Below are 72,089 nucleotides of genomic sequence, written 5' to 3' on the forward strand. Positions count from 1 at the left end.
TTTGAACATCTAAAACATCGAATAGAAATTGAGTATTTTAGTTTGACTTATCAATAAGACATCCATCACCTATTGTTCCATCTTCATCATATACGAAGGTTCTAATCACAAGTTGATTAGGGATCAAGGTGACCATTAGAATCTGAACTTAATTTCGATTCGGGCTAATTTAATATGGGTTTGAGAGCGAGTTGACCTAGGCTCGTATCACAGTGTTTTGGTTTAATCGGTATACCATTGCATAGAGCATGTCGACATGAGCTCGTAGACTAGTGGTAAACCAAATTCTAACTACAAATAAAAAAAAATTATATTAGTATCCAAACCTGTTCTGGATTTTTGTCTGTTTGTTGCCCAGGACCATATATAAGTTAAGGAACCATGCCTTCGTTGAAATAACTGAGAAAGGATGAAAAAATTCTCCAAAGCCCCTGCAAACCCATGTGATCCATAGATTGATCCATAACCTAATTCCTTCACAAACTGAGTCACTGCTAATTGACCTCTTTTTGGCCGCCTAACTACTACATGTGCCTGACCACCAGCAAGCCCACCTCCCAACTACCAAGGTGATAAAATTTTTAGCCAAACCACAGGCTGACACATTAGGAGCATCTGTTTGGCATTTTCCAATGAATCCACTATTTTCCAGTTGTTCTTGCTTGACCCATACATCTCCCCCGGTATTTTTGGACCTTCTGAATTCATTCTGTTCATTTGTGAAAATTCCTCACGGTTTGAGAGATCTATCAATGGGAAGTTTAGCTAAGCTTTACAATACATTTTTTGGCCACCGGCGATATTTTTGGAACAAGGTGAACTTAGACTTTTGTTACCCATACCACAAGTTTTTCATTGATATAAAATTTGTAAATTGTGGGAATCGTTGAATAATTTTTTTCATTTTTGGGTCAATTAGTTAAATTATAAATTTGGACTATGTTTAGAAAAAAAAAAAAAAAAAGGGTAAAACTAGACAAAATAAAAGTTACATTAGTGTAACTAGATATTAATACAACCCATTAGAAGGTTCAATTTAGAAAAATTAATCTTTGGGTAAAAATCCCAATTTTGTGTACTGAATCCTAAGAGTTCGAGATATAATTGGACTGCTCGATGTCAAATTTATGTAATTTTATAGTTGCATAAATTATTTTAAGACATTTGATACACATTAATATCATTAATTTAGTTGGTGGAGCCTGAAAGATATTTTATTTTATTATAGGTAAACCATATGAAGCCTAGAGGCCATCCTATGGAGGAGTAAGAGTAAGCATCAGTGATATCTGTGAATGGATATATTTTTTAAATAGTTTTAGGTATACTAGTACAATATATATGGTTTGGATATTATATATATATATATCGTTAATTTAAGTGTTTATTTTATGCATATGTGAATATTTATGACTTTTGACATGATTTTAAATGATTTCAAACTCTGATGAGTTTATAGTGAATTTGTGAATCATGGTATTTAAATATCTTAGTATTTAAACTAAGCTTATAATCATTTTGGAAGATAATTGATTTTGAGAAAGTGGATTAGAAACTATATACTTTTAAGCATGTTTCAATTTTTTACATTTTTAAGTGCTTAAAATGATTTATGATATTATGTATTTCATTATGGTATTTATGTTTTGGCATAAAATGGTGATTTAGAATTGTTGGAATATTTATATTAATTTTTGTATTTAAATACCAAATTATGCCTTACAATACAATATTTTTGGAAAAGTATGATTTTGAAAAGATTATTTTAAGAATATTATATTGTTATTTTTAATTGGTATACCATATAGTACCAGTGTTTTATATCAGAATTACATTATAGTGTGCAGGTATGACACCATGCTTGCAGTATACTAAGGATCGTGAGGTTAGGTTTATCTCACAGGTTCATTATTGCCATGATACCTTTCGTACATTAATGTACGTGAGGTTGGGTTCATCCCACAAATTCATTATTGCCATGATACCTTTCGTACAATAAGGATCGTGAGGTGGGTTCATGCCACAATAATAAGAATCTACCTGTACCCGTACAAACTACAACCCGCTGGGGTGCTAATCATGTGCAACTGAAGATGGGGCCAATTACTAGGGCACAAACTATAAGATTTAAAGAAAATCTGGTTAACTTCATTCAAGGTGTTATTAAATCATAACAGGGCATGATAATACTCGAAGATTCAAAGCTCGTTCTATGCATCCAAGAAAAGATATTTTAGTGCATTTACGGATCCTGGGCAGCAAGGAATGAATTCGTTGGCTTATGAACTTGATTAAGCACGCCAGGGGACCATGAAATCATGGTAAAGCATAAGCAAAAGCATCCAAACTCATCATTTGTGCATACACTCTCAATTTGGCCGAAATTCACCATTTTAGTGCTGTGAATGACTTGCATTACAGGCAAGTTTTGATCATTCCAATCAAAGGAAACGTATGGGAACCAGTTCTAAACATATTTGGCATCCAGACTTTTTTGTGCTTTCCCCTGTTGGAATCAAACATTCTTCTTGATAATTTCGGTGGTGCTGCAATGATGCTAAAATCCTTAACAAATCTTTGATAGAAGCTAGCCAAACCATTAAAACTCCTTACCTAGGTAATTGATGTCGGTTTCGGCCACTCTTATATAGCCTTAACCTTGGATTGCTCACCTTTAATTCCAACAGAACTTACAATAAATCCTAGAAAATAAGCTCATCTTGGCAAAAATCATACATTTTAAGGTTAGCAAATAACCTTTCCTTTCTAAGTACTCCTAAAACTAACCTAAGATGTCCTACATGATCATCTAAATTTCTACAATATACAAGAATATCATCAAATAAACAACTATAGATTTTCCAATAAATGGATGCATAACATGGTTCATTAATCTCATGAAAGTGCTAGATGCATTAATTAAACCAAAAGGTATTACTAACCACTCATATAAATCATACTTAATTGTAAATACGGTTTTCCACTCATTTCTCTCTTTCATTCTAATTTGATGATACTCACTCCTAAGATCAATTTTAGAAAACATGATGCACCATTTAATTCATCAAGCATATCATCTAATCTAGGAATAGAATGCTTATACTTAATGGTTATATTATTTATGGACCTACAATCCACACATATACGCCATGAACCATCTTTCTTAGGTACTAACAAAACAGGCCCTAATGGAATAATGGCAGTCACAACTATAATTTCTGCTTTCTAGTTTATTATTATTATTAATAAAAAATAACTTTGCAAGGAAGACGTCATATGTGTTTTTTTTTTTTTTCCCGTCACAATTTAAGGATAACAATCACGAATACAAATTCTCCTATAAGTCTCCAAGTAAGTAACTTCTTACTTAATTAAATCAAAAATACTCGTGTAGGAAAGGCTTAACCACTAAATAAAGTATAATTAATATTTAAATTAAAATTTTAAATTTTAAGTAGGATATGGTAATGTGTACAATTAACTTGTAAGTGTAATAATCGTTTTCATGTAATAAAAATGGAAAAATAAAGTTATCATACCCAAGAGATAAAGTGTTAAATACTAAAGATAGATTAAGCAAATAATATAGATCTGTAACAATATTAAGTCAAGCAAATTTATTAAACATAGATTAAGCAAATAATATAGATCTGTAACAATATTAGTATAGATATATAATATTATTTTTTTTCAAGCTCAAATTTTATTAAAATCATTCATTCTTTTTTATCTATGAAAGCATTAAACATACTAATAATTTATTAACAAAATATATTAGTAATTAAATAAAACTCGACATATATTAAAATGATTAAACCTTTACAATCAGGGTTACATCATAACCCTGGCTATGAAAATTAGTAGAATAAAAACTAGTGAAGAAATCCTTCAGAGAAATCCTCCAAAAAAATCCTCCAAAAGCTCTCTAAGTCATGCCTTTCTTTTTCAAGCAAACACATACCTGTGCCTTTTCCAAACTCTCTAATTGATCTCTCAAAGCTTTAAAACCCTAAAATCCTTAAAAAAAAAAACACTTAAAAATTACCAAAATTTGGTCTATTTTTATTCGCGTATCCTAAAAACTCATAAATAAATCTCTAAACTTGTATGTTTTATTTCAATGATGTGAGACTCTACATATTGGATCTTAGGAACATTTTCTCTCTTTGTTTTCAATATAGGACACTTGTAAGACACATTTTTTAAGCCATTAAAAGGTTGGATGAATTTCATGTGTAAAAGGAAACTTCTTAATATTATTTGCCCCTCACAACTTTCCTTTTCTCTAATACTTAGTAGAAAAATTGTTAATTAGTCTAGTTTATCCTTAGTGAAGCATATGACATGACATATACCTCATTAGTGATAAATTAACCAATTATTACTGCTTACTCTCATCTTGACCTTTGGATTACTTTGATTTCCTTTCTTAATCAAAGGTAGAGATTTAATTAGAATCTTATTTTTATAAATTCCAAACTTCAAATGATGATATATTTTTATTCGCACCTCAAATCTAAAAATAATGTGATATTTAAAATCATCAGATCGCGAAAATTCATATAACATCCACTTCCATTATAAAATTTTCAACGAAAATTTAATGAAATTTTTTAGGAATCTTTATAAATCTTCTTAATACTTGATCTGTTTGAGCTCAAATCTTAATTTTCACCATAATTTAATTAAAGGAATCAATTTTTATAGTTGTTTTCTTGAAATTTTTCCTCCTTACCCTAGATTTAGAAAGAAAAAAAAATACATAATTAAGTATATTTCCATAACAAATTAATATAAACTAACAAATATTAAGCTACAAATATGACATAAAATTATCAATATTTTAGGCCTAACATATGGCAACCCTTAGTATTTCGTATATAATCATTTTTTACTTATTTATAAAATCAGAAACCCCTAAAAATTTATATATTTATATATATACAATTTTAATATAGTAAGAATGCAATAAAGACTTAGTGATAAAGATAACTTATGAGGTAAGCGATGTTATGCAAATAATGTCACAATATTTAAATAAATTTTGATTTTTTTTTAACACAAAATTTAAATGGGAAAGTGATGAGGACATGACTAGGAGCACCTCAAGATGGAGTCCAAAGCCACTTCAAATCTCTACGGGACCAATAACCAGGACAAGAGCAAAGAGGTTTAAAGAAGCACTAAATGGTTTAATCTAGGAGGTATTCACATTCCAAGGAAGCAGAGTCATTACTGAAGATGAATCAAAATTGGTCCATATGATTGGAATGGTGGATGCTAGCATGAAAGAGAGCTTAACGCAAGGAATCCTACAACATGATGATGTGGCAAGTTTTGATGACATGGATGGTGACGTGGCATCCTATGGTGACATGGCACTTTTGCCACGTGGAGGGTGATATGCTAGGCTTTCAACTAAGCTTGGCCAAATTTTATAATTAGGAAAACATTAATTTTTATTTATGTGTTGATTGGATTTTGGCATGTTGCCTATTTACTTTCCTAATTTAGTTTTTATTAGATTTTTTAATTACTTTCCTAATTTTATTAGAGTTAAATTGGTCAAAGAATTAAAGGCCATTCAAATTAGGAAACTAGGAGCCAAATTACGTTTCCTAAACCGAAACCTAATTTTCGTCCATTATTGGTTATAACAAATTTAGGAAAGCTTTGTAATTTATTTTGCCTATTTAAAGGCACAAAAATCATGAATAAAAATTAGATTACAATTTTGATTCAAAGTGAGAGCGATTCTCTTAGTTCTCTAAGAACTATATCGAATTTTTCAAGCTTTGCTTGTGGAGTTCAATTTTACTTATCAATAGGTTATTCCGCACCCTATTGTGGCGTCTACACCATACCAACGTTCTTACCTTAAATATAGATAATGAGTCAAGATCTTCCATTGATCACTTGTAATTAGATGGTCTAAATCAACCTTTGTTACAGGTTTAGGAGCAGGTTGTCCTAGATTCGTATCAAAAAGGAACAACCTATCAATTAAATTTGCATAGGGTCTACAGTAATTATTATAAGAAGTTAATTAGATTTTTTTTAAAATTTAATTGATAACTTTACTATTCCTATATAGCAATCAATATAAACTACATGGCTGAACAATGTCATTATATAAGAGCATCTCCAATGGCTCTTTTTATACTAGGAAAAAATAGATAGCCACTCAAAAACAACCTTTCCAATTGGTTTGTTTAAACACCACATCCAACTAATCTAGCAAGACAAAAAGTAGACACTATTAAAGTATATTATACTTCTTGAAAGTATATTAGACATTTTGAAATTTTCTGAAAAATAAAAAAATTCTTAAAAGGTCAATTAATTAATAACCATGAATAGATTTTATGCATATTGCCATTGAAAAATAATTTTATGATTGACTGTGCATTTATGCCACTTACATTTTGGTAGTGTCAATTTTTATATCATATATAAAGTAATCCATATTCATCATTAAAGATACTCTAATATTTTCATGCCATCTTTGCTATGTCAAAATCCCATATATATGTATATATATATATATATATATATAAAGAGAGTTAGGCTCACATAAATATAAAATATTATTTAAGAAAAATAAGAAAAACGAGCTCTATCGGGATCCTGTTATTAATAAATATAAATTTAAATTACAATCAAATGTTCAAAAAAGAAATCATGGCACCAATCTTGGTATTAAGAATCTGATTTAAGTCTTACTATATATAAATATATATATATATATATATATATATATATAAGGAAAGCATTCTATTTTCAAAGCCTAGCAACTAAAAACAATCACTTCTATATATACTTGTGCATATAATACCTAAGAATATCTTCAATAATAAATGTGAATTGCAATCTATGTGGCATAGTAATTAATATCATCTAAATCTAAGTAACATAAATATATAATTAATTTTGAAATTAATTTCCAATAATAATGTATAGAAGTCTATTTATGATTATTAATTAATTATATATATAATACTAAGTTTTTTTTTTAAATAAAAAATTGACTTTTGCAAAAAAAATTTACTTCTAAAAAAACTTTACAATATTTAACACCACTAAAGGCCTTGAGATGATTTGAATGATCTAAGCCTAGAGTAAGTTTCATTTGATAATGTTAATATTTTTAAGTTTTATTTTTTTTTATGTTTTCTATTTAATTTTATGTAATTCATTTACTTAAATGTTTGTGGTGATACTTAAAATTTATTTAGATATCTAAAATAATTATAAATTTGGAGAAAAAGACATAAACTCCAAATTGAAAATGATTTCAAACTGTATGCTTTTAATTTGATTTTGCATTTCTTTTTTCCTTCAAATTTATAGTTTACTAAAGTATCTAATAAAAGTTTAGCTAATCCACATTTAAAAAAAAAAATGCACACAATTAAGTTAAAAAAAAAAACATAAAAATTATCAAATGACCCTAAAAAATCGATCATTTTACTCATTAACTATAGTTACAATTCTTGGCAGTATAATGTATTTTTACACATATAGTTCAAACTAGATAATGAATATGAAAAATGCTATTAAAATAACTCTAAACAATCCCAGCTCTTCAATTTTTTAAAATAACCGTTATTTTTCAACATTTTTAGTTTTTTTCATTTTTTTCTTTTTTTTTTTTTTTTTTGGGAACTTCTTTCCTCTCCTAATCAAGTTTTTTTTATAATTACTAAAAAATTGTTGTTGTGTAAAAGAAAAATTAACCTTAAAAAAAAATAACAAAAATAAAAAGGACTTTAAGATCTACAAGAGCTCTCTCCGTGGCTGTCATAGAGAATTCGAAGTCCAAAGCATACAGATCCCCCAATTCTCTCTCTCTTTTAATTCTTCTTCGTTTTTTATTTTTCCTAATTTTCAAATGATATTTTTTTTAGGATGATTTTTTTTTTTTTTTTAATTGTTAACGTCTCCTACTCTGTGTAGGATTGCTTTTTTTTATTTTTTTCATTTTTTCACTTTTCATTTTTTTTTTTTTTAATCTTTTTGATAATGGCAAAATCAATTTTGATTAAGGAAGGAGAATCTGGTAAAATACGGGCTTTGATAATTTATTAGTATCGATCCCGTGCAATACATGATATGTATAACTGGAATACATGATTTTTAAGATTAATTATATTCAAATTGAATCAAATTAATTAATTACATAACTTTTATTATAACAAAAATTGAAATTAAAGAGGAAATATTGTTTAATAGTTATATGTCTGATTGATTGAGAGTTAAAAATCACTTACTTCATTACTTATTTATAGGCAAAGACCTTCAAATTTTATAAGGATACAAATATTGTTCTGAATAATGAATGTGATTTTTTCTCAATTTCTAAAATTAAGCCATCATTTCAAATTAAAAGTTTTTTTCTTCATTATTTGAATTAACTTGAAAATTGACCATGTATGGTTACCATCCTTCTTTTAAGAAGATTAAATAAGGAGATCAATTTCATTATTGAAATCTATATATTATAATATTGAATTATTAGTATTAATTTCAAATAATTAATTATATTATGATATTGCAATTAATTAGTTTACCTATATTAAATCATCATAATATAATTTAATTATATTTATTATTGTTATTATTATTACCATTATTATTTACCATATAACCTTATAGGATAATTTAGATATATTTTATTAAGATCAAATAAGGAGATCAATTTCATTATTGAAATCTATATATTATGATATTGAAATTTCATTTATTGCACATCCATATATGTATATGTATTAATGTATGGAATGTAATTATTAATTATCATATACAAAATTTTTTTATTTTGCAATAAAATAAATATAATAAACTAATAAAGATATTAATAAAGATATTTTAAATCTATTTTTAATATTTTTTATTCTGACTTTTTTTTTATTCTTTGTAAATAATTAAATTTTCTATATTAAATCCTTATTATATAATTTAATTACTTTTATTATTATTATTATTATTTTATTATTATAATAATTATTATTATTATTTACTTTTTACTTTGTAAGGTAATTTATTAATTGTTACTTATATTTTACTTTGTAAGATAATTTATTATTTTACAATTAAATAAATATGACAAAGGAATAAAGATATTAATATATAAATTAGAACATCTATTTTATTATTAATTACTATACATAAAATCTTATTATCTACCAATAAAATAAATATAACAAAACAATAAAAATATTAATATATAGATTATTATTTTTTAAAATATTTTTTTTATTATAACTATATTTTTAGACATGTTTTAATTATAAAATTAAGGAGATCCATTTGAGAAAACAACCCATTGTCAATGTATAACTGATAAACTTGAAAAAACTAAAAATATAAGTTTTTACAGAAATATAAAAAGTTTAAAATGGAAGTGAGAGAGTAATTTAAGAATGAGATGAAAATACCAAAGTTATTAATGATTCAGGCTGTATATAAAGTGTGTCAAGTATGATTTATAGAAGTTACTACTTATTACTATACTACCTAGTGCCTACTACTGCCCAATGTTATGCCCATTACCCTGACTACTTGATGATGCCATCATCTCTATAAACAATAATACGTGGTACTGACTATTCTACTTTTATATATTATAGAGATTCCAATTTATAAATCTAATTTAAATTTAAGAAAAAAATGTTTAAAATTAATTTTAAGCAAACATACTAACAACTAAAAATGCTTCTTATTTCTTTTTCTTTTTTATTTTTCTACAATTAGTTTGATTTATGTCATTAGGTATGTGAGCATGTAGTGTGCCTCCATCTTTTTCTATCAAAACTAAAACGAAAAGGAAGTAAAAAAAGGGGGGGGAAAAGAAAGAAAAAAGAAAATATATACCATTATCACTTTATAAGATTATAAAAATCATCTTATAAATTTAAAAGAATTATTTCAGTATTTTTTTTCTTTTCTCTAATTAGAAATTTAATTTTTTTTTAACAACTCCAAGTCTCCAATTAAACTTTTTTTTTTTTGGAAAATAAGTCTCCAATTAAACATTTAAAAATTATTTTAAAAAACAATAATAAAATATTTAGATTATTTCTCCAAATTACCTCATTTTAAACACATAATTACTCTCCAACCCTTCAGGCTTAAACCGAGACATGAGGAGGAGATGCACACTAACATTCCTTTCAGCAATTCCTTGAGAAAAAGAAAACAAAAAAATAAAATAATGAAAAACAAAAATAAAAATAAAAATAAAAAATTGTAAAACCAATCAATTTTTTCAATCAGCTAGCAAGCTTCAATTGAAGCCTCCCAAAAACATTTTTTCTCAATCAGCTCTTAGTTTTCTCTTATAGCTTTCGGTTTTCAAAAATCAATAAAAACAAAAAAACTTTAATAATTTTAATAACTAAAATAGAAATAAAATAATAAAAACCATTAAAATATTAAACATCGAAATTTTAAATAACTGGAATGTGACACTTAGTAATTTATAACCAAATGTATTTGACTTATTTGGTAAATAAAATCAAATCAAATAATTTGTTTTGAATATAAATCTCACTTTGACATGTTTAACAATTCTATTTTAAAAAGAATATTTCAAATTTTTTCATTGATAAAATAAAATTATATTATTTATGAATTTTTTTGTGTCCAAATAAGGAAATATGTTTATTAATTTCCATTTAATCACATTTGTATATATAAAAACATTTAAAATACATTTGATTAAGATAAACATACACATGCAAATGTATTTTATGGCATATATAATATTATAATAATAACATATATATTTTTGGTACAACCAATAGAAGGTGAAAACGTCATGCTCTTTCAATCAATTTTTTTAATTTACATCCAAATCTATCATATATATAGAAATATTCTATGTCATATATATATATATATACATATTATGGTTATAATAATAGATTTTATATATTTTTGGATAAAATCATAAAAGGTAAAAAAATCACATGCTTTAAATAGCTGTTCAATTTGGTATTGATTAATATTTTTATAAAATCATAAATAATAATAAAAAAAGATGATATTTTATTTTATTGATAATTTTGGAGAAAATTTTAAAAAAATTATAATAACACACATGGCACTGACTATGCTTTGTTTATATATTATTATATTATATAATATTATAATAATAAGAATAAAAATATATATAATTTAAAATGGATAATACTTGGGTAATGATCTTCAAGATCTTCCCTATTGGTTCGAATATACTTGATCCAAATCTATTCTTGATCAGCCGTCTATCTAATATAATAATAAAAATATATATTAATTGGTAATAAAATAAGTTCAAATAATTTGTTTTGAAAATAAATCTTATTTTGCTATGTTTAACAATTATTATTTATGATATTATATTTTTATAACCAAATAAAATATATCTTTATTAATTCCATGTAACCATATTTGTATATATAAAAATATTTAAAATATATTTAATTAAGGAAACTACATATATGAAAATATATTTTACGTATTTGACTTATTTAGTAAATAAAATAAAATCAAATTTTTTGTTTATTTTAAATTTATTTCAAAATTATTACCATATATTATTTTATCAATTGTTTGATTGTTATATTAAAATTTTATATATATTTGGGTATAAACATAAAAGGTAAAATAATAAATAAAATAAAAATAAAGAATGTATTTTTGGAAGGAATTTGGAAGAAATGTATGCTGACTCGTAGCGCATACGATTTTTCTTTTATATATTATAATGATTATTTATGGGACTCTAAATAGTAAGTTTGAAATTTTAAAAAGAACTTTACAAAGTAGATTTATTTTACTATTTATTTTAAATATTTAAACCTAGAGGACAAAAAAAAAATGAAAAAAAACACAAACCTAGTGTTTTTAAAATTCAAAGCTAACAGACATTAAATATATATATATATATATATGTGTGTGTGTGTGTGTGTTTTCTTATTATATATTTTAAAATTTTATGAAGTACATGCTAAATGAGGGTATCCATGTTCTTAATTTTGTTTCCCCACGAAAATGAAATGTTAGTTGTTTAGTAATTAATATGCGACTTCCCTTTCTCTAGGGGAATAAATCTGAACAAACGCATTGGTCACATGTTGACAAAGATCGGAAAGGTCTCTTTGCCATCTTACTTCCAAAGATATATTCTGTATTCACGAGGAAGCAAAAAAAAAAAAAGTATATATATATAATATATTTATATATATATAGTGAAAATTACATCACAGGTCTATGGTTGCTAATAGTTATTTCACTAATCAAAACCTTCCCCAACCTGAAATTGTTGAATTATTAGTTACATGTTTTACCGGTATATTACACTACTGGTAGAAAAAACATCTAACAGATCAATCTAAATCTAAAATCATTTATGCTAATAAATTAGATGAAGAAGGATTCCCAATATTTAATGAATCAATAGGATAAGGTGTCCCCGATGGTGTCAATACCTTGTTAGCCACATTAATCAGACATTTTATAGGAACCCCTACAGCTATCACAGAAAGAATCCACAGTCAATTAACCAATTTACATTGTCCAACCTTTAGTAATTTCGAATAGTATGTACAAACATTTACCATCAGAATTATGATGAGAGATGATAGTAATCAACCCTTTTGGAAAGAAAAATTTATTAATGGTTTACCCCAATTATTTGCTAGAAAAATCATAAATGTCTGAAGTAATGATAGTGGTCACATAAACTACAATTCATTAACCTATGGAGATACAGTTTCAATAATCAAAAAAGAAGGATTAAAAATATGCACTAATATGAAAATAGCAAATCAACTAAATAATGATAAAAGAAAAACTAAATACGAATTAGGAAACTTTTGTCAACAATACGGTCTATCTACGATAGCACCCTTTAGGAGAAACAAAATCAAAGAAAAATCACATAGGAAAACTTTTCAAAATAATAAATATTCAAATCATAAACCTTATTACAAAACCAATAAGTTAAATAAACCCAATTTTGACCAATTCTACAAATCAAATAAACATAAAAAAGATTCAAAAGATAAAACTAAAATCAAATGTTTTAAATGTAATAAATTTGGTCATTTTACTAATGAATGCAAAGTTAAGCAAACAATCAAACAATTAGAAATTCCAGACGACGAAAAACAAAACTTAATCAATGTCTTAGGAATTCACAACACAGATAGTGAACATAGTGAAAATAATATTTACACTGAATCAAGTTCTGACGAATCAAGTATTCATTCTGAATCCACTAGTGATATAGATAACCCTAATATTACTTTAGGATGTTTAGATGCATGTTGTCTAGATACCTGTTGTAATAAATCAGTTAATGTCTTAACCAATTCTATAGAAGATGAATATATAATCTTAGAATTACTTAGCAAATTAGAAAATCCTGATGAAAGGATAGAATACATAAAAAAATATAAAAAGATCATAACTGATAATCACAAAGAAACAAATCAACTTAATAAAAGTACTCAGAAAATCTATTTGACAGAAGCTTTACAAACGTTCAAGATTTACAATCAGAAATTAAAACAATCAAGTCTGAAATAAAAAAATTAAAACTAGAAAACCATTTAGTTAAATACCAATTACAATTTATTCAAGAAAAACCCCAGAAACTTATTCATAATCAAATTGAAGAACAGGAAGAAGGATCTTCCCATGATAATTGTTTAGCTTCAATTCAAAAAATCAAACTTAGAAAATGGCACATAAAAATCACAATAATCATTTTCAATTCATGACAATCGCACTTTTAGATTCAGGTGCAGATTTAAATTGTGTCCAAAAATGTCTCATACCTAGTAAATATTATACAAAAACGAAAGAAAGATTAAATTATGCTAATGGTAGTAAAATAGATTTACAATACGAAATTAATCACGCACATATTTGTCATAATAAAATATGTTTCAAAACATCATTTGTCCTTGTTAGAAACATGACAGATCAAGTTATTTTAAGAATTCCATTTCTCTCTTTGTTATACCCATTCACTACAGAAAATGATGGAATAATTAGTCACCCTTTAGGTGAAAAGGTTAAATTTGAATTTATTCAAAAATCAAATAATATTCAAACATTAAAAGAAAATTCCATTTCAAAAACAATCAATCGCATTCAAATTAAAACTAAACATTTACATTTCCTACAAGAAGAAATTAAATATAAACAAATAGAAAATCAATTATCTAATTTTTATCTTCAAAACAAAATCACTGATTTTCAACAACAATTAACCAAAGAAGTTTGTGCTGAAATACCAATGCTTTTTGGTATAGGGCAAAATACATAGTTAAACTTCCTTATGAAAAAGGTTTTGATGAAAGAAACATTCCAACTAGGGCCAGAGCCATTCAAATGAATCAAGAACTAATGGAATATTGTAAAATTGAAATTCAAGAACTCCTAACTAAAAAATTAATTCGTCCTAGTAAATCCCCTTGGTCTTGTTCCGCTTTTTATGTTCAGAAAAATGCTGAATTAGAACGCAGATCCCCTATACTAGTAATCAACTATAAACCCTTAAATAAATGCCTCCAATGGATTAGATACCCTATCCCCAATAAAAAGGATTTAATCAATCATCTTAATCAAGCCACTATTTTCTCCAAATCTGACATGAAGTCAGGATTTTGGCAAATAGAAATTAATGAGGAAGATAGATACAAAACTGCATTTGTAACCCCATTTGGTCATTATGAATGGAATGTAATGCCCTTTGGATTAAAAAATGTTCCTAGTGAATTTCTACAAATGATGAATGATATATTTAATAATTACAACCATTTTACCATTGTTTATATAGATGATGTCTTAGTTTATTCCCAATCAATTGATCAACATTGGAAACACTTAAAAATGTTTTTAGATATTGTCAAAAAACTTGGTTTAGTTGTTTCCGCTTCCAAATTAAAATTCTTCCAAAGTAAAATTTGATTCTTAGATTTTAATATTTACCAATCCTAGATTACTCCAATCACTAGAGCCATTGAATTTGCTGATAAATCTCTTGATGAAATTCTAGATAAAAACCAATTACAGAGATTTTTAGGCTCATTAAATTATATTACTGAATTCTATAGTAATTTAAGAATGAAATGTAAACCTTTGTTTGACAGATTAAAATCAGAACCCCCACTGTGGTCTCTCGTTCATATCAAATTTATCCAAGAAATCAAATCACATGTTAAGACTCTTCCTTGTCTTGGCATTCCTTCCCCTGATTCATTCAAAATTGTTCAAACTGATGCCTCTGACATTGGCTTTGGAGGAATTTTACTTCAGCAAATCACACCTGATTCCCCAGAACAAATAATCTGTTTTCATTCTGGAACATGGATGTCTTGGCATTCCTTCCCCTGATTCATTCAAAATTGTTCAAACTGATGCCTCTGACATTGGCTGTGGAGGAATTTTACTTCAACAAATCACACCTGATTCCCCAGAATAAATAGTCCGTTTTCATTCTGGAACATGGACTTCTTCTCAAATCAATTATAGCACTATAAAAAAAGAAATTTTATCTTTAGTACTATGTATATCTAAATTTCAAGATGATTTACTTAATCAAAATTTTTTTGTACGTATTGATTGCTAGAGTGCCAAGTACGTTTTAGAACAAGATGTTCAAAACATTGCATCAAAACAAATCTTTGCCCGATGGCAGGCCATATTAAGTCTTTTTGATTTTGAAATTGCATACATCAAAGGTAATCAAAATTGCATTCCTGATTTTCTAACCCGTGAATTTCTGTAGGGAAAGGTTTCTCACCCGAGAACTAATCATGCCTCGCAAAAAGGGGTCATCTACCCCTCTTCCAAACCCAAATCCTCCCAAAACAAAACAAACTCAATCAACTCATGATCAGACCTTAATTCCCACTGACTCTACCTACTTATCTCAACCTATTCCAATCAGCCCAATCAATTACCAAAATGCCCTTGTCAAATTTTATAATCCCTACAGTTTGGTTCCAAGCCAACCATTCACCCCAATTAATTAAACTCAAGCAAAATCATCTCCCTATTTTGATATTGCTCGCAATCTCTTATTTTATGTTGAACCCTCCCTTCGGAAGCTTCCCACCATTCCCCACATTATTAATCAATTCTTTCCTCCTAATTTCCATTTTATTCCAAAACTACCCAACAAAAACCTCAAATATTATACTGCCATTCTCCAGTCCACCCAATCAATTACTATTACTCCTCTCTTAGATAAAAATGATAACAAAACAATCATTTCTTATAAATTTTGGATCCACAAAATCCTTACTCTTGAAGAATGGGATCACCCTCCTTATCAATCCAAAAAAATCACTTACCCGGGTGATGTAGATATGATTCCCTATTTATACAACTATCATGATTATATTGATGCTTGGGACTACATCTTTTTTGCATCAAAATGAATCATTTTCTCATTCCTGGTTTATCAGCTGGGATTCCAAATTCCAAAGAAATTTCCCCAGTTGGTTTTTCCATTGGTGGTGTGATCATGGCCCAGCCAAAGAACATCTTCCACCACAAATCCAACATTTAATCACCCACTTTTCTAAACATTATAAAATCACCTATCCAGAAAGTGGCTTTCCTATGGAACTTATTTTTATGTCCAAATACAAAGTTTCTTGGATTTTCAAATGGCAGTACCACAGAGAACAAAATATTATTTACCGCATACACTTAATCAAATGGCGGAACAAATGGTACTCAACCCGTACTCATAAAATGGTTATGGATGAATTCCCTATCTCTACCCCTAAGACTATCAAATCATCTTCCAGTCAGACTTCTGAAAAATCAACCAGATCAAAAAAGGACATGCTTGCACACATTCAAAAATTAATTGAAGAAGTAGATCAATTATCCGATGATTCCGACACATCTGATGAAGCCTCCAGCCAGCTCAAAGAAGAATCAACTAGCTCCAAATCAAAAAATATTCCTGGATCTTCCTTTCGATGGGCAGATTATCAAGATAGTCAAGATCCATATGATATAGGATCTAACTAAAATCACGCATGGAAACCCTAAACCAACATGATGGAAAGCTAAGTCATAATCAACATCAAGAATCTCTAACAGTGTAGAGTTACTTTCAGAATTCCACTCACAAAAGCAGATCACGAGAGTTATTATTCACAATCACAGTTCATGAACAGTAAAAGGCACCGAAAAGCAAAATACTGTTTAAGATACTATTCACCGACAAAATCATGAGATCAACAGGAACACCACCCATTTAACCAAGTCCTCCTTTGCCTATATAAAGGAGCCTCACCATCACATTTTGGAGGAGTTGAATTAAGAGTTGGTTTTGGAGAGTTTTCTTGGCAGATTTCCTCTCTTCTTTTTATTCTCTTCTTCTTCTCATAATCACTTGTAATCAAATATTTGAGTGCTTAGTTTTGAGTGCTTTGTAATTAACTGAGATACTAATTTGTGGTACTCCTCTATAATCAAGTAAGCATTTTCATTTAATTATTTTCAATTATTTATTTTAATCATTTATTTTAAGTTATATTGCTTGGCTGGTTCTACCGCCTTCAATATATTCTATATAATTTTATATATGCATTTTATATTTATCTAATTAATTGTTCTTGGCTGGCCTTGCCGCCTCATCTGCTAATTTACTTACTTCCACTCTGCTCTTATTTTATCTTTCATCTATCTCATAACACACAATATATATATATATATATATATATATACTGTGTAACTTCTTACTTCCTATTTAATTTCTAGTAAAGTTTTGTGGTGAATTGTTTTATAAGAATTAGCTTTTATAGAATCGATTTCTCTTCCAAGAGTTTGGTTTTTTTTTTTTTTTAAATTTATAAGAATCTTTTAGTAAAGGAAACATATTGGATTAAATCTACTTAAAAAAAATTATATTTATGACATGGATAAGATTGTCAAAAAATGTATATCAAATTACTTTTCCATGAAATTTGAGAATGACACTTATTTTGAAGGGATTAGTTTTCTAGTTACCCAAAAAAAAAAAAAAAAAAAAAAACAATTCTTATGGGCCCATATTTTCCATTTGCAACAAAATTGTTCAAACACCTGCAAACTTCAATCAAATTAGTAAAAAGTAAGAATAATAATTGACTAACCACAAAAAAATAAAATAAAATAATTATAGGTATAAACTAGAAATGTTTAGATACGTTGTCAAACAAATTATATAGTTTTGTTATAATTTTATATTTTTATCTTTATTTAAAATTATTTTTAAAAATATTTATTAATTAAATATATTTATATTTACAATTGCAAAATTAAACATTTTAAATGTATTTAAAGTTAAATGATTAAATATTTTAAATATATTTAGAAGTATATGATTAAATATTTTTATATATAAGTATCTTCGATGTATTTAGAAATACAACTAAATATGTTAAATGCATTTAATTGAACGTTTTCAAATGCAAGCATCTCAAATATATTTAGAAATATATAGCTAAACATATCAAATAGATTCAAAAGTATACCAACGAACATCTTTAAAAGCGTTCATACTTTTGTAACCAAATACTTTAATGAATCCATTGCTTAAATGTCTTTTAAGTAGAAAGAAAATTTTGTGGAGTTTCAATGATTATCAATTTTATCCAAAAGCATTGTGAAGAGTTTTCGTGGAATAATGTTCGATTTGTAAGCAATTTTTGAAGAAACAAAAAAAAAAGTATTATTTTGGCTTATTTAAGACTTTATGAATCGTAGATATTTTAGGTATTAAAGATATTGTATAAAATTATTTTAAATTTTTTATATATTTAAATAATAGTGTATAAAATAGATATTGTATCTAATTTTTTTAGAATTATGAAAACAGCTTCTCTACAAATTATTCTTTCATTATTTTTTTTTTTTGCTTAAGTATTAATTTAATTCAATAGGAAGGATTACACATTTATGATAAGTATTATCTTTATACTCCTCTTCTATATTTATACCATATTTCTTTTCTTTATCCAAAACTTCCACTAAAAAGATCTTAAAATTAATTTGTTATCAAGTTGATGTGATAATATTATATTTATGGCACGTTTCGCATTTAAAAAAATTGCAGAAATGGAATAATTATTCTAGAAAATTATATATATATTTTTTTGTTTCATTTTAAATTTCATGAGTATCTATTTTATAGAAATGTTTATTTTTCATTTTAAAAAATAATTATTCCTTTCAAAAAGTTAGAACTATTATTCATTCATTTAAATAATAAATATTTTTATTATATTTAAGATATATTTAAATCTAGATTAATTATCCTAAATTGAAATACATATATAGCTATAAAATTTGACTTTTAACTAAGTTTTTCCAAATTTGATATTTTCAAAAAGAAAAAAAATCCCGATAAATGCTAAATATCGAACTAATTTAAAATAAAAACCAAACATATAAAAAAAAATCTTTATAAATATCAAACATTTAACCGAATTTAAAATAATAACTAAACATATCAATAACAATATATTTTTCATTTTACTTTTTTAATTCATATAAATAATTATTCTTATTTTATCATAAATAACTATTTTATATATTAAACATTACTTTAACCTAAAAATTAGATTTAATTTTAAACAAAAATTTAGTCCAATTAAATTTATTCAAACCCAAACAAATTCAAAAATTATGATTAAAGACTTAAGCATAATTTTATCGAATCGATTTGATGAAGGACGTGAGGCTACAGAAGTAGCAACAAAATTCGATTACTTAATATTATTGTTTGAAATTTCTAGAATATTTGTGAGAAACATATAGCCACATCAATATTATTTTTTATTATTATTTTTACTATTATTTTTATTAATTTGAAAACAAACATTAGGCAGATCACAATTTTCTTAGCATTAGTTTTTCATCACCTTTTTTCAAACCAATGTAAAAATGGGATTGCTTCGATGGCCACCAACATTTTCACAAGAAAAAGAAAAAAATAAAATAAAATAGAAATCAAGGAGGCTTATTGGATAAGAGAAAAAGATATGGTCCAGTCTTATCCCCCAAATTAGACACGTGGAATCACTAGAAAGATATATCTCCCTAATTCAGCGAAGCACAGCCACTAGAACAAGATTCTTTTTTTCTAACATTTCCTTTTTATCACTTACAACAATTTCCTTCTTTTTTTTTTTTTTTTAGTAAATAACAATTTCCCTCTTTAGTCTGGAACCACGATAACTATAGATGTAAGAAACTGAGCAAATTTCTAGTACTGACACAACAGCCCTCTTTCCACTGACGCGTGGCATGTTTCTATTCGCTTGGAGATGGACGGCAGGGATGCCGTCAGATGACCTTTTCATTACGCTTTTTGACGGTGGGCCCAGTTTAGAATACAGTGCTAATGTGGAGGGGGCAAGTGTTTAAGTTTTGAAGCCTTTGCTAGCTATACAGGGCACCCCTCGTGGGCCATGCGCCACGTGGTTAATTTGCAAGTGGCTATTGACAGCTTTTACCTGGGGGAACCAATCACATCTCCAGCATTTTTCCATAAGCTAGAGTTATTATTTCTTCAAGAAAGATTGGCCGCAGCCATAATGTTTCTAATTTCCAACTATTTTATACTATGAAATACAAATCCATTTAAGACAAGCAAACAAGATCTTCAACCCGAAGTTGCCTATAAGGACATCATTATTAACTGTAAAATTTTGAAGTTGAAAAAATTAATAATAATCTTTGTTGCTAATGTGTCACATCCTCAGAACTTGCTTGAAAATTTGTGAAAGATCGCTCTCAATATATTTATTATTGAAAATGTGCATAATAAATTATATATGAATTAAGATCTTATGCTTTTTTTTTTTTCTGCTTTTTCTATGTTTGTTTTCTACTTTTCAATGGTATATTGTTAATCTAATAGATAATATTAAATAATTCATAGACAAATTAAAATGCAAATTAATTCTAAATTAAACATGCATGGATATATACATTTTAAATGTAAAATAAACAAATATTAAAGAAAAACCAAATCGAACATTCACATTCATTATATATGTGCTATAAAATGATAGTTAAATGATGAATAAATATGTTTTTCTAGGTGTTAATTATAAATAGATATATATATATATATATATATAATTCGTTAAATATATGATAATTTTATGACGCATACTTTTTAGTTAATCAGGAATATCTTTAATTAATATAGCAAAAATTATTGCTAACATGATAGTTAGGGAACATTTGCCCAGCATGTAAATTATCCATATTATTACATAGGTTCACTCGATATCAAAAGTCTCATACGTAAATAGAAAGAGAAATTATTAGATCTTATTCTATTAATTTCTTATGCCTGGAACGTAACTAAGGGAAACAAATTCACCTACAAGCTAGAAAGTGAAAGTTTTACCTCTCCTATTGAATTATTAAAGTGTAAGTTATTAATACTTTCAATAGAAAAAGGTTTATATTTTCTACCCAAAAAAAAAAAAGAAAAGAAAAAAGTTTATATTTTCTACCCAAAAAAAAAAAATAGAAAAAAGTTTATATTTTTAGATTGTTTTGAATCTTCATATCTACAGTTGATTTCTCTTTGGAACTTCTATTATATATTATAAAATATTTCAATCAAGCAATTTTATTTATAGATTGATTGTGATTGGAAAGATCCACCAACTTCCATTTCCCTCCTTTATTACTTATTTTTATACTAATCTATATATACTTGTACATCTTTTATTAAAAATTTTATATTTGCATATCCATATCATAAATCACAAAGTCTAGTACAATAACTCTATGTTTGAATTGAAGAGAGGAAAGAAAAAGAAAGGAAATGTTTAATAGGGAAAGGAAAGGAAATAATTTGTTTATAATTGTTGTTTGGATGATTAATAAATGAAAAAAAAAAAAAGAAAATATATGAAGGGTAATAAATATTTTCACACAGTGATTATAAAGGTAATTTTGAATATTAAAAAATTCATTAAACGTTGTTTCCTTTTCATCCATTTCCTATCAATTTTAGATGGAAAACAAACTTAATTAAAATAAAAGAATTAATTCCTCCATTTTCCTTCCCTTTTTCTTTCCTTTTTATCTCATTTTAACTATTTAAATAAAAGATTTAAACCTTTTTCTTCTTATTCCCTTATATTTCATCAATCCAAACAGAGTGAAACTTTATGCTAATGGTTTTCATTGGTAGTAAGGCAATAATCAATTTGATATAAAAATTAATCAGTTTGATAATTTTCAATCTAATCCAAATCAATTTCAACATCAAATATAATCCAATTCGATAATAGTAAACTTAGACGGGATAAAGATGTGAAATTGTGTTTATAAACTTAGAGGTTTAAAATTGTAGATATTAAATAATTGAGACATTTGATTTTGGCTTTTTTTTACTTGTATAAAATAGCAAAATTTTCAATTATAGTCTCTTTGACATTGTGAAAAAAATGAAAATATTCATTTTAAGAATAAAATAAATAAAACAAAATTGCTTAAAGTAGTATATCAAATACAACTATTTTGTTTTAACTAAATAAGAAAGACCAATATAAATATTAAACTAAACAAAAGAACAATAAATTATTAATTTTTTAAATGTCTATTTATATTTTTAATTATTTATATTTTAATCAATTTGATTTGGATTGATTTCATAGTTTTTGTCTTGAAATAATCCAAACATTCTGATTATTAGTTTCAAGCTTTTGAAACCAATCTAACTAAATTAGTATATAATAACTGATCCAAACAAGTTGGATGGGGTTGGATTTGTCAGTTTGGTCAATTAATCAAATTTTTTGCACACCCCTGCTTAATGCAATCCCATATATTTTAAATTTCCATAATATCCCTATTTAATTTTTCTGTTTTTTCAATCTTTTGAAAAGTAAGATTTCTGCCATACAAACTGCAACGAAAACTTTAATAAAAAGGTTGGAAGAAAAAAAAGACGCAAATTCTGTAACTCTTTTGGATGCCAATATACGAAGCAATCTATAGACAAGCATGGCCAAATTGACTTAAAATGAGGCATAAAAATAGTAGTGTTGAGATGAGAGTAGCGTATGAGAGTAAAGAGCTTCTGAAAACCCTACCTCTAATTTTACAAAAGAGACAAAGTAATTGAAGAGAGAAGATTTTTAGTTTAAGAAGAGAAAAAAAAAAGAAAAAAACTCAATTAAGATGATGCGGCAAATTTGTTAATACAAAAAAAAAAAAAAAAAGAGAAAAATAAATATGGATATTTTAATAATTTAAATGTTTATCAAACAATATAAAATTATTTTTGTATTGCAAAAAGAAATTCTCCAAACAATACGTAAAAATCTTGTTTTAAAAAAAAAAAACAATGCATAAATAAAAAGGGTAATATTACAGATGTCAAAAAATTATTGGAGACTCAATCTTAATAACTTATAAGATAGGTACCAGGATTAACTTTATAATAAGTGGGATATGTATTGAGGAAAAAAAAAAAAAAAAACTATAATCTGAGTGGAAATGATGCATGAGTAAAGATAAAAGACTATTGTCAGGACCCGTCTAGAATTCCTTTTCCGGAACCCTAGATAAGTCTGATCCCAGGAAAATACCACCGAACCTTCCAACGGAAAATCCGGCAGCACCTCCCCTAAGGGTAAATATATATAAAATAATATTTTTCCCGATTATATTTAAAATACGCCACATGAGCATCAATTACAGATATCAAATTAATACCACATAAATACAATTAATTACCCCAAAAATATTTTCAAAGGTGGGTCACTCACCTTGAGCGCGTAAATCAACTAAGATCCTCTTCGGGATCAACTCCACCACTCCTACGCGCACCTAAACAACCACAGTGTACCAACCAAAAATATTAATATTTTAGTCGGGTAATTCCCAAATGGGTACCCAGGGAGCGAACACCAAACGATATCTAAAAGTTACGAGTTATATACCGAATCGAAGCTCGCGTGATGAGGATCACCGATTCGGTCTTACTTTCCGGTGATCGGACCCGACGGGGTCGGAATCTCGTCGGAAAGCTTTTCGGGTTTCGGCTTCGCAATTCTCCCAAACCGTTGCGAATAGGTGGAAACGGATGCCGGATTCAGGTTCAGGAGGTTGAACACAGTGGACTGGAGCCGACCGGAAGACTGGGTACTCGCCGGAACAGTAATTTCCGGCGAGCCGCCGCGGTCACCGGCAACTGTCGCCGGCAGCGGCGCGTGCGGTGGCCGTTGGCTGTGAGTTTTTCCAGATTTGTAGATCGTGGGGAGAGCAATCCAACGGGACCGGCGGTGAGGCAAACGGAGGCCGAACGGCGGAGAAATCACGGTTTGAAGATTTCCGGTCCCTCGCCGGAAAACGCTCCAATCCCGGCGCGTCGGTGGTCCGATGGCCGTGAAACTTGGTGGGTCAGCCGAACTTGAGGAGGGAATCAAGGGTGTCTGGCGCGTGTGGCCGGAAAATGGCCGGAAATGGGTCAATCGGCGGTGGCCGGCGGTGGAGGGAAAAAGTCGCTGCCGATCTTCAAACGTCCGATCCGGGCGCGTCCGGCGGCCGATCGCCATGAAACTTTGAGGTTTTGCTAAAAATGGGGAGGGGAACCTTGCTGGCCGGCGCGTGTACAGTAGATCGGCTGGAAAATTTGAAAATCTCCGGTGGCCGTCGGACTTTCTCTCTTTTTCTCTCTCCTCTCTCTCTTTCTCTCTCTTCCCCGAGATTTTTATCAAATAAAAGCCACTGTGTGATACTGTTCATGCCACGTGGACCAATCAGAAGCTGACATGTGGCGTTTCACTGTTCATCGACTCAAAAACATTAAAATATTACAGTATCCGACAAACTTCACGCATCCATAACTTTTTAACCGGATGTCCTTTTTAAGCGTGCCGCTAGTCTGTGAACTCGTATCGACGAGCACTTCACAACTATGCACGAGTCAAAGCTCATTTCCCCATAAATAAAAAGTCAATTCCGGCACCCCTTGGACAGTTTGCACTTCAACTTGTTTTGCCCATAACTTTCAAACCTAGCCCCGTTTTTGACGTGCTACTAGTCTACGAACTCGGGGCATCATGCACTTCACCACGGTACCCTGGTCAACTCGAAATTCCAACTGGAACAAAAAGTCAACTTTTATGTATAATCTAATTTGATTACATAACATTTGAAATAGTTCAGTCCAATGCAACTAAGGTCCTAAAGGTATTACCTTATTTACTAGACTTTTTTTCTTCTATACAAATTGATATAGTATTATTTTGTCAATAATGTTTGGACTACCAAATTTGTCCATAAAATTTGAATTACCAAACCATGTGGTGCAATATTACTAGGTTCGTATTTTAGATTTTTTTTTCTTTCTTTTTTTGATGTTAGAGGCAAGGAATTTGAACTTGAATTATTACTTGAAAAACGTTAATGGCGTTGTCACCAAGCTATCCCTCCAATGACCATGTTCCATAATTTAGATACATATATATTTTTTGGACTAGACTTATAGTAGGTCTTTAAATTTAAAACTTTGTTTGAACTAACATCCTCTAATCTGTTGTGTGATAAATTTTCTCTCATAATATATTACAGGATATTAATATTGATGAAATCATGAAGTTAAAGAATTAATCTAAGTTGGATTAATTTTTTTTTTAATTGTTTTACCATTGTCATATTATTTGATAAACAAAATTTGCTGATGTAATCGTAACTTTCACTTACCTTACTTGTTTACGAAAAATAATGCATGTTTTAGTTTGTTTACATGATTTAATCACATTAATTTATAAAAGAAATTTTGATAATCAGAATTGGTAAGTGAACATTACTTTCAAAAAAAAAAAAAATGAAATGGAGAAATAAATAAGTAAAATGAAACAAGGGTAAAAGTCTGGTTTTGTTTCCTTTCTTAAATAATAAGTCCTCCTTGTCATATCAAAATTAACGAGGGAACTAAATTCATATATCAATGAGTATGTTTTAAGAGTTTATGGCTGTATAATAAATCTAGGCATCATAAAATGATTAAAAATGTCAAATGAAAGAATCCTTCATGATGGCTTTTGATTTTGATTCTTCACAATTTCACCATCTTTAAAAGAAGTTTTTTCAAAAACCTATATTTTATTGATTTCGATTGGAAGTTCTCCCCTGATTTTTTTATTTTAAAAACGAGAAACAATATTTTGAAAAGCCATGTGAAATAGAACTATAGTACAACAAGAAAATAAGGCATAACTAGTAAAGGAATGTTAAAAAAGAGAGAGGGGGGGGGGGGGGGGGGGGGGGGTGCGCGGGGGATGCTGACATGGAAGAGAAAAAGAAAGGGGACAACAGACCACTATCTTTTGAAGAAATGTGAGGGAATCCAACAGCGCCAAAGATCTAAAAGGCCACAAACAATTTGTGGCTCAAAAATTTCCCTCTTTGATGATGTGGCATCCCACCTCGTTAACTCTCTTTGCCTTTACCCATATTTCAATTTCAGCCCCCATTTCTACTGCTACTACCACTTCTTCTTTTTCCCTTCCTCTTCCTCTTCGATCAAGATTCAAAAGTCCGTTCGAAGCCCAACCACATTAGCCAAATACTGAGAACCGAGAGAAAAAAGACAGAATTTCGGGATAAAAATCAAATTTTAAGAATGTCGGAGTCAAGAGACCCGGCCATAAAGTTGTTTGGGAAGACTATTGCTTTGCCGCTGAACCAGCAGCAGGAAGTTTCCCCCGATGATGACACATCTGGGATTGCTTGTGCTATTTATTCTGATTCTGGTTTTGTTGCTGTTGAGACCTGCTCTGATGATGATCATAAGCTTCTTTCTTCTCCAACTACTACTTCGCGTGAAGATTACACTGCCAATGAAGGAGATGGGCAAGATGGCGATGGAAATAAGGTATGTGTGAAAGTAAGTTTTTGAATTTGAATTTTGGATTCGAGTCTTTGTGGAGGTCGTTATTTCGTATTCTAAGAACAACCCATTTTTTGAAAACCAGAAACTTCATATGGGTCGATTTTACTTTCTCAATATCTCTATGTTTTCTTTTGGTTTTTTTGATTTTTTTTTTTCCCTTCAATCGCGGGTTGTGAAATTTCACTTATAATATAATCGATTTTACTTTCTCAAGGTTTAATTACGATCCACAGGTCGTGAAATTTGACTGATAAAATAAATCTTTGTATTCTAATTGTTCATATCTAACCCAATTTTCCTAAAATTTGAGATTCTTAATGGGTCAGTAGTATAATTGTTTTATAAAATCTAATGACATCATGGGTTTTCTCGTTTTTATTTATTTTTTTATGAATTGGTCACTAAGGGACTTTTTGGATTTCCATCAAAATGTTTGGTTGCTATAGTTTTTGGCAGGTTTGGAATTTAAGGAGATTTTGCTCTCTATTGTCTTTGATGCTTTACTCCAGTTCTTCCGAGTTCGAATTCTTTAGTTAGGTATTTTAGACGAACTGAGAAAGTCAAATTTGAGCATATTTTGAAGTTTAACTGCACCTTAATTACATATAATTAACTTTGAGCTCTTGGACTTTCTAACCGGAGCCTGGTCAGCTTACTCTGTTCTGTATGAATTCTTTCTGTTTTTCTAGTTTTGTGGCTTCCTGATTTATGTTAAATTGGTAGGTTCTTATTCATATTCGAGTTATCTACCTTTTTATTTATTTATTTATTTTTTCAGAAGAATTGATCCTACACTTTTTTATGTCTCATCTGTAGATTGACATAGAAAACAAAATATTTCCAAAAACTAGAAGGAAATATAAATAGTCTGCAACTTTCTTTCACTTTTGACAGGATTGCAAAACTGTTGTCAAATTCAACAACCTTACAACAAATTCCAAATTGAGCTTCAATTTTTCTCACTTGTTGTTTCCTTTCTTTCTTCTTCTACGATTCTTGGAAAATTAACTCTTCAGGATCAGTTTTCTGTTTTTTTTTTTTTTTTTGGTACCAAAAATATTTGAATAATTCTCTTGTTTGAACATGGATTAGACTCAGTAAATTACAAAACTTTATTACTAAATATCGGAATATTTTCTTAACCGCTAGTTGTAATTCAATTCCTTCTAAATGTCTACATCTGAATAGTTGCTTAACAGAAGAAAATCGTTGAACACTTGTAATTCCATCTCTTGTTTTAGTCTTCTTTTACGTGAACTTTGGTTACAGCGGTTATTAAATAATTAACATAGATTATTACAATAAAGGAAACGTGAAATAATTCCTTATGGATAGACGATGTAATCCATATGGCTAAAGTTACATTACCAACATAATAGCAGAAATGCTAAAGTGTAATTGTTTTTCTTGTGATTTTTCATAACTTTTATGGTTCTTCTTGTTATGTTCTTTATGTATTTAAGACTTTCTCTATTACAGTGTTTTCCTACTTGTATTTTTCAGTATTAAAAGAATTATTAAAACCGTAGCTACTATAATTTTCTCATCAGAGCTTTTTGTTTAAATTATTAGGAAACTTCAGTTAAAGAACTCAACTCAGATAGAGATGATACCTCAGATCAAATTGCAGAAGACTCAAAAGATCCTACAACATCATCTGGAATTAGCGATAATCCTAAAACTCCCTCAGTTGAAAGAGAAACTTCATCTTTGAAAACCTCTAAGAATGAAGAACAGAGCAATACCAGTAGTCCACAAGAAAAGACTCTGAAAAAGCCAGACAAGATACTTCCATGTCCAAGATGTAATAGCATGGAAACCAAGTTTTGTTACTACAATAATTACAATGTCAACCAGCCCCGTCATTTCTGCAAAAATTGTCAGAGGTACTGGACGGCTGGAGGAACCATGAGGAATGTACCGGTAGGTGCTGGTCGTCGTAAGAACAAGAATTCTTCCTCTTCACACTATCATCATATAGTAATGTCGGATGCTCTCCAAACAGCTCGAGCTAATACTGCAAATGGAGTACAGCACTCTAGTTTGGGAAGCAATGGCACGGTCCTTACATTCGGCTCAGATTCTCCTCTTTGTGAATCCATGGCTTCTGTGTTGAACCTTGCAGTTAAAACACAGAAGTATGCTCGAAATGGATTGCATAGACATGAACAAAGAGTTATGGTTTCTTCTGGAGGGGGAGAAAGTGCGGATGACCACTCAAGTGGATCTTCTATTACAGCTTCAAACTCATTAGAGAGGGGTGCCAAACCAGCAATTAAGGAGCATCAAGCATTACCTCCTCAAGTACCATGCTTCCCCGGGCCACCTTGGCCATATCCTTGGAATTCAACTCAGTGGACATCTCCTGTGCCCCCTCCTGCTTTCTGCCATTCTGGCTTTCCAGTTTCATTCTACCCTGCTCCACCATATTGGGGCTGCACTGTACCAGGCTCTTGGAATATGCCTTGTCTCTCCTCTCCATCCTCTACTCTTGGCTACCCTTTGCCCAGCTCAGGACCGAATTCTTCTACCTTGGGGAAACATTCTAGAGATGGGAACATACTTAATCCAGCTAGCTCACAGAAAGAAGAGCCTGTTAAAGAGAACAATAATTCAGAAATATCTGTTTTGATTCCCAAAACATTGAGGATCGACGATCCTAGTGAAGCTGCAAAAAGCTCCATTTGGGCAACACTCGGTATCAAGAATGAGAAGCTCAATTCTGTCAATGGAGGAGGTCTTTTTAAGGTATTTCAGTCAAAGGGAGATGATAAAAATCATGTTGTTGAAACATCTCCAGTGTTGCAAGCCAACCCAGCAGCCTTGTCAAGATCAGTCAGCTTCCATGAGAGAACATAATTACTGCAAAACTCAAGTTGCAAAACTCTGGGGTGTAGTGGATGTGGTAAAGGAGTTAAACCTGACTAGAATGGCTTGCTGCTGACCAGTTATGATGCTTTTCCCTCATAAGTCCATGGTCTTTGGTCAGCCTCAATTAAAGAACAGGTTTAGAAGCAATCCAATTTATAAACAGGAGAAAAGTGTCCAACTTCACTTTGCAGGAGAGCACAGCTACGTCTCTTTATCACAAACCTTTTCATTTTTTTTTTTTTTTTTCCCTCTGTAACCATATGGTATTTTTGCTTCCACCTTTAGGAGGTTTGTTGAGTTCGTATCCTTGTACATATCTAATATATGATATTGTGTATTGTGAGTATACCTAATAAAGAGAGAAAATTGGATGGAATAAACTCCTGGAATTACTGTGAAATAAACTCCTGGAATTAATGTAGAACAAACATGTAATTTTCCCAGGTGCTTTTGGCATGCATTGCTAGCTCATTTTCTCTAATTTCAATTTAAGCAAGTAATCTAGAATGCTTACAGCCATTTTCTCTCTGTCTTTTGTTCTAAGAAATCATGGAAAAGATGTAGCAAGCAAACTAATATTTAGGGTATAATATATAGATTTTATTTTATTTTAATGTCGAAAAAACTAAAATTATATTTGATTGACCTTATATGATATTTTTTGGCTAAATATGTATGTGTATGTGTGTGCGAAATTGTTGTATAAAGCAAACATAAATCCATATTTATGTTATTTTATTGTCGAGGAGAATCCCAACAGAAGAACTAGGAAACTTCAAGTTGCTTGAAGGATGTTATGCCCCTGCTCATTCAACAGTCCTTTTTGATAAAACCATTAAGGTTGCTGTTAAGTAGAACATGTACCACCAGGTTTGAGAATTAAAATTTTGAGTCACTTTTATGAAATTATGTGAGAGCAGCAGTATGGAATTAGATTTGAAGGTATGTGCAGATTCAAAGATTAAAAAATAAAATACTAGGCCCTTATTTCAGTAGATAAACTTGAATTTTTATGCTGCAATAGGCCAAGCATCTTTTTTTTTTTTTCAAGCACAAAGAATCCAAACTGGCAATGCCCAAAAGGTGGAAAACAAGGATAAAGTCATCAAATTTTTTATTTTTATTTTTATTTTTTTTTCAAATTGAGTTGAAGTTGAATATTCTTTCATTTGGCATATATATTTAATGGATAGATATATCAATATTATACTATACTATAATATAATATAATACATATGTATGTCTGTAATCTATCCGCCATGAAAAAACATTCAGATATTTCTTTGTCGCTTGTCGATATATAATAGGAGGCCACAGTTTCTCCATAAGATTAGTTGTTATGGGTCCCAATGCACGTGACTATCAAAGTTATTATCACCCTCCTTGGCCCTTTAGTTTTTTCTCCTCCTCTTTTTGTTCTTTTGCTTCTAGTTCTATAAAAAGGATTTCTCTTTTTCTTTTTTCATTATTATTATTTTTTTAATTTTTCAAAATATCCTAATTTAAGCATTTTTATCAATTGCTAAACATGTGAGAAGGGAAGCTTAAAGTTGCATAAGAGGAAAGCCTAGCCACTCACCCAATATCGTTGATGACTGACAATTAAGAACAGATATGAGTTTAGATTAAAGGCAACTTCACGTGAGTGGTACACATCATCCTCATTCTTGTGGTTCTCCTTTGCTGCAATGTTAATATCACACACTTAGTTGTGATTTTTCTTTTTCGTCCTTATTGTTTCTTTACAATAAAATAAATAAAATAAATAAAAAAGGAAAGATATATTATATGCCCTCTAAGAGTATACCAAGGAAACCCCACCAAAACCTTTTGTGGGGTATTATTCTTTATTCTTAAATTTTTGTGGGTATCCTTTGTGCTAATCTTTTATATTTTATAATTCATAAAAAAAAAAAAAAAAAACATTCTTATCTTACCTAGTTTGCAAAGTGAAGCAGTATATCCAATATTTATACTAGTAAATCTACATAAGAATGATAATGGGATGAAATTGAAGGTGAACAAAAAACCGATCAACCTAATCAAAAAGAATAGTTGGTTTATTTATTTTCTTTTTTGGTATAAAAAAATCAACTTACATTAGACTAAACAAAAGTTAAAAACATCATCCTACAATGTTAGAAGGAACCAGTTAGGTGCTTCCTCCGTCCAAGTTTAATATATATTTAAAGAAATAGTATGACAAGCCAATTCATATGCAACACAAATAGCAGCACGATGCTTATAAGAGCAACTAAACCTATTAAATCTACGTTATAACAGTTTGATATTTTTTACTAAAAAAATTTGCATCTAGACTAATAGAACTATCATTCACCAAATAACATTGCAATGTCACTAATAATCTCTCTCACATAAAAACCAGATTCCACACAACATTGTAGACCTTCTTTAATTGCTAGCAGCTTTACCATTATTCGAGAACATAACCTGTGAAATGGTTTGCCAAACCAACCAGGAAATTCCCTTACTCATCCTGAATTACAAGCTCCAACCTCCACTACTTCTTCAATAGTAGAAATTGCACCATCAATATTTGCAAAAAACCAAAAAAATGCCTGGGGGAATTGAGAACCTGTGACCCGATGGGAACAATAATCGAAGGAGCAAAGCTTAAAGCCTTTAATTGAGATACTATTAGTAAAGCACGTTCACTCTAATGGTGTACTTTTCGCAAAATGGGTCAATAAGAAAATGAGAACAGCGGCTTAAGCCATGCCTAAAAGGCGGGGACCTAACTTGTGAAATAGTTTGCCAAACCAGCCACGAAATTCCCTTACTACTCCTGAATTACAGTTCCATCCTCCACTACTTCTTCAGTAGTAGAAATTTCACCACCAGTATTAGAAAAACCAAAAAACGCCTAAGGAGAGGTTGAATAGGTTTTTAAAAATTTTTCTTTTCTTCAAACTATATATCAAAGGAACCTCCAAGAAGACCTACTTCGTTTATATGCCCATTGTTCCCCAACTATAATTTCAGATTTTACAATATATCAACCAGAATTTAAGGACTTGCTCCTCCCAAGCAAATAAATGGAAAACAGTAAATGCAGAAATTAAATGGTAGAAAGATAAAAATCAATAAACAAATTTTTAGATACAAAAATTCTCTCAGTAAAAAGAAAAACCATGGATGTTAATCACCACTTCTAATCTAAATCCATTAAAAAAGAAAATTGACATCACACAAAACAAGACTCAAACTGTAAAAGTTCTAGTGCATTTCTAACCACTATGGTAGTTTCCTAGCCTTAATTCCAAAGAATTAAGACAACTTTACCAGTGCAACGATACTCTCGGAAAGGAACTCCACCACTATCGTAGCATAATCCTCCTTGCAAAGGTACTCCACCTCCAAGACTTTGTCACAACAAATTTCAAAGATTTAAAAGTGTGGCAAAAGGAATGCATTTAAAGTAATTTGATAAGGAGAAAAGCATACAAAAAAAATAAAAATAAAAACAAAACCTATGAGTCTTACAACTTAATGCAAATTAAAGAATCATATGATACACACTTAACCCTAAAGGAATTAAGTATGCAAGAGAATGATACAAATCATTTAAAAACATTAGATTATAGGTGGAAAACTTTGATCCACTATCCATAAAGAGGTAGGAACCTTGGTATGTAAAGATGTCACAATTGGTTATGAAAGAACCAACTGATAAGTCTAAAAATGCAATAAGTTCTCAAAAGTTCACAAAGAACAAATAGAATAAATTTTCTCACAATAACAATATTTTTCAAAATCAAGATATGAATCTTATTCATGTATAAAGCCATTTATATAGGCTTCGAAAAATATAAGGAAACAATAAAAACGGAAAAGAAAATATGTATGGTTAAATTTGACCTATGATAATGAATCTACTCTTATTTGATGTTAAATACATTCCACCAACTTTTTCAATGAATTTAGTCATATTTGACGTTAAATACATTCTACCAATTTTTTTTTTTTTTTTCCAAAAAATTTAGTCCTATCTGACGTTAAATACATTCCACCAACTGTTTCACCAAAATGGTAGGTATCTTTCTCTCTCTCTTATGTCATCACAACATCATAAGTGTCATCATAACATCATATGCACGTGCTCTCCATGGTATCTCCCACGTGTGTGTCACATGGTTGAAGTAAAGTGACCATGGTTTGACCACCTTCAGTAGTGATGTTATGATTTTCTTCAATTGAAAACAATTCTTGTACAAACTCCTTGAACCTTTTGGCTTGGATCTTGTGATAGGTCCTTGAATATCCTTTAACGGATCTTTGTTCCATTAGATAACCTTAGTCATGTCCTCATCATTCTTGTCCTCTTGAAAATGATTTGTTCTCAAATCTACAATAAAATGAGATAAATCGGTAACATTAAATGTGACACTTTCATTATACTCACCTGGAAGATCCAACAATATGAATTGTCATTGAGCCTCTCTAATACTTGAAATGGTCCATCTCTTCTTACAAGTAGTTTTGATGTTCTGTGGATAGGGATCTCTATTTGCGCATATGTAACCATACCCATTCACCATGTTCAAACACCACATGCTTCCGACCCTTGTTAGCTTGCTGAGCATATTGTTAATTCCTCTCTCAATGTTTGCATGAGCCTTTTCATGTAATTGGTTCACAAATTTTGCTTTCCTTTTACTATCTATATTCACATGTTTGCTTAAAGGTAAATGAGTTAAATATAAAGAAGTTAAAGAATTAAAACCATAAACAAAACAATGAATAATTAGTGGCAGAATGCACAGTCTTACTATAGGCAAGTTCTACATGTGGAAAACATTTTTTCCAAGTTTTTATGTTTCTACTAATTAGTGCTCTTAATAATGTTAACAAAGTCCTATTAACTATCTCAGTTTGACTATCTATTTGAGGATGACAAGTAGTAGAAAATAACAATTTAGTCCCTAACTTGCCCACAAAGCTTCCAAAAATAACTTAAAACTTGGCATCTCTATCAGAAACAATAGTTTTAAGCATTCCATGCAATCTAATAATTTCTCTAAAGAATAAATCAGAAATATAAGATGCATCATCTGTTTTATGCTATTTTAGAAAATCTATCTACAGTAACAAAGATGGAATCCTTACCTCTTTTAGTCCTTAGCACTCCTAAAACAAATCCACAGAAATGTCCACCCAAGGTGTTTCAGGAATCGACAATGGCATTTACAACCCATGAGGATGCATTTTTTTATTTGGCTTACCTACACTTGATACACCTCTCACAAACTTTCTCTACATTTCTTTTCATGTGTGGCCAATAAAAGTGCTCTTTTAATACATCTAAAGTCTTAGCCATTCAAAGATGACCCACTAGACCTCCACCATGTGACTTAAAACTAAAAGATCTCGTGTAAAACAACTAGGAATGCAAAGCCTATTTTCCCTAAATAAGAATCTATCAAACCTATAAAATTTATTTACACCATGTTTCTCACATAATTTGAAAATCTCTCCAAAATCACTATCTAAATCATACAATTCTTTTATTTGTTCAAAACCTAACATTTTACAATCAAGAGTAGAAATAAAGCATACCATATTGACAAAGCATCAGCTACAACATTTTCTTTATCTTATTTGTAGTGAATAACATATGGAAATGTTTCAATGTATTCTACCCAAACAACATGTTTTTGGCTTAACTTGTTTTGGGCCTTAATGTGCTTCAATGATTCATGATAAAAGTGAATCATGAATTTTTTAGGCCATAGGTAATGATGTCATATCTCCAATGATCTAACCAATGCATATAACTATTTATCATAGATTGGATAGTTCAATGTAACTCCACTCAACTTATCACAGAAATATGCAATTGGTTTTCCTTCTTGCATTAAAACGGCTGCAATACCTATTCCTAAGGCATTTCAAAACTTTAGCAAAATTAGGCAAAATAAGTAAAGGTCATTTGACAACTTATCTTTGAGCAATTGGAATGCTCGTTCCTGTTCAATTCCCCATTTCAACATTTGGTTATTCTTGATCACTTCAGTAATGGAGGCGGCAAAGGTGCTAAAATCTTTGACAAGCCTCCAGTAAAAGTTTGCTAAACCATGAAAACTCCTTACTAACTAACACTTATAGGTGTTGAACAATCTTTGATTATTTTTTTTTTCTCTTCATTAGCAGAAATATAGTTAGAACTTACAACAAAACCTAAGCAAATCAACTTATTGGTGCAAAAGGTGTATTTCTTCAAGTTAGTAAATAATTTTTCATTCATAAGTACTTCTAAAACCGATCTAAGGTGTAAAACATGCTCATCTAAATTCTTGCTATAAATTAAAATATTATCAAAATAAACTATGACAAATTTACCAATAAAAGTACACAAAACATGGACCTCATAAAGATACTAGGTGTATTACATAAGCCAAATGGTATAACCATCCATTCATAAAGATTATGTTTTGTTTTGAAAGCAGTTTTCCATTCATCACCTTTTTCTTTTTAATCCAAGTTTGGTGATCACCACTTTTCAAATCAATTTTAGAGAAAATGCAAGAAGCATGTAATTCATCCAACATATCATCTAACCTAGGAATAGGATGAAGATATTTTACCTTTATATTGTTAATGGCATGACAGTCTATACACATTCTCCAAGTTTCACCCTTCTTAGACACCAATAACACAGGAATGGCACATGGACTCATACTCTCCCTAACATACCCTTTCTCTAGAAGTTCATTTACATGCCTTTGAAAGCTTCTTTGACTCCTCAGGATTACTTCTATAAGTAGGTTAGTTTGGAATGGAAGCTCCGAGTACGAAATCAATTCAATATTCTATTCCCCTAAGTGGTGACAATCTAGGTGGCATAACCTCTCCCTCATCTACATTTTTAAATGGGGGCATATTATCATAGTCGGATTCATCATCATCTATTTTGATGTCACCAGTCTCTTTAATTACCATAACCCTCCTATTTGGAAATTGTCTTGCAATGTGACCCTTGCCTTTATGCCTAAAACATTTGATATCTTTATTTTGAGAAAGGGTAGTTTCAGTTTTGCCTTGCACTATGGGTTTGGTATGCTCTTGGGCCTATGAACCATCCTCTCCTCTTGTTTCTTGGGATAATTTGATCTCCAAGTGTTAGTTGAAAAGATGGTAATTATGCATTTCCTCTCTTGAGTTGCAGCTCAATTTTAATTACTTTTTGTACCATTACATTGATCTCCACATTATGTTGTAACTCTACTACATTTGCTATCTCACGGTATAACTCACTTAAAAACCTAACCATTGTTGTCTCACGATCTTTCTCTACATTGGCATGAATCATGGCGATCTCCACCTCTTTATAATAGTCCTCCACACTCCGATTGCCTTGTGTAAGGTTCTGTAACTTCTGGTATAGATCCTGATTGTAATGGGTTAGGATGAACTGTTTCCTTATCCCAACTTTCATCTCATCCCAAGTTCTAATAGAACGTTCTACATTCCTCTTCCTGCTTATGCACAATTGATCCCACCAAATAATAGCATTGTTGTAAACTCAACAAACTGCAAGCTTTACTTTTTGGGGTTCAAAGTGGGATCGATAATTATTGGTTGATTAGTCATCTTGACTTGAAGTGGGTACAAAAGATCAACCACATTGAGTTTTCACTATTGATTGTATGCATTTTCGTACATGTATTACCATAAAATAAATGGCAATTGAACAAAAATGAGTGGATAGGTAGAAACACCAATGTACACAAAGAATTAGTAATGTAGATCCTGTAAATTATTAAAAAGTAGACATTTCTACATAATATACAAAGATACTAATTGGGGCTTTAAATTTGTAGAAGTTACAAGGCAATACTCCCCATGATTCCGATCCAAAGTATGCTCCTACTAACTCAATTTTCTTCTCCAACTCCGAATATGCTTCGGGGTCACACTTCCCTTAGAATGTAGGCATCTTCATTTTTATTCCACTAAAATCACTACGTCCACTCCTATCTCGGCCTTGGTAGGATGTTGAAGTGCTACCTTCTTCATTCTCAAAGTCCTCTTCTTGGAATGTTTCAAAAGTTGACTTTTGTTGTGTATACGCTTTCCATCCTCCTTTTCCATGGCCCATGTTAGGCATTCTTTGAGGTGGCAAAATGAAAGGAAATCTCCATCTAATCCATTATATCATGCATTGACTAAGGAAATCTCCATCTAATCCATTCTATCGTGCATTGACTTTGATTCATTCTTTATAAACCTTTTAAGCTCCCCTATCATGGCTTCCATCATGAATTTTGAATCAAAATTAGCTTCGTGTTGGCTAGTTTCTTTACCAAAATTAGCTTCCATCTATATTTTTGCAAAATTTGGTTAATGACAACAAATTTCCTCACTCACTCCCTCATGTGTTCCATTCAAAAAATTTAAATTTCAAACTACTTGTGTTTCGCTCAAATATTTGGCTTTTTATAAAATAAACTCTCATGACTTTTTCCATTTTAATTATTCACTTAGTCTTATTGAACTAGTTACAAACAAACCAAACTTGCTAGCAACAATTCAAAAAAAAAAAAATTAACAATTACTTCAAGAGTAGAAAGAAATATAGAACAAGATGGGCAAGAATAGAAAGAAACATAGAACAACAAGATAGGCAAGAAAAACAAAGAAATGAATCAAAGGGAATAAAGAAAGAATAATAAGAAAAAATGTTAAGAATTGAAAATTTTGATAACAAGGAATTCCGTAGCTAATAATAATCGACTCCCAAACTCTTTGCTTCCCAAAATTGAAATCACAATAAATAAATCAAATCAAACCATAAAAATTGAAAAAATTTTTTCAATTCTTTTTTTCTTTTTTGGTTTTGTTTTTGGTCTAAGTTGTGGAGATAATAAATAAAGGAAATCAAAATGAAGAAAACACTAATAGAAAGGGAAAGTAAACAAGAGAAACCAAACTTTAGTTTTTTTTTCTTTTTTTACGGTACACACTAGAAAGAACTTTTTTTTTTTTTAAATGTAAGGTGTGGAAACACAAAAAGAATTAGGATAACAAACGAAAGAAAGAAACACAAAGAGATTAGATGCAATGAAAATAAAAAAAAATAAAGATAAGGATAATCAACTTGATTTTAGAACAAGCTCGACACTAAATTGATATGCACTTAACCCTGAAAGAATTAAGTATGTAAGAGAATGACACTAATTGTCTAAAAATTAGACTATAGGTGGAAAACCTCAATCCACTACCTATAAAGAGATAAGAATGTTGGTATGTAAAGACGCCACAATTAGTTATAGAAGAACCAGTTGATAAGTCTAAGAACGCCACAAGCAAAGCTTGATAAGTTCTCAAAAGTTCACAAAGACCAAAGAGAGTAATTTTTCTCACAATAACAATATTTTTCAAAATCAAGGTATGAATCTTATTCATGTATAAAGCCATATATATAGGCTTAGAAAAATACAAGGAAACAATAAAAATGGAAAGAGAACTATGTACGGCTAAAATTGACATAGGGTAATAAATCTAGTCCTATTTGATGTTAAATATATTTTACCAACTTTTTGAAAGAATCTAGTCCTATTTGACATTAAATACATTCCACCAACTTTTTTTTTTCAACGAATCTAGTCCTATTTGACATTATATACATTCCATAACTTTTTCAACAAAATGGTAGGTCTCTCTTTCTCTCTCTCTCTCTCTCTCTCTCTTCTGTCATCACAACATTATAAGTGTCATCACAACATCATACACACGTGCTCTCCATGGTATTTGCCATGTATGTGTCACATACTTGAAATAAGATGACCATAGTTTCACCACCTTCAGTAGTGATGTTAGGATTTCCTGCCATTGAAAATAATTCTTATACCAACCCGTTGAGTGCCCTCTTGAACCTCTTGGCTCGGGATCTTGTCATAGTCCTTGAATTGTCTCTAATGGATCTTGTTCGATTGGATAGCCTAGTCATATTTTCATCACCATAAGATCCAAAGAAAACTCATAAAGAAATTTCATAAAATAGAGTGAACATTCCAAGATGAAAATGATGAACCAAAAAGTTTTTAGGTTTGATCTACAAGGTTCTATACTCGCAAAATTATGAAAAAGCTTTAATGGTTGTCAACAAGGTTTTAGGTTTTATTTCTCTTCACTTTGAAAGTGAAAATGAGGGTTTTAAGTTATCATATCTGAATAATAGGAACAATGCTTAATATTGTTTGAACAAGGTTTGAATCATTTATTGAACAATGATGTCATTGTTTGAACATTGATTTTCATTGTTGGAATAATGATCTTAACATTGATCAAACTCGGTATTTTTGACTTCAAAGATAAAAATTATTTTGAACTCCAAATAAAATCATGAAATCCAATAGAAATTAAAACTTGAATTTATTAGGAAAAATAAAGTATGGAAAAGTCTATGTCTAACAACCTAATAATCAAGGAAAAAGATTTTTAGGTCACCTATCAATCCTAATTCAAATTTGTCTTTCCTGCTCTGGCTCGAACTAGGACTAGCACAACTTACAACTTAGTGTTTTGAATTGTGAAAACTTTCAACACACAAAAACTGACTCAACAATCTTCTCCTTTAACATTTTTCATGTTGGAACATGCCTTTCACACTAAATTATAACAATATAATAAATACAATATGTTTAATTTATATAACTCCACCCTAAACTACATTAAATGCACCCTAGCATTTGAGCCTACATATAACTCTCCCTAATCTAATAACTCTAAACTTTAAAGGGCTCTCCAATTATTATATTATTGCACACTTCAACTAACGTACGTGTGAAAAATATGCATGGCAGAAATATAAAATAGGCATACAATCGTATATGAATAAACAAAAATACCACCTCCTAAATTCATATAAATCCAAAACAAAATTCAAACTCAATAAAGGAGGGAGTTAACAAGACATTTTGTTCAAACCAGTAATTATATGGAAATAAAATGCGACCCGCAATTTCTAAAGCTAAACACAAAAACAAGCAAACACACCAGCCAACAGAACAACCAACTCGAAATGTCTCCCATTTTTCCTCAAAAAAATGAAAAAGGAAGAAACACAAGGAAACTAACAATGATAAGAAAAGTAACTATATGAAATGGTAAACATGAATAAAAGTGTCCTGTAACACAAAATTTAGAAAAGTGGCAAAATAAAAACTACCAATTATAGCTAACTTATAATATACACTTGACTAGGCAAAGATAAGACTAAATAAGAAAATGAATTATCATTCTGTGAAACAAAACACTATCAAAACTCTTAACCACTTCAATAATAATAATAATAACAACAACAACACACACACCTTAGATATTTGAGAAAGTGAGCAAAGTAGAACCAATATCAAACCTTTTACAAAAATAGACACACATGAAACCATCTTCTCTTAACTTCACAAAATGACCAAAGGAAACAATAACACTTGAATAGATCAACTTATTTTAAGAATGAAACCAAACAACGCTCACATAACAACTAATCAAAATAGATAACAAATATTCAGATACATGAGACTTAAATAGTTTCAAACAATTGCCGAAAAGCCCAACATAAATGTCAACCAACAATCAATTTGAAAGATTAAACAAACTAAAAATTGAAAAATGAAAAATAATAGACCTGAGCTACAAACTTATCAGAGATAAGGCCAAAAACATGACAAATCCAAGAGAAAATTCAGCAATAAAATACATTAAAAACCAGTAAAATCTAATCACAATTGGTCCAACACTAGAAGTTTCAAAAACCTAATTGGATCGACCAGAACCAAATGAGAGAAACCTACAACCAAAATGGTAACAAAAATTGCTGCCAATGAGATAGTAATGAAGCACATCCAAATTCCTATTCAAAGAATTTGACGATAAATTTATGAAAATTACTAAAGATAAATTTTTTTTGGCAAAAATCCAATGAGAAAATGACCAGAAATCATAGAATAAGGTCATTGTTCAAATAAAAATGACAAAGAAGACCAGTAAGGGACTCTTAAGATTATATTGTTCAAACAGTACCCTTGAATTGTTTGAACAATGATTATGTGATCTCTTGCTGAAACGTGGTAAAGAAAATGATCATTCGAACAATCACACTTTATTGTTTGGACAACATTTAAAAATGCACATGAAAAACAAGTGTTTGTATCTTATTATTCTAACAATATGATCAACATTATTCAAACAATATGGCACTCATTATTCTACTAACATGTGGAAATAAATGTTGTTTTACTGAAATTTCTTGTTGCTGGAACGATTTCTCACAGAGGCTACAAACATTGTCCAAAATCCACAACAAAGCTTCCAAGCATCTAAACAACAAAATCATGCAATCAAAAGAAATACTAGTCATTAAACCAAGTAAGCATGATTTAAAATAAGGAAATAATCACAATTCAAGAAATTTTTTTCATAAAATTCGAACAAAAAACATCAATGAAAAGAAATAAAAAACTACATCAAGCTATGCACAACTCCATGAAGAACATGATTCTAAAAATAAAAATAAAATAAAAAAATGATCAAATACAGGTCCAATAAGCACGAATATTAAGCTAATATATTATGAAGACAAAAACAAGAATCTTATCGATAGAAAACTAATCAACTATATTTACTTAGCAAAGAGAATTGAAATGTCAAAATGATCCTGAAATTTAGTTAGGTTTTTTTAATAAAATAAATGTAGCCAAAACTCATTCAACCTCAACCAAAGGAAAATAATAAGAATATGGTTTAAGTGTGAAGCAATGCATGAAAATATACTACATTTTCAATGACTTAGTTTATCAAAGATAAAGCAAATGAATTGAACGAACATATTTTCAAGAAAACATTTAACTTTGATAAAAAGAAAATTAGGAAAAATAGTTATTTCCATCTCAAGTAGACACCTTGTTTCTTAAATTTCTTTTGATTTTCTTTTCATAAATTTTTTAATTATTTATTTCCTTTTTCTTGTTTCTTTTGAATTCTTTTCACATGCCTCAGAAAGATATTTCAACACATGAAATGCAATGGCTAAACTTTCATTGGATAAGTATTATTCATGAAAGCTACCTCATTAATTATGGCTTCAAGATCCTAATAAATGAAATAATTTGACATTTTAAAATTGTCTCAACCTAATCACAACTCACAATGAAAACTTCACTTAAAGAATAGGCAATGAATGTAGAGAAGCATGCAATAATATAAATTATTCTAGAAATTAAAAAAAAAAAATCATGAAGAATGACTATGGTTTTATATCATTTCATGCAAAACCTAAGACTTGATAAATAAGAATAAGGATGTAACAACACATAATCTCAATGACATGATGAAATTATATGCTATATGTAACTCTCAGTAGAAAGAAATTTCCAACACATTATCAAGTACATATGAAAGTAAACAATCCAAAAAGCAACAACAGTAAGGCAAAAACAGGTTAGAAAGCCTATGCAATTCCTTCCTTCTCTGTTCAGTTCTTATGGTCATCATTCCCCCTACCTTGTTACATGCATTTTCCTTCTTTTCATTCCTTTTGAACATATAAGTTGAAAACTTTTGTAATTCCCTCTCAAAACCATTCAAAAGAGTTCCAATAAACTTGTGCCATAATTCATTTTTCAATTTGAAGTACTTTGGTCTTATGTGAGCTTTTTTTCCATAGTGATGACATGGAGGAATAAGCACTCTACTAGATGAATCATAGACCACATATGAAAGGCTATGAAAATGTGACTGAGACCTTTAAGTAGAAGTATAAGTGTCATTCTTGCATAAATTATTTATCCTCATAGCTTTCTTTAGAGGAATTCCTTTCTCTCAATATTTTTCTATGAGCTTTCATAAAGGTTGCCATTAAAGTATATGAAGCGATAATTTGGTCAATATAATCAAGCATTCTCTTGTCATTTGACTTCTTCTTAATGCTCAAAATATAGCTAAGTCTTGTAGTGGCCTTAACAAGTTTTTAAAGAGTCTCTCTAGTTTGTTCTAACTCTTTTATCAACAAGCACTCCTTGGCCTTCAAGCTTTCAACTATTATTTTTTTTTTTTGTCTCCTTTAAAAGAAGCCTCCAAATATTCACTTTATCAACAAAAGATTTACAAGCTCCCACATCCTTTAAATTTGCAATATCACTCGTAAACTCAACAATCCTCTCAACCTTTTTCCTTTGATAAAGTGACAATCTTTTCATTCACTTTGAATTTCTCTTTAAGTTTCAACTTACTTTGATAAGCTATTTTTTTTTTATTCGTTTGGGCTTTCATCAAACAACTCATTATAATAAGGCTTTTATCACAAACCTTCATCTTATGAAAGCAAATCATAGTTTGACAAATCAGTGTGAAAAGATAATGATGAAAATCCATCTTTGGAAATAGCATGACAAGCCATAAAAGCTGTGTAATTCAACCATCTAATCAATTATACTAGTATCATTAGATTCACTGGTGCATTCATCTACACTAGTACGAGATGTATTTAGGAATTCTCATTTTCCTCTTTCTGTAACAAACTTGCTCTTTCTTTTCTCTAGAAATTCATTTACAATATGTCTATATATTTGGCATTCATAGCAATGCATCCATTCAAACTTCTTTTTAGGTGATTGTCTTCTATCTTTCTTTAAATCAATTGTGAAGTTTATGTTTCTTTCTTTATCTTTTCCTGAAGAATTTTTTTTCTATTTTTCATAAACTTTTTGAACTTCTTCACTAAGAGTGTCACATCTTCTTCACTCATCTCAAGCCAATCATAATCGGAATAAGCTTTCTATAATTCTTCAAAATTATCTTCAAGGTCAAATTCTTCTCCTTTTCAAGTAGGAGAAGATTCATTCAAAGGTTTTAAGTGATCCAACTAACTCATCAACCATCGTATAGTCTCAAGTTCTTGTTTTCTTCAAAGGTGACCACTTTGGCTTGAAGCCTTTTTGGTAATGATCTTAAGATATTACTAACAAGTTTTTATGTAAGAATCTTCTCTCTAAGATTATGACAAAGGTTCATAATCTGATTGAACCTTGCATAGAATTAAAAGAAACTCTCATTCTTCGCCATCATGATATTTTCAAATCTAGTGGTCAATATTTAAAGTTTTGACCCATTTATAAGTCTCCCTAGTCAATTCACAAGTTCGAACTCTCCTAAATCATCTATAGTCCAAGCATAAAATATAACATTCAGTCTTTTAAAGTTCCATCCACTTACATTTATCTCTTCATTGGTCTATTAATCCATTGGCTTTAGACATTCTATACCATCTAAGTACATACCTGGAGCTTTCCAACCGTTCTCAACTGAATACCACACTTTCTTATCTAAGAATTTCAAAAATTCCTTCATTCTGCCTTTCCATAAATTGTAGTTCATACCGTTAAGCAACACAGTATGTACAACTAAACCATCTTCTCTAATTATGTCCATTTTCCAACTACCTAAAAGATCAAAGTTTGAATGAAATTGTGGCGAATCTACTGTGATACCATTGAAAAATCGAAAAATGCCTAAAAGAGGGGTAAAATATGCTTTTCAAAATTCTACTATTATTTAAACTATATAACAAGGGAAACTGTAAGAGCCTAGGCTTACTTCATTCATATCCCCATCGCTTCCCAACTGCAATTTCATATTTCCCAATATAAACCAAAATTCAAAGACTCAATCCTCCCAAATAGATTAATAAAGAATAATAAATGCAAACCTTAAATAGCATTAAGATAATTGAACATAACAAGACTCAAAGTATATGAGATCTACCAACATCCCCATAATGGCAATGGGTGACTCAAATTTCTAGCCTTATATTCCATGGAATTTAGACAGCTCTACTATTGTAATGATCCTCCTTTCAAGGGAACTCTACCATTATCGTTGCAATGATGCTTTTCTCAAAGGTTCTGTTCTTTTAAGACTTTTTTATAATAAATCTCGAAAAGTTGTAAAAAGAGTGGTAAAAGGAGTGCATAAAAAAAGATTGGATGCGAAACAACCTATGGGTATTAGAATCTAATGGCAAATTGAAGAACCAAGAGACTCAAAGAAAACTTACAAAGAAACTTTATAAAAATTGGAGAGAATCAATCCATGATTAAAATGATGAACCAAAAAGTATTTAATACTCATAAAACAATGAAAAAAACTCTAATGGTCATAAAAAAGATTTTAGGTTTTGTTTTTCTTTACTTTTGGACGAGTGAAAAAAGGATGTTAAGTGATCAAATCTACATTCTTCAAACAATGATTAGCATTGTTCAAACAATGTTTGAAACATTGTTCAAAGTTTAAATCATTATTCTAACAATTACGAGTATTATTCAAACAATCATGTCATTGTTTAAATAATAATTCCAAAATTGTTCAAATCCAAGTTATAATACCCTAAGCATAAATCCAAGTAAAATTCCAATAAAAATCAAAATTGAATTTATCAGAAAAGTACAGTGTGAAAAACGTGTGCTGAATGTTAGCATTATTCCTTATTGAGATTTGTTCTTAATGCTCTATTAAAGATTGAGACTGACTTAACTTACCACATAGTGATTTGAATCATGAATACTTCCAAAATTCAAGAACTTCCTCAACAATATTCAATTTAACATAGCCAAAAGCTGGTGGTAACCATTTATGAATCTTGTATATGACAAATTTTGAGTGACAACTCGATTATGAAAACTCCCATTTTTAGGATGAAAATCCACATGCAAACCCTTAAGCAACTTATCAAACCTTGGGTTGTCATCTTGAAGTATCTCATTCCTTCCATTCCAAACACTCTAACAAATACAAGAAAATAGTTCATATAGATCATTTGTGTAATTTGTTAAAATCACATAACATAAATTGTTGAAAGTGGTGAACACTTTCTTTATATCCTAATAAAACTCCATCATCTATAATATTCATTTAATATTCAAATAACTCTAAATAGCACGTAAAATTATCTCATTACCTTGCATACACAAATCACACACATCATCTCTTTTTATTCTCTTTTGAACCAAAATAATTCAACATGGGATTTTCCATGGAGCATGTACTCCACAAAAATAATTTAATCTTATTTAGGGAACTATAGTTGATACGAACCTAGGTCGACTTGCTTTTAAACCCATATTATATTTGTCCGGATCAAAATTAAGTTCAGATTCTAATGGCCACCTTAACCCCTAATCAACTTATGAATAGAAATCTTGGTATATGTTAAAGACGCCATAATAGGTTATAGATTATCCTATTGCTAAGTCAAACTAAAACATTCATTTTCTATTCGGTGTTTTAAGTGTTCTAAGAAAACAAAGAGAAATCTTTCTCACAAATAATTTTCTAAATATTATTGAAAAAAATAAACTTTTAAATAGGTTTGAATGAAAAAAAAAGTTTAAATATATTAGGTAAAACCGCCAAAGAGTATTGAAACTTAACTTTCCTAATCCAATTTGTATAATTAATTCCTTAATTTTGAAAAAAGGAATTAATTAATTTACAATAAAAAATATTAAATAACAACTTTCCTAAATAAATTTTCTAGCAAATAATAAAATAAAAATCAAAACAAAAGACTATTTCCTAATTTAAAAGTCAAATTTCTAGATTTGAAAACTAGTTGACTAGTTTTTCAAATAAGCTGTTTTTATCCAATCACCAGCTAATTTAGGCTCCAAATCTAGTCCAATATGCCTTGTAAGAAGCCTAATAGGATTAGAATTGGTTCCCACACTTTGCCATTGATTGGAATGATCAAAGCTTGCTTGAATTGCAAGTAAACTCAATGCTAATCATGCAAAATCTAGCCAATGTGGAAGCTTAGATGCTAATGACATACTTGGTGACCATACTTCTGTCTTGGCATGATTTCATGGCTTCTTGGTGAGCTTGAACACTTTCATAGGTCAACAAGCTTGCCCCTTATTGTCCAAAGTCCTCAAATGCACCAAAACAGCTTCCTGGATCCATTTCTGCCTTCATAACTTGGATGTTCAGCACGGGCTTAGAATCTTTTGATATTAATACACCTTCTTGAGATTTAATTACTCTTTGTATGGAGCTAACAAGATTTTCCTTAAACCTCTTAGCTTGAACTCTAGGAATTGGTCCGGTTTTCAGTTGCACAGGATCAACACCTAAGCAAGTAGTTGGTTGTACAGGTACGGGCAAGTTCTTTTCATTCCCCTTTTCTGGAGAGTGATTTGTCCTCAAATCATATCATCACCTACAGAAAATGGAGATAAATCAGAAGCATTAATAGTAGCACTTACATTATACTCACTTGGCAAATCAAGCTTGTGGGTGTTCTCACTAACTTTTTCCAAAACTTGAAAAGCTCCACCTTTTCGTGGTAGAAGCTTTGACTTGCATTGTTTGGAAGACTCTTTTTTTCCTCAAGTGCAACCAAACCCAATCTCTTGGTTCGAACATTACCTTGACTCGGCCTTAATTAGTTGCTTTAGCATACTGCTCAGTCCTCCTTTCAATGTTTGCTATAGTCTTCTCATAAATCTGCTTGACAAACTCAGCTTTCTGTTTACCAACTATATTAGCATGTTCACTTAAAGGAAAATATGTTAAATCTAATGGAGTTAAAGAATTAAAACCATCAATAATTTCAAATGGTGAATATTTAGTCGCAGAATATATAGTTCTATTATAAGCAAACTCAACATGCGGCAAATATTTTTCCTAGGTTCTCAAATTTCTACTAATTAATGCTCTTAACAATGTAGACAAAGTTCTATTCACTAATTCAATTTGACCATCAATCTGTGAATGACAAGTAGTGGAAAATAAAAGGTTAGTGTTTAACTTAGCCCACAATGTCTTTCAAAAGTAATTTAAAACTTAGCATCCCTATCTTAAACAATGGTCCTGGCATACCATGAAGTCTCACCACTTACTTTTTCTTCTCACTCTTGGGTTTAGAAAGCTTACCTGAGTAATACCACTTGGCCTTGTCCTCTTGTTTGCTTGTTGAAGCCGTGGGTGGCATGATGGTCTTCTCTTTTTGCCATTCGGCTTCCCTCCCTTATTGCATTTGCATTTCATCTCTAAACACCTCTCTTGGTGTTAAAGGCTCAAGCTTAATTTTCTTACCTTTAAATTGGAACGCAATGGAATTTTCTCGACCATAATGCATAGTATTCTTATCAAATTTCCACGATCCACCTAACAAAATATGTCTCACATGCATAGGTACAACATCACACAAAAACACATCCTCATCTTTATCAATATTAAACTTTACCTTGGTTTATTTTTTTACATTCATCTTACCACTATCATTAAGCCATTGAAGTTTATATGGTTCGGGATATTTGATTGTTGTTAAACTTAATTTCTCCATCGTAATAGTACTAATAACATTGGCACAACTTTCACTATCAATTATCATACTATGAATATTACCTTGGATATCACAACGAGTGTGGAAGATGTTTTCCCTTTCCACTTGATCTTCATTCTTATAAATGGTCAAAACTCTTCGTGCCACCAAATTGTGTTTAGCCCTTGAAGCTTTGTGAGTCACGAGTTCATCATATTTTTCATATTTGAATTCCAACTCTTCATGCTCAATTTTGGCTTTAGCTTCATCACTATCAGACTCCAACTCTCCATTGTCCTTCAGCACCATAATTTTACTATTTGGGTATTGGTTGGCAATATGTCCTTAACCCTGACACTTAAAACACACAATATCATGAGCTCTAGATGGTTTAGGATTAGACTTACCATTCAGTTTTGTTGTTTGTGTGGATTCGGCTTGGTTGTCCCTCCGTGGCCGATTGGAGCTTCCCTCATCTTGCCTCGGTTTTAGTCTTGGTTCAAACGTAGGATTGCTTCTCCAACTAGTTGAACTTGTCCTCTCGCTGCTTAAAACTCCTCCAAACCATGAACTACTATCCCTTCTCTTGAGTTGGTTCTCAATTTTGATGGCCACACACAACATCTATTCCAGTTCCATATATTGTTGTAATTCCAATTGGTTGGCAATCTCTCGGTTTAATCCTCTAAGAAACCTAGCCATTGTTGCCTCACAATCCTCATTAATGATCAACCTCATCATAAGTATCTCTATCTCCTTGTAATAGTCCTCTACGGTTCTAATTCCTTGAGACAAAGCTTGTAACCTTTGATGTAACATTCTATGGTAATGGCTTAGTACAAACCTTTTCCTTATAGCCTCTTTCATTTATCTCTAAATGGTTATTAGCTCATCACCAACTGTCTTCTGGGTAATTTGCTCATTATTCCTCCATTGTAATGTATAATGTACAATTTCTAAAGTGGTAAACTTAACCTCTTTAGCTTCTGAATAGTTATGACAATCAAAGATCATCTTCATTCATTCTTCCGATTTCAAGTAAGCCTCCGGATCACTTTTTGTCCAAAAATGGTAGTATATTGACTTTAATGTTTTCGAGATCATCTTTTTCTTCTTGGATTTGTCTTCCACATATTTTTCTTCCTTGGAGTGCAAATATATCTTCGTGCTCTTCCTCAAAATTATCTCTAAAGTCACCTTCTTCAAATTCCTCCCTAAAATGTCCATGGCCTCCCCTACCTCGACCACATCCTCTTTGTGGTTCCATCCAAGGGTTCAGTCTTTCTTGTAAGTTCTCAAACTTGTCCAACTTTTGATCAAATTAATCAACTTAAGCATTCATTCTTTTCAATCGCTCCAACACTGCTTACATGTCTGTAGGTGCCGATGTACTTCTGGATGCCCTAGATTCTCCTTTAAATCCCACGAAATCCTCTCCAAGTTCTCTTATTGAGTCACCTCATCCTCTTCTTGTTCTTAAATAATGCAAGAAGATCTCACCAAATTCACTCCTTCACGTGTGTCACTCAAGCAAAGTCTCAACACTCATATTTCACACTAGTTTCGGCTTTTCAACCCTATTATAAGCTCACATTCTCTTGCCTTTTTCCACTTAAAGATTATCTTAAAGTTTTAATAAAACACACTTAAAACCAACAATTAGATCACAAGTATATCCTACCTAAACCTATTAATAAAACAAAAGCAAGTAGCAACCAATTTTTGAGTGAATGATAAAACCTAGTCTTGACCTTACTATTCAAAAAAACAAGGATTTTAACAATGCAATTTTCGGATTCAATAAAAGAATATACTAGAATTGATACGAACCTAGGACGACCTGCTCCTAAACCCGTATTATATTAGCCACGATCTTAATTAAGTTCAAGTTCTAATGGAATTGACCTCAACCCCTAACCAACCTGTGGTTAGAAACCTTGGTATAATGTAGACGCCACAATAGGGGATGGAAAACCTATTGATAAGTCAAGCTAAAACAACCAATTCTCTAATGGTGTTTTAGGTGTTCTCAAAGAACAAAGAGATAATTAATCTCACAAGTATTTTCTCAATCAAATCAAAGTTGTATTCTTATTGAAAACTAAGCCTTTAAATAGGCTTTGAAAGAAACAAAATAAACCTTAAAAACCCTAGGCAAAACCGGCCACACACATAAAGAAACCTAGTTAGCTGCAACTATACTTCCTTTCCTAATCTAAGTTTGATTAATTAATTCCTTTATATTAAATTAGGAATTAATTAATTTACAATAAAAAAAAAACCTTCCTAAAGTTAATTGTCCAAAAAAAAAATAAATAAAAACCCAAAAAGAAATAAAGTCAATCACAAATTAGGTAACGAGTTGACTTTGACATCTAGGCTGAATTACGTCTTCAACCAAGCTAACTTATATCTGCCTGATGTCCGAGCTAACTTATGGCCTATCTGAGCTAACTGGTGTCTGTCCGAGCTAACTTGTGTTTGGCCGAGCTAACTGATGTCTATCCGAGCTAAGTTACATCCGATGTCCAAAGTCCGAGATCAGATGTCCGATATAGTTGATAGCCGAGGTGGAATGTTGTCCGAGGTATAAATGTGTTGTTGATGTCCAAAGGAACTGGTGTTGTCCAAGACATGGATGACACCAGTGTTGTCCGAGGTAAAAATGCTCCCCGAGGTGTGGATGTGCTCCGACGTATGGATGCCCTCCGAGGTATCCGAGGTATGGTTGCCCTCCGAGGTATGAATATCCTCCGAGACATGGATGGATGTGTGGGCGCGGGTAGAATCACATCAAGAATATTAAGAGATCAAAAATTCAAAAATAAAATTTAGAAAAGGATTCAACAATTAACAAGAATTCAATTTGAACAAAATATAGGATCGTTGTTTGTCGTAGTTCTCGTAATTTAAGTCTATGTCTCAAATCCTTAAACCTAATCCAATCAATTAACACCAATATTCATTATCCAGCAACCAAATTCGAATGAGCAAAAAGCAACTTCAACAAACACACTTCAATTTCCACACTAAATAAACTCAATTTTTCAATTCTCAATCCAGCCTTTTGTGCACATTTTTTTTTTTACTTCGGCTTTTTTGTTTTTAATCACAAATAGAATAATATCACACAACTTCTAGTAAAAAAAATGCAACTCCAATGCCTAACAATTTCTTAAATCTGAATTCACCTTCCAAACCAAACAAAACAAATTACAAAATTTTAGGTTTATGCAATATTTTTTTTTCCCTGAAATTCCTCTTTTATATATATATATATATATATATATGAGTGCAACTAATCAAAATTAAAACCAGTAAGGAAAAATTAACAATAAACCATATTACTAAAAACTAACATACAAACCAACCAATAAATAAGAAAGCAAACAAAAATTCAGCTAAAGAAAAGGAAACCCTAATTCGACTATGAAATTATTTTTTTATGCAGAATGTGTATGGGTAGAAAACAACCTTAACCTAATGCTAAAATTGCAGAACAACACAAAAATAAAACAAAACAAAGAAGATATATCAAATCTGAACAAAATTCAGCTATGATACCAATTGATATGAACCTAAGTCGACTTGTTCCTAAACCCGTATTATATTAGCCTTGATCAAAATTAAGTTCAGATTCTAATGGTCATCTTGATCCCTAATCAAGTTGTGAATAAAAACCTTGGTATATGTCTAAGATGCTACAATAGATTATGGATTGTTCTATTGATAAATCAAACAAACATACACTCATTCTCTATTTTTCTCACAAGTAATTTTCTGTATGAATAATGTTCTGAATATTATTGAGAAAATAAACCTTTAAATAGGTTTGAGTGGCAAAAATAAAACCCTAAAAACATTAAGAAAAACTGGCAAAAAGTGTTGAAACAATGTTATGGTCGAATTTTACTTAACTTTCCTAATCCAATTTGTATTAATTAATTATTTAATTTTAAAAAAAGAATTACTTAATTTACAATCAAAAATATTAAATCACAACTTTTCTACATAAATTTTTCCAGCTAATAATTAAATAAAAACCAAAACAAAAGACTATTTCCTAATTTAAAAGTCAAATATCTAGATTTGGAAAGTAGTTGACTAATTTTCCAAATAAGCTGCCTTTATCGAATCACCAGCTAGTTTAGACACCAAATCTGATCCAATATGCCTTGTATGATGCCTAGTAGGGTTAGAACTGGTCCCCACATGTTTCCATTGATTGGAATGATCAAAACCTGCTTGGATTGCAAGTAAACCCTTTCTAGTGCCAATCATGCAAAATTTGGCCAATGTGGAAGCTTGGACGCTAATGACATACTTGGGCACCCTTGCCTTTGCCTTGACATAATTTCATGGCCGCTTGGTAAGATCAAACACGTTCATAGGCCAAAAAACTCACCCCTTGCTGCCTAAAGTCCTCAAATGCCCCAAAGCAGCTTTCCGGGTCCATTTCTGCCTTTACAACTTGGATCCTCAGCACGGGCTTAGAATCTTCTGATATTAATATACCTTCTTAAGATTTAATTACTCTTTGTATGAAGCTAACAAGATTATCCTTAAACCTCTTAGCTTGAGCTCTAGCAATTGACCCGGTCTTCAGTTGCACAAGATCAACACCCAGTAAGTTGTTGGTAGCAAAAGTACGGACAGGTTCTCATCAATAGTTCTCATAATAAGCTCCAACAATCACTTTTTACACTTGTACTACCCAACATTGAGCTGTCACACAATCTTCACACTATCCAATATACTAATTTAGCGGTATAGATACCAGATAATGTATAATACTAAGTATGTTCTTCTTTCCTCTCAACACCACCAATCAGAATATTTAGAATCATAAAGGCTTCATATAGTTGAAATAAGTTTCTAACTAGTGAAACATTTTAGTTTCCTAGTTGTGTTATAAAATCCACAACACTCATATCATGAGCCATTTCAAGCATAAAAAGCGAATTTAGAGAGCTATTGTTTATCAATAAATAAATAAATAAATAAATATTAATACTTTACCCATTACCCGCCTTCCATATATTCCTCTACTCTACAAAATTCTACTCTCTTATTATAAACTTCTCTAAAGATAATATGAAAACATCCTATATCAAAGAACAATTAGGATAGTATTCAAATTTTAAGACCCTATTTGCCAAACTTTGTGAAGTTTTAGTAAGCCTCCAACATTGCATAGTTAATAAAGCCCTATCAAAATTTAATCTTTAGGTGATTTAGATTTTTATTCTTTATAGTTAGCTTTGTTATTTGACCCTTGATTGAACTGGATTGGTTGTTAAAAATGAAAACAGACCATTGAATGAGTTTGAATTGGTTTTTATATTAAAAGACTGATATAACGAAATTGAACTGACCATATTTTATAAACTTTTAAATGGGTGACTGATGAATAGGTGACTTATTTTTATTGTAGACTTATTGATTGTTGTGACTTTTAAATAAAAATATGAAGTTATTAGTTTTATACTTTGGCCATTTTATGTGGGCAACAAATAATTTGAGCCTAATAAGCTCTTTTTATAATTTAAAAAAAAAATCTAAAAATGAAAAAAAAAAAAACCCAAATTCATCTCTAACTAAACCAATCCAATCCAGTTAGAAGACTAAACTAACTAACCAATCCAAACCAAATTGATTTGTATTGGATTAAATTCTATTTGAATGAATGTTAAAATTAATTTAGATTATATTGAAAATGTTACTATTAGATTGGTTTGATTCTTCCTTAAATAGGTCAGCTATGGAGCGATGAGCACTACTAAATAGGACAAAGTTTTCATCATATCCTAATTCGTCCCCTTTCAGCTCCTTATTTATGTTAAAACAGGTCAAGTGGAAAAGCAAAATAGATTGAAAAAGTTGTTTTCTCCATTTTGAAATAACATTGAATATTTTTAAAAATACATAATTTTTTTTATACTTTTATAGATATAATAATATTATTAGTATAACAATTACAATCTAATAGGCTATATAGCTCATTTTAAAGTGGGCTACATAAAAGTATAATCCATAGATTATAGATGACAATATTAATGGACAACATTTATTTTTGTTTTTATCTTTTAATACTAAAAGCGTAATATGAAAAAGTGAATTTTTTAATATTAACTATTGTTGTAAATTGCCACATTATATTTTGACGCACTAGATTTTATTTAAAATAAAATAAAATTTTGTACATTTCCTTTTATGCCTTTATTTAATATATTGTCAAAATTAATATCATGTATTATAAATTTGAACTAGGTAATAAACACATTAAATAGAAATACTTAGTATAATTATAATAGAAAATATATATAAATATGAATAATATATATCTATATATGATAAAGACAAAAAAAAAAAACTTAGAATATATACTAAAATGTCAATAATATTCTACTGGAAAGAAGAGTTCATGATATCCGAGGCGATGGTAGTCTATCAGCAACAATAAATTGCCTTTTTTTTCCACATAAATTACATATAATCGACAATTTATTTTTGCCACTAGACTAAGTAATAGAATAGAATTTATTAAAATATATGAATATATATATATATATATATATATATATATATATATATATATCCATGGAGCAGATATGAAGCTAGGGTTCTTGCTCTAAGTCACACCTATATAAGAGTTTTATGTTGGAGTTTGGTGTGGTTTTAGGTTCACTTGGCCAAGAGTGTTGTACACAAGGTGTTAGTCTTGTATACAATCTTTAATCCGTTTTTTTTGTTTGTTTGATGTTTAGGTGATTTTTGTGTTTATTTTTTGTATGGTGATATTTAGGATTATTAGGGTTTTTGTTTAAAAGGAAGAAGAAGAAAATGAAGAAGAAGAGAAGATGTTAGAGTAGGCCACACAAAACTAGACAGCACACTAATTCATTTTTCTTTTCATTCATTTGTTGCATATATAGATACAAAACTTGTCTCATATATGTGAGGTGTGTGTGGGACCAAATGAAAGCTTTTAAAATTCAAAATTTATACATTTCCTACTCAAAATTATGATACATAACCGTTCAGCCACCAGTTCACATGTGAGTGCATAATTATGACAAGGGTTGGTGAAATTTTGAATTTAAAAAAATTGACTCCACCTAATCCTCTACTACTATTTTGACCAGATGGAAAGCTGAGATATCTTCATCCAAATTGCTTGAGTTTTTGGCATGTGGCATGTTGAAATATTAAGGATAAAATCTGAAAAAGACCAAGTCTAAAATAATTGGGTAAGGCCTCCAATTCATCTCAAACCCGTGGGCCATAACTGTTGGAAACCTCAGCAGTTATGCCAAATTGCAACCTCTATATCTTGGACTTCCCAAGATTTTTTTAAGTCATTCTTTTTCTATATTTTCTTTTACATGTCTATTACAACATATCCAAAATTTATAATCTCGTTCTAAAAGCTCAGAGAACGTCAGCCCTAAAAATGGACCTATGTTCTAGAAACAATGTTTCCAGCATATAGCCATTCGATTGATGAAGCTTTTGCTTCCTAATTATCTTGTGTTCAAATGTGAAGTTATAAAGATGGTTCTCTTTCTCCTTTTTTCTATTAAACAGTGTAAGATATGTAGTGCTTGGAAAGTGTTTATGAAGAAAGCTACTTTCGTAAGAAAAGTGGGGGAATGTACCTTTTCTTTCCCACCCAAAAAGAAGGCAAAGGAAAAAAAAAAAGAAAAAAAAAAGTTGCTGTGGGACTTTGACGATTTATGATTTTAATTTCCACAGCTTTATTAGTGGGAACGGACTCAACTGATAATTAAGATAATAATAATAATAATAATAAAACTATATATTAGAGATACAAAAAAAAAAATAATAATAATAATAATAAATAAATAAATAAAAAGAAAAGCAAATATGCAAGATAGATTCCAAGCACCATGACTTTTCACAAAGGTCAACAAGGGGATAAAAAGAAAACCAATAATAAAAGCAACCTTCCTATTGAATAATCCTACAATGAGGTGGAAAGCATGTCCATCTAAACCATCGTGCATGAAAAACTATTGAACTTTAGAAAAACCTAAATTAATCCTGTTCGCTTTCTATTTACTATTATTACTCTATATATATATATATATATATATATTTTTTTTTGGATGTGATCGTTTTCTTTTCCTAGAAGTGGCAACTTCCCAATACAAATAAAAATATATTGAGCAAAAGAAACGAGATTAAAATATATTAAGCAAAGAAAACTTAAGTCTCACTTATAAATTAACATTACCATGGCTTTTATTCAATTTATCGTCATGCACAATATATTATTCCAAATTTTGCTTATGGTTTTATTAAAATTTCAACTAGTTTGAATAATTAGTCCATTCGCACTTCTAAGATATTTAACAAATAATTGGATAATCAGTTAACACAGTCGCTGCAGTCCCAATGTGAGGAATTTACATTGGAAATGGGTGATGGTCTTAGAATTAAAAGATTTCGCAACATCGCCGAAGGATCATTTCACAAGCTTGCCCCAGGCCCAAGCCAGGACGAAAGCTATGTCAAGGGGCCTCCAAATTTGACCCAACTGCAGCTTTAGTATCCAACTGACACCCCAACTTTAATGAAAAATTCCAGACTTTGTGAAACTCTTTTAACTTTTGAAAAAGTGTATATCACATATGCAATAAATGATTCAATGGATTTGCATTAATTATAATTTAGTATTTTATATTTTAAAATTTATAATTAATATCTTTATTAGAGGTTTGCAGAGAATATAAATTTAAAAGGTATTAATAAAACAATAAAGAAGGTTGAGGATTTTTTTTTTAAAACAAAATAAAAGATTGATGATATTTTTCAACAAAAAAATTAAATTTTATTTAAATCAAATCATTTTTTACGAAGTATTTAAGTCAAATATTGAATGTGATGTTTAGAAAAAAATATCTATATATCTATATAATATATAAAAGTAACAGAGTTAGCAAAACTTTTTACCATGTGTCATTTCATGTTCATTCTGTTCCCTTTAAAATTATTAAAAAAATTAAAATTAAAAAATAAAATTACCATAAAAATTCTATAATTTTAAAATCATTGCCATATTAGATAATGGAAGAGATATAAAGGATACTATTATTTCATTTAAATCGAATTTTTTATCTAATCAAATTAAATATAAAAATTTAACATGCAAAAATTAATTATTTACAAAGAATAAAAAAATATATTTGAATTTGAATTTTGATTTCATAAATGAAAAATATTATATAAATATATTTGAATTTGAATTAAATCATATAACTACATTTGGATTTGAATTTGAATTTGAATTTTGTAGATGGAAAAAATTAAATAAATAAATATTTTTTAATTGAATTTCATAAATAATTTACTTTATAAGATAAAAATATATCTATAGAATAAATTATAATAATAATAGTTATTTAAATACATTTGAATTTAAATTAAATTATATAAATACATTTGAATTTGAATTCAAATTCCATAGATAGAAAAATTAAAAAGGAAAATTTCATAAATGAAAAAAATTATATAGGTAATTTTTGAATTTGAATTTCATAATTTAATAATATTATGTATAAAAGTCAAATTTATAGTTTTTAACAAACTTTTATAATATAGATTGAAAAAAAAAATCCACATATACTAATTAGCATTAAAACTTTTAAATAAATTTTCAAATATAATTAATTATTATAAATTATATTTAACATAATTTATTATGGTTATACATACCGTGCATTGCATGGGAATGAATGCTGGTATATATACACACACACACACACACACACATATATATATATATATGTACATAAAAACCTTAAAAGTGGTGAATGATAACTCTTTAACATAATGTAGAAGAATCTTTTATCATTATTATTATTGTGGTAAATATAGAAGAATCTTGGAGCTCATATTTCAAACCTATTTGATTAAAGTGTTTTTGAAATATGAAGAACAGCAACATCGAACCTAAAATCCCTGTATTCATATATATATATATATATATATATTTATATTTATATAATATTTATTACTTATTATTTTTAATTGTATTTATGCTTGAATTGCAAAAAAGATAAATAATAATAATAGGAAAAAAATGTATTTATACTTGTAAACCTTTTTCTCATAGAATATATATTTGCTTTAAGATTTATGTGAGAAAAGGCATGCAGATATCTAGGCCGTGCTCTTTAGGCTATATATAGCTATACACGTCTTTCATGATGAACACTAGTTTTTAAATTCTGAATCCACAGTCTAGTCATATATATATATATATATATATATATATAAATACATAATTTTATTTTCTATATATATATATATGGAAATTCTATGATGAGGACGGTCCGCATGAGGACCGCAGTATTAGTGACGGTTTTTCATAGTATTAACGATGGTTTCTTAGAAAATCGTCACTAATACTATAAAAAACCGTCACCAATACTGTGGTCCGCATGAGGACCGTCCGCACCATAGATGGACTGTATATATATATATATATATATGTGTGTGTGTGTGTGTGTAGAATTTTTAACTCTTAGTAACTTAGTTCTCATTTTTTGTTAAACATTTATGATATTTTTGGTTTATGGATTAAATGGTGAAATATAATATATATTTTTATAATTTTTATATTCATTATTTGGTTAGATTTTTAAAATTGAGTTTTTCATTTTTATGAAATCTCAATTTCTCAAACTAAACAATCACTATTATGTTTTTAAAAATTCAAGATCTTCAATCTCCAAAATAAAAAAAAATTCTACTTTATATTGTTTTTATATTTCTTTTTTGTTGCTTCTGAATTTTTCGTTTTTTTTTTTTTTTTTACTCGTCTTATTTTGTACTGAGCCATTTTTCTTGCTTTTTTTTTTTTTCCCCTTAATTCAATGTTATATTTCATTATAGCTACAAACTACTTAGGGCTAACCATTCTAATTCATATCTTTTTATTTTTAAAAATTATTAATTTTTTTCTTAACAATATCCATTTCGTCAACAAAACATATCCTAGTTAATGTGACATATTTAAAAGTTGCCAATTAAATCTACGCATAAGTAATAGTTATATTTTATTAATATGACTCCCATTTTCATGGAATTTCCATAAGGTGTTAATACGTCCACACATATGGCCATGGCAATCACTTGTGATATTTCACATCGGACATATGGAAATTGATATCCCATCCTATACGTATATATATATATATATATACATATATATATTATATTCTATCAATTAGAGATGTACATCTTGTAAATGATTTTTCAATTAATTATCGAGTGCATATGAAACCTTTATCTTTTAAGCTTTCGTAAATTCTTATCTATCGTCCACATAATTTCCAAGAAAACTTGGTTGCATGACGTCCAGAAAACCTTCCCCCTACGAAAAAGTTAAGGTCGACGTTGACGTGGTCTTCAAGTATTACAATAAAGTCTTGCTTTTTATGAATATATATATATATATTAACTGCCAAACTCTTCCACATGACCACAACAATCTCTAACTAGCTAATGTTCCCTAACCTCCAGTTACATCACCAGCTAGGATACCCAGATCATTTTCCCATGGAAGAAAAAGAGAGCAATACAATCAGTACTATCTCTCATGCACTCCCTTTACTCCTTAGGCTTCTTTTAGGGGAAATCATTCTTAATAATCTTCTCTCGAGCGTCAAGCTCTTTGTCCGACCGCCATTGAAGTTCGTCTCCACTAGATGGAAAGTTTGGACAGAGAGGCTAAAGAAAATTGGATTTAGTTTAGGACAACCGATAAATAACCAACATCAGTCCAGCTTCGGTACCGAAAGAGTATATGATGGAAAACTAAGCAAAGAAGAAGTACAGATGGTGATGGGAAGGCTAGGGATCTTTTATATAGCACAAGGAGATGATAGTCAAGAAAGAGTTGGTGCAGAAGAGCTCACAGAGCTGTTTGCGGAAGAGGAGCCCAACTTGGAGGAGGTGAAGGAAGCTTTCGATGTATTTGATGAGAACAAAGATGGGTTTATAGAGGCAGAAGAATTGCAAAGTGTTTTATGCAGATTGGGTCTGTCCGAATATTCAGGAATAAGCAAGTGCAGTAAGATGATTAAGACAGTGGACAAGAATGAAGATGGGATGATTGACTTCAATGAGTTTGTCAAGCTTTTGGAGAACTGCTAGTATTTTTGCATTAGCAAATGAGAATTTTCTTTCTAGTTTTCCAGCTTCCCAGACTTTCGAGTATTTATGGTATTATTTGTATTAATTTTTTTTTTTGGGACATATGTTACATGTGCATTAGATACCTATAAGAATGTATCTCATTTTTCGCTGATAAATTTATTGTGTATTTATAATTTTGATATTGAATTTTATACTTCCAAGTTGCAAAAGGATGTACATATAATTAGAAAATATATCAAGACAAGTTAATGCTAGAAGTTCATTTTTCAATCTTTAAATCACATAAAAGATTAAGATTTAAAATTATATTTATTAATCATCGAATTTTGTTGAGGTTCAATTTCCTTATATATAGTTTTAATATGTCCTTAAATCCATATTTGATTGCTTTTTAATTTTAAATTTTAACTATTATGTGATCCAAAAACTAATAAAGAAAAATCTAATATTAAAATGATAAGGTAATTTTGATATAAGTATGAATTTACATATATATATATATATATACATATAATTATAATCTAATGAACTACCTAGCTTATCTTATAATATATTGTTGAAGGGTGGCAATTTTGCTACTTAATGGTGCATACATTATCCGGCTAGTATGCATACTTTGGTATTACCTTTTTTCATTTTATGAGTTTATATTTTCTTTTATGTTTTTAATTGATGCAAGGTATATTTTGATGATTTTTTGCCTAAGTTATGTATGCAAAAGCATAGGCAAAACTATGCACAAAAGAGTAGGAACATTATGTTTGAAATGTCTATTGTGCTATATTCAATTTCCAGCAACATAGATCTACTATTTGTATTATATCTCAAGCTGCAAAAAGATTTTTAGGCTGACATTTTGATGTGTATCTACAAACATATAGAGAGAACTATGATCCAAATTTCAGGTCAAAATGACATGGAGAAGTCCATTTTCTGTTCCAAACATATTGTTGTATCTGATGGGCCTAGTGTGCAGAGTTTGGGTTAGTTTTGGAGCTATTTGACCCATGATCCGGTTCCAGAATATTCCTATCTCATAGAACATTATTTCTTGATGACCAAGGATGCTTCAAACCGAGTTTTGTAAGTAGATATAAAGGGGAACTAAGTAGGTGAATCTTGTTTGGTTGTTTACCCAAACTAGTTAGACAATAGGAACTTAGTTCAAACCATATGCCATATTTTTGCTATATTTGGAATAGACATGTTGCAGCTGGTTTTTACCTCTTTTGTATATGAAAAGGTCTTGACCATTTTATTTTTTAAATTTCAAATGCTTTACTTATTTTGTAAGCTCACAAGCTTGGCATTTGTGAACTACTTGTAATTTCATGCTTATATTGTTGAATGAGTGAGATGATTGGACATCTAAGCCTCATTTTCAAAAACCAACATGTTTTCCTTCTCCTTCTATCTTCTTCAACATCTTAGAATACTCTAGAAACCCTAAAAACCAGCAAACATTACAGCTAAAACCTAAAAATACAACTCACATATAACTATTTCCAAGAGCATCACCAAAAACTTGCTTGTTGCTAACACTTCAAACTAGCTTGCTCTTGGTTATAACATTCTCACCCCAACATATATGATATTAATATATGGTATAATACTAAATGGGGGCAAAGCAAAATGCATAAAATTTTCATTTTTTAATATAAATTCCAATGTAATTTTTATTCCATGTGACAATTTAGTTGACTACCATTAAAGTATTCACTTTTTTCTATAAGATTTTTAGTATTACAAAGTTAAATAAAATTAAATGTTTTAAATTAATATTGTTGTAAATGATTTGTCGATCTTATTCTTATATAGCCAAACACAAAGTCAGTTAGTTAACTCATTATATCATAATTATCATAACTATAATATGAATACTTTATTATATAGATATCCGTATTGTGTTCTAATGCAGATACCATGCATTTTGTTATCGGATTATATAGAATCAGAAATTCTAACTCCATATAATCTTATAAAATTACATTATATATGCATTTTAACAAATTACGGATATCTAAATAGTATAAGGATTCTATATATCAACTTTGATATATTGCGACACAATTTCTATCTTATATTGGCCACTAGTGACACAAAAAGTACTAAAGGTTAGTATTCATCCAATTAGGATTATAGCCCTAAATTATTAATTGAGTTGATACTTTTAGCATTTAACATGTTAATATATTCTCATCTTATATTAGTAATATAATGACATGGATAAAGTTGGAACATTCTAGTGTAAATAGAAAATTGAAAAAATAAATGAAGTGTTTGGTTGAGTGAATAGCCTAAATTAAATCTTTGAGGGCATATTTAGCATGTAAATTTGCACTGAATTGGATTGACTACACTTATAAAATAGTTAGATTTAGTACAGTCCTAAATATTCATAGACCATGGTTAATGTTCAATAATAGCCTTCGATCGTGGTTATGTAATCAAATTTTCCGCATGGAGTTAATTTACTTCGACTTTAGAATTATAGCCCAAAAATAAAGGGCTTAAGAAAGTTTCACTTTATTTTAGGGGTATTTCATTTTACACGCCTAAAATACTATGTACACTCCATTTATACATAAAATTACAAAAATATCCTTATTTATTCATGAATTTTTAACCGGATTTGATTTTGCCATTCTGAGTTGGTCTCTTCACTTAATCCAGGAGTTAGGATAGAAATTGATAGCTTTAGCAATGAAGCATGATCCACCTTATATCCAAAACCAATAATAACCAAAAAAAAAAAAAAAAATGAATACAAGAAACCAGAATATGCGTTTGTTGGAAGAAAAAAAAAAAAAAAAAAAGCACCTTTAAAATTGGTGAAGGCTCTGTAAACCTTAAGTTATGCCACCAAAATAAAAATAAAAGTAGATATCTTTACCATAAGAAGCGCATGAAACATTGGGCAAGTTAGAGCTGGGGAAATAGAGCAGCGGGCTAGGAAGATAGCCAAAAGAGTACAAGAGTCTTCCGAAAGTTGAAAAAGCCATAATCTAAAAGAACCATAGAAAAATAGACTCTTTTCATATGGAATTTACTTGGTCATCTACTACTGAGAGAATAGAGAAAAGATTCCTAATGATTCTTAGAAAAGCAACTGCAAAAAAGTTTGAGCAGAAAGTCAAAATAAAACTAAAAATAGAAGTTTTTATTATGCAAGGTTTAAAATATTCAAAATTTCTTGGAAATTTCTATTTTTTTAAGAATCGAAATAAGATTTATGTTCCAAATGAAAATGGATAAAATTTTTATAATACCCATCGAAATTTATATAAAAATATCTACATCAATCACTAACAATTTGTTTAAAAAATCAATAATATCCATCAAAATTTCAAAATTTTGCATATAAAATTTTGAAAATTTCCATGAAAATTTTGAAAAAATCTATGAATTTTTTTTTTATAAAAATTCAAAAATATTATTGATGTTTAGTAAATAATTTTACCAAATTAACTTTAGTGATAGTTTTTTTAACCTTTTAATTATTTTTTAAGTAATTTCTGATATAAATAAAATAAAATGAATTAAATTCAATAATTTTAATAAGAATGAAAAATAATAACTTAAAAATATAATATTATGTAAAATTGATATTGGTATTATTTAAATTAATAATATTAAGCAAATAAAAATAAAAAAATGATAGAATATATTATATTAAACATCAAGGATAATTATATTTAATACAATATTTTTATGGTTGACATATAATTAATTACATAAAAAATTATTAAAGATATATATCTTTTAATAATTATTTTTTACATTTCACATCTCAAAATGACAATGAGAAATATACTAATTATTTTCAATTGTCTAAAAATTTTGTGAGTATTTAGATGATATTTACGAAAGATAATGTAATTATAATGATTGTTTTATCTTAATTAATAAACAATTTATTAAATATATAAAAATATCTACATCAATCACTAACAATTTGTTTAAAAAATCAATAATATCCATCAAAATTTCAAAATTTTGCATATAAAATTTTGAAAATTTCCATGAAAATTTTGAAAAAATCTATGAATTTTTTTTTTTATAAAAATTCAAAAATATTATTGATGTTTAGTAAATAATTTTACCAAATTAACTTTAGTGATAGTTTTTTTAACCTTTTAATTATTTTTTAAGTAATTCCTGATATAAATAAAATAAAATGAATTAAATTCAATAATTTTAATAAGAATGAAAAATAATAACTTAAAAATATAATATTATGTAAAATTGATATTGGTATTATTTAAATTAATAATATTAAGCAAATAAAAATAAAAAAATGATAGAATATATTATATTAAACATCAAGGATAATTATATTTAATACAATATTCTTATGGTTGACATATAATTAATTACATAAAAAATTATTAAAGATATATATCTTTTAATAATTATTTTTTACATTTCACATCTCAAAATGACAATGAGAAATATACTAATTATTTTCAATTGTCTAAAAATTTTGTGAGTATTTAGATGATATTTATGAAATATAATGTAATTATAATGATTGTTTTATCTTAATTAATAAACAATTTATTAAATATATACATTTTTTTGTATGTTTTTATCAATAATAGTTTATTTATGATCGTTACCGCTTATTATAAATTAAATTTATTAAGAGAAATATAATACCTATTCAATATTTTTTAAACTTTTATAATTAATTTGATAATTGATTATTTAAATAAGCTAATACTAAAATTTCAACAAAAATTTTTATTTTTTAAATAAATTTCTAATATTTTTTGTGAATTTTTATCGATAATTTCTAATATTTTTATGAAAATTTTCATATTTTAAATTTTTGATATTTCTATTGGTACCAAAATTTTAAACTTTGTTATTATATAAAAGTAAAAAAAATTATAATTAATATTATAAATGTCAATTTTATTTTTTTATCTATGATATCTACAGTTACATATAGGTCTTACGAATTTTATTTCTACATAAATTTTAACAGTTAAGACTAGTATAGAAGTATATTGGATGAAAAATGTAATTAGTCAACATAAAATTAATCATTTTTGTTAAAAAAAAGAGAGGTAAAATTAATCAATATATGTAAAATTTTTAGTATATCCAGTTATGTTGGCTTAGTTGGTCAGTTACTCACTAAGAGGAGATTATTATAAATATAAAATTACAGTATCTATCAACAAAATAATTAAGTATAATATTTTATTTGATAACATAAAAGCATATTCAATGATTCTATTTACTATTAGATTATTTTTAATATATCAAACCGGTCAAGTTGATGTGCTAAGAAAAAATAGACACTGATAAGGTGATTCCTACTTTTGAAGGCTCTGTCAATCATTGTAAAGTTTCTTTAAAAGAAATTTCAAAAACATCAATTTTTTTCAAAAAATAAAAAACTTAATAAAATATATGTAATTAATTAATAACCATAAATATTATTTTACAAATTACTATTGAAGAATAATTTTAAAATTAACTATACATTTATACCATCTAGCTTTAGAAAATGTCAATTTTTATGCCACATAAGTAGCAATTCACATTCTCCATTCAAAATGCTCTAAATATATGGAAAAATTAAAAATGTATATTTGAAAAAAAAAATGAACACTACATAAATATATATATATATATATATATATATGTTTTTGAAAAATATATGCACATATGGTGTAATTTTATTAGTATTGCTACAGATACCAAAATTTAATTTTTAAAAAATAATAAATAGACTAATATAGATTTAGTAATATACTAAAACAAAATCCTTTTTTTTTCCAAAAAAAATATGTCAATAAATATATTTTTAAATATGAATAAAGACTAGTGGTGGATAAATGAAGTTCTGATATAAGTATGCTTTTATAAAAATATACAAACTGTTATAAATATATATTGCAAAAAAAATATATCATAAAATATGTATACACATTAATGTATGTAGTTTTACCATGGACCAGATTAATTTTATAAAATGAGAATTTAATGTCAGATATTATTTTGGAAGGGCCAATTTTGTGTCATAGTGAATACACTGTCATACAACAAGCCTACAAAGCGAACCTGCCCACTTTGACATAAATTGTGCCTCCTGAAATGATATTCAGCATTAACTTCCCACCATATGAACTGAACTTAATCCTATTCATAGCAAAACTAAATATATATATATATATTAGTTTGTGTACATTTATAGTAATAATTATAATAAAATGATAAATATGTTAAATCGTATTCCACTTATAAAAATCTTTAGTTTTTAGTTTTATATGTATATTTTTCAAAAAGAATTTTAGTTTTTACTTTTTAGCTAGCGGAACCATTCTAATTATTTAGTCCAATTTTTTATTTTTGGTTATAAAATACGATATATTATCAATAAATGAGGATATTTCGCACATACAATTTTTTATTATATGGTTACTTTTCTATGTTGTTAGCTCGGTAGATTTCTCTTAGGATAGTAGTTTGAAGTTAAGTTAAGATCTTCCATTTCTTTAGTTTATATAATATTATTGTAACTCTAACCAAAAAAAAAAAAAAAAAAAAAAAAAAAAAAAAAACCAAAAACAAAAATCAATAGCAAACCCACATGGGTAAACTTTTTTTTACCTTTCAATTTTTGTTTGACCTATTTATAATTTTACTCATAAAAGATTAATTTGTATTCCTCAATTTCTCTCTCTCCCATTAGCTTTTTCAATTTCATTTTTTTTTTCCATTTTTGAATACTTTTTACTTATCTACTTTATTTCATCTATAACTTTTCTATAATTATAATGGTTTAATAGAACCAAAAGTATTTATTTATAAATATTTACTATTATAATAACTTATTTGATTATGATTTATATTTAATTATAATTATAATTTAAATACAACTTGTTAAAAACTAAAAGTTATTGAATATTATTATATCTATTTATATTGTTTTCCTAATTTTTCTTTTACCTATTTATTATTTTAGTAGTTGGAAGGATCAACCACCAATGTTTGGCCACTGATATAGTTTTTTAGTGACCTACTATAAATAATCGTTAAAGGTTTTACCCATATGTTTTCTTCTTCAAAATTTTTATTATTAAAATTTAACAACCATCCAATTTGTCATTGATATGTAGTTTTAATGACGAACAATCATTAGTTGCTATAAGTCAAATATTTATATTATGTTAGACTATCACTGACTAAATCATTGGTCTTTGATGACAATTATCAGTAACCACATATATTTTGGTAAGCGAAAGATTTTCTTCCCGTGCAAAAAAAAAAAAAAAAAAAAAAAGCAGGAACACCCTTGTCTTTAGTGACCAAATATTTATTGGTCATAAAAGATGGTCATCAGTGACCAATTATTTGATCACTGAACCAATGTTTTCCCTACATCAGCTACCAAATATTCATCCCATTGAATCATGATATTAAAATAGACTAATTGCATTTTAAAATATTGAAGTTTGAGACTTGTGCGATTTGAGCGTTAACCTTTTAATTTGTGTAAATTTGGCTTTGAACTTTTCAATTTGGTGTAGTTTGATCTAATTCACCATCAAAGTTAATGGATCTGTTAAATAAGGAGCACATGCTTATTATTCGATCCATTAATCTGATTATTGAAGAACAATTTTAAATAAAAATAATTAAAAAAAAGATTTAACTAAAATTAAAACAAATGTCGAGCAAGTGAATCTCACGTGACCAAGTTATAAATGAACAAAAAAAGAATTGACCATGTGAACATCGCACAAAATGGTGAAAACATAGCTGATACTTTCTTGTTTGGCCGTTGGTTTTCAAATCAAACTAAGCTGAATTGATCAGTAGGTTTTGTTCCTACCATCGAAACAAACATTGCACAAAATCATGCCAAATGAGCAAGTTGTAGCAGGGTCGGATTTTTGGTTCACGACCCATTTAGACAGGAACTGAGCCAACCCTACTGAAGCTTGGAGACAAGATGACATTAATGTGCTTAACATGCTAATATCGTACTAACATCATAATTTATTTTTCAAAAATAAAATAATAATTTTAAAAAATAAATTTGTTACTATTTTATTTTATGTTTAGGGTTTTTTATTTGAAAAGTGTTATCCATTTATTTTTTATTTAAATTAAAATAAAAACAATCAAAATTAAATGTTTTTGGATCTAAATTATATCCAAAAATTAAAGTTAAAATAAAATTCGAATTTTGGGTCTAATCAAAATAATATTATTAGACCAAAAATTAATAATAATTTTTCTATGCCCAAACCATAAAAAAATAATTTTGTCTAATAAAATTAATTGTTTTTTCTCTACTAAAATTAATAATTTTTTGTCTAATTTTTCTTTTTTTAAAATTTCGGTCAACCTTTTTTATGGCTTTGGCTTTAAAAATTATTATTAATTTTTTATCTAAAAAAATTATTTTTATTAAACCAAAAATTCCAATTTTAGTGTAATTTTTATCTTTTTGGTCTAATTTTAGGTCCAAATATATTTAATTTTGATTTTAGGTATTCAATTTAAATAAAAAAGGAGAGTATATAATTTTTCAAATAAAAAACATAAATATAAAATGGAAAATTTTATTGTTTTCAAAAAATTAAAAAAATTATTTTTGAAAAATAAATTATAATATCAACACAATATCAGCATGTGAAGCACGTTGACATCATCTTGTCTTCAAGCTACAATTGGGTTGACCCCATTCTAGTCCAAGCAAGTTTTGGACTTGAAACCCAACTCAGCCATAACTCGCTCATTTGTCCATGATTTTGAGCAATTTTGTCTCATTTTTGTTGTTTCAATAGTGGAAATAAAACTCAATAATGAATTTGGCTTTATTTGTTCCAAAATCTAACACCTAAACTAGAAAGCATCAGCATTAGTTTTCACAGTTTTGTGCGAGCTTCATGTGGTCCATTCGTATTCTTGTTCATTGATAGGACCGCTCCCGATTGATACGAACCTAGGACGACCTGCTCCTAAACCCGTATTATATTAGCCCGGATCTTTAATTAAGTTCAAGTTCTAATGGAATGGACCTCAACCCCTAACCAACTTGTGGTTAGAAACCTTGGTATAATGTAGACGCCACAATAGGAGATGGAAAACCTATTGATAAGTCAAGCTAAAACAACCAATTCTCTAATGGTGTTTTAGGTGTTCTCAAAGAACAAAGAGATAATTAATCTCACAAGTATTTTCTCAATCAAATCAAGTTGTATTATTATTGAAAAATAAGCCTTTAAATAGGCTACAAAGCCACGAAATAAAACCCTAAAAACAAAGGGTAAAACCGGCCACACAATGAGGAATTCTATGATGGCCGAAATTCTCACTCCTTTCCTAATATAATTTGGATTAATTAATTCCTTTATTTTGAATTAGGAATTAATTAATTTTACAATGAAAATAATAAGATAATAACTTTCCTAAACTTATTTTTCCAGAAAATAAATAAATAAAAACTAAAAAGTAATGGTAGTTTCCTAAAACAAAAAGTAGAATAAAATTAGGAAACTATAATACTAGCTTTTTTGACTAATTTGACTTTGACCAATCTTTGACCAAATTGAGCTCCAAATCAGCTTCAATATGCTTTGTAGGATGCCAAATAATCTTGTTGTGAAGGTCCTCACGTTGCCCTTGCTTGGAAGTATGAGAAAAGGCTAATACAGTAAAATACAGTAAAGCCAGCAAGGAATACAGCAAATCCAGCCTTTCCTTCTCCTTGTGCGCAAACCACCTTGTTGGTCGGCTTTGAAGCTGCTTTGGCTGGTTTCTATGACTCATCCTCCATATGAATTGAACCCATAAGGATGGGGTTCCAATTCATACAACCCAGCCTCCTTATTATCACCAAAAACGTCACCCGACCCTGTTTTGGCTTCTATTGCTTGTACGAGTAAAATGGGCCTTGGTTCTTTAGATATGGCCAATCCCTCTTGACTATGACTTATTCCTTGTATGAAGACAGCAAGATTTTCCTTGAACTTCTTGGCTTGGGCCCTAGTGATCGGTCCCACCTTCATTTGTATTGGGTCAGCACCCCAGCGGGTTGTCGGGCGAACAGTCTCGGGTGGATTCGCATCATTCCCCTCCTCTTGAAAATGATTTGTCCTCAAATCGAAGTCGTCACCTGCAGCAAAAGGAGATAAATCAGCAACATTAAAGGTGGCACTAACACTATACTCACCAAGTAGATCAAGTTTGTAGGCATTGTCGTTTATCCTCTCCAAAACTTGAAAAGGTCCATCACCCCTCGACATGAGTTTTGATTTCCTTTGTTCGGGAAATCTTTCTTTCCTTAAATGCAGCCACACCCAATCTCCAGGTTCAAACACCATTGATTTTCGGCCTTGATTAGCCACCCTTGCATATTGCTTGGTCCTCCTCTCAATGTTTGCTCGTGTCTTCTCATGAATCTGTTTTACAAAATCATCTTTTTGTTTTCCATCTAGATTAGCACGCTTACTTAAAGGCAAAGGTGTTAAATCTAATGGAGTCAAAGGATTAAAACCATAAACAATTTCAAATGGAGTAAATTTAGTTGCTGAATGTAAAGACCTATTATATGCAAATTCAACATGTGGCAAACATTCTTCCTAAGTCCTTAAATTTCTACTAATTAATGCTCTTAACAATGCAGACAAGGTTCTATTTACTACTTCGGTTTGTTCATCAGTTTGTGGATGATAAGTAGTTGAAAATAAAAGCTTAATACCTAATTTAGCCCACAATGTTTTCCAAAAATAA

General features: G+C 29.2%; 2 protein-coding genes, 1 long non-coding RNA gene and 1 pseudogene across 4 annotated transcripts; 2 read left to right on the forward strand and 2 right to left on the reverse strand.

Annotated features, from left to right (window-relative positions):
* Positions 1-26,364: 26,364 nt before the first annotated feature.
* Positions 26,365-30,183, forward strand: LOC107429011 (cyclic dof factor 1). 2 transcript variants are annotated; one of them, XM_025078529.3, is made up of 2 exons: positions 26,365-26,926; positions 28,505-30,183. In XM_025078529.3, the coding sequence occupies exons 1-2, from the start codon at positions 26,663-26,665 to the stop codon at positions 29,789-29,791; spliced, it is 1,551 nt and encodes a 516-aa protein (XP_024934297.3). In that variant the 5' UTR covers positions 26,365-26,662; the 3' UTR covers positions 29,792-30,183. The 2 variants fall into 2 exon arrangements, with proteins under 2 accessions (XP_024934297.3, XP_015895107.3); XM_016039621.4 differs by having other exon boundaries at positions 26,374-26,914.
* Positions 30,027-33,567, reverse strand: LOC112493223 (uncharacterized). Its single transcript, XR_003057611.3, has 2 exons — positions 33,107-33,567; positions 30,027-31,486 (listed from the first exon to the last, which is right to left on the reverse strand). It is a non-coding gene; the product is annotated as an uncharacterized LOC112493223 (long non-coding RNA).
* Positions 33,568-60,662: 27,095 nt separating this feature from the next.
* On the forward strand, positions 60,663-61,517 carry LOC107429008 (probable calcium-binding protein CML45). The gene has a single exon (XM_016039619.4). It carries the CDS (start codon positions 60,678-60,680, stop codon positions 61,326-61,328), a length of 651 nt encoding a protein of 216 aa, XP_015895105.3. The 5' UTR covers positions 60,663-60,677; the 3' UTR covers positions 61,329-61,517.
* A 10,022-nt stretch (positions 61,518-71,539) lies between these two features.
* The window catches only part of LOC132800206 (uncharacterized), a 4,178-nt pseudogene continuing 3,628 nt past the window's right edge, over positions 71,540-72,089 (reverse strand).

This window comes from Ziziphus jujuba, chromosome 12, assembly GCF_031755915.1.
Source record: "Ziziphus jujuba cultivar Dongzao chromosome 12, ASM3175591v1".
NCBI classification, from domain to species: Eukaryota; Viridiplantae; Streptophyta; class Magnoliopsida; order Rosales; family Rhamnaceae; genus Ziziphus; species Ziziphus jujuba.

Coding starts and splice junctions, on each gene's coding strand:
- LOC107429008 (XM_016039619.4), top strand. CDS start 60,678: ATGTTCCCTAACCTCCAGTTACATCACCAGCTAGGATACCCAGATCAT.
- LOC107429011 (XM_025078529.3), top strand. CDS start 26,663: ATGTCGGAGTCAAGAGACCCGGCCATAAAGTTGTTTGGGAAGACTATT. Junction 26,927..28,504: donor GAAATAAGGTATGTGTGAAA/GTAAGTTTTTGA, acceptor TTAAATTATTAG/GAAACTTCAGTTAAAGAACT.